This window comes from Barbus barbus, assembly GCF_936440315.1.
Source record: "Barbus barbus genome assembly, chromosome: 31".
Lineage (NCBI taxonomy): Eukaryota > Metazoa > Chordata > Actinopteri > Cypriniformes > Cyprinidae > Barbus > Barbus barbus.
Genome location: NC_136759.1, coordinates 28092625 through 28164713, shown reverse-complemented (window position 1 = coordinate 28164713; position 72089 = coordinate 28092625). Strand labels below are relative to the sequence as shown.

The 72089-nt window shown below is 41.0% G+C and overlaps 3 protein-coding genes across 3 annotated transcripts in view; all 3 read right to left on the bottom strand.

The window, feature by feature from the left end:
* LOC306851408 (elongation factor G, mitochondrial) overlaps positions 1 to 5541 on the bottom strand; it is a 20773-nt gene extending 15232 nt beyond the window's left edge. The window contains exons 1-7 of the mRNA XM_079387601.1: positions 5344 to 5541; positions 5099 to 5251; positions 4159 to 4291; positions 3089 to 3293; positions 2056 to 2172; positions 1802 to 1952; positions 1131 to 1285 (exon numbers count right to left, since the gene is read on the bottom strand). Of these exons, the coding sequence (XP_079243727.1) occupies positions 1131 to 1285; positions 1802 to 1952; positions 2056 to 2172; positions 3089 to 3293; positions 4159 to 4291; positions 5099 to 5251; positions 5344 to 5418 (989 nt within the window). The 5' untranslated portion in view covers positions 5419 to 5541. The remainder of the gene's footprint in view (positions 1 to 1130; positions 1286 to 1801; positions 1953 to 2055; positions 2173 to 3088; positions 3294 to 4158; positions 4292 to 5098; positions 5252 to 5343) is intronic.
* A 15552-nt stretch (positions 5542 to 21093) lies between these two features.
* On the bottom strand, positions 21094 to 46710 carry LOC306850984 (myeloid leukemia factor 1-like). The gene is made up of 8 exons (XM_079386977.1): positions 46649 to 46710; positions 45321 to 45480; positions 30517 to 30594; positions 29273 to 29401; positions 29031 to 29190; positions 28429 to 28567; positions 22865 to 23246; positions 21094 to 21926 (listed from the first exon to the last, which is right to left on the bottom strand). Exons 1-7 carry the CDS (start codon positions 46693 to 46695, stop codon positions 23168 to 23170), a joined length of 792 nt encoding a protein of 263 aa, XP_079243103.1. The 5' UTR covers positions 46696 to 46710; the 3' UTR covers positions 21094 to 21926; positions 22865 to 23167.
* Positions 46711 to 49068: 2358 nt separating this feature from the next.
* Positions 49069 to 54446, bottom strand: LOC306851074 (P2Y purinoceptor 12-like). Its single transcript, XM_079387135.1, has 4 exons — positions 54379 to 54446; positions 54154 to 54253; positions 53067 to 53776; positions 49069 to 49568 (listed from the first exon to the last, which is right to left on the bottom strand). Exons 3-4 carry the CDS (start codon positions 53766 to 53768, stop codon positions 49236 to 49238), a joined length of 1035 nt encoding a protein of 344 aa, XP_079243261.1. The 5' UTR covers positions 53769 to 53776; positions 54154 to 54253; positions 54379 to 54446; the 3' UTR covers positions 49069 to 49235.
* Between the last annotated feature and the right edge of the window lie 17643 nt (positions 54447 to 72089).

The window sequence follows — 72089 nt, the reverse complement described above, 5'->3', positions numbered from 1 at the left end:
GTTGTCCACAGGTTCACCAAAAGTAAAACCAGGTATATTCCCAGAGATTTAAAACTTTCCACAATCTCAACAGCCTGCTCATGTAGCTTTAGTTCCTTTAACACATGCTGTTTGCCAGAATTACAGCTGAGGATCAATTCCTTGGTCTTCTTAACATATATATGCACAGCACTCAATTTACACCGATCCTCAAGAACAGACACATTTTGAAAATAAAGGTGTGCATCATCATCAGTGGTGCGCATGATGCAGTGATGATGATGTAAGAGACGCTGGTGCATTAATGTTTTGTTAGGTTAGCCCACGAAATGCACCGCTGCTGCGTTATTCATTCAAAATATTAAAGACATATAGTAGCTCAATGCGTAGAAGATCTAGATTAGGTTCAATCCAAAGCCAAGCCGTTCACACAGAACACATATTCAGCGTATTTTTAGACGGACAAATATGACTGCTGCACTCGCGTCTCACACAAGAGATGATTAGAAAGCATGCAAAGTTCAAACAGATTAATCGTTTAGAAAACACGTCACTAATTTGTGGAGGTTTATTCCTTTTCACTGTGTCTCATATGTTTTTAAAGGCAATCTGTTATTGGGGGATTCGGCTCTTTGTATTAAGCTATGCATACATGATGCTCTTTTGTTCATAATTGTTCATGCAATTTACAAAATTATATTTGATTTATATATGTTAATGTAGATGTTATGCACGTTTCTTTATAGACAGTTATTTCATTGCATTGACAATTTAATGCGCTGCATTATTTTACTCATTGTGCCCTCCTGTGCCTTCGGGAAACAAGACAAAAGTTCCCTTAAGACTTTATTTAATCTGCATATAAAACATAAGAATTTGTGTTTGACTCTTAAAACAAACAAAAAATAAATAAATAAATAATAAATTGGGTTAATTTAAAAATACAGTGGTTAAATTAAAAAAAAAAAAAAATTATAGTGCTCTTCGTTTTAAAAAAGGTTACAAAAAATGTCAATAATTATCGATACCGAACAATATGAAACATTATATCATTGATATTTTTCTTCGCTATATCGCCCAGCCCTAGATTCCAGTCTTCTGGGTGAAGCTACAAGTGAAACAGAAGAAACACACGCAGCGCTCGGACTCACTGCTCGTTCAGGATGGCGTAGTTCTGGACTTCCGTGGGGTTGGGCAGATACTCCAGCACAGCGTCCAGCAGCGGCTGAACTCCTTTATTCTTCAGAGCGCTGCCCACCAGAACAGGAGTGAACACTCGCTGGACAGTCGCCCTGCGCACAGCTGCCTGAAACCATAGAGAAACACTTCAAGAAAGAGTTCAGATAAACTCATTTCCAACTGGACAGCCTGAGGATGAGTGTGTTTCTTCATCAGGTTTGTAGAAATGTGTCTCTGCATCAGTGTCTCAGCAATGGATGCTCTGCAGTGAATGGGTGCCGTCAGAATGAGAGTCCAAATCAACTGTGAGTCCAAATCAAACTTATTCATGTGGAATATAATTGTGTTGATGCCTATCTTATGAAGGTGTATCTTTGATTAGGATGCTGGGTAACACTTTATTCTACATTGTCCTCGTTGCACATACTAACTGTAGTAATGAATGTAAATGATAAATAATTAGAAGTAACTCTAAATCTATAATAAGTACACATTGTTAAGTAATATCAGACAGAACTTGTGTAATTACATAGTAAGAACGACTCAAACTGAAGTGCAATCAGATGCTGTCTGTGTAGGAAGCAAACAGGGATCACTAGGGACTGAAACAGAGCTTCAGATAACTGAACATCATGTGAAAGACCTTGATATCGGTCACAGTGGGCACTTTCTCCTCCAGGAACATCTCTCCCAGCGTCTCATCGGCGTTCGCCACACACTCCACCAGCTCCTGCCTGCGGTCAGCCGCCTCGGCGCGCATCTCTGCCGGGATCTCATCGAAACGAATGCTCTGCCTGCGAGAGAAACCACAAACACATGGAGACCAGAGGAGAGGACACTGACAGGACATCTCCAGATAGAAAGCGCTACAGAGTAAAGCATCAGGCCACGCTTTACCCGAAAGGGCCCTCGAAGAAGATGCTGCGCTCCTCGATCAGATCAACGATCCCTCGCAGATTTCCTTCCAGACCGATGGGAATGTTGACAAACGCTGCATTATGATTCAGTTTAGTCCTGAAAAAACATTACATACATAACATTAATATACATACATACATATATATATATATATATATATATATATATATATATATATATATATATATATATATATATATATATACACACACATACACATACATATAATTGTTCATTTATAATCAATATATAAATTATTATAATAATATATGTGACCCTGGACCATAAAACCAGTCTTAAGTGTCAATTTTTTTTTACTTGAGATTTGTACATCATCTGAAAGCAGAATAAATAATCTTTCCACTGACGTATGGTTTGTTAGGATAGGATAATATTTGTCTGAGATACAACTATTTGAAAATCTGGAATCTGAGGGAGCAAAAAAATCTAAATATTGAGAAAATCTCCTTTAAAGTTGTTCAAATGAAGTTCTTAGCAATGCATATTACTAATCAAAAATGAAGTTACAGTACATTTACAGTAAGTGATATATTTCATGGAACATGATCTTAATATCCTAATGATTTTTGTCATAAAAGAGAAATGTATAATTTTGATCCATATAATGTATTGTTGCTATTGCTGCAAATATACCTGTGTTACTCATGACTGCTTTTGTGCTGCAGGGACATATATAATATATAATAAATGCAAAAAATGTATATATAAAATATATTTTTTATAATATTTCATTTCATATTGAATATATTAGTGTACATTTTTTTCTATACATAATATTTTAAAATATGGCACATATACTTGTTCTACAGAGTCTAACCCTTGTCTATCTGTCTGACTGCTGAAGTAAAGGCTTAAGGGTTTGAATGACATGAGGGTGAGTAAGTGAGCTTTTGGGTAAACTATTCCTTTAAGCACCTTCCTACACAGTTTAAACCACATAAAGAGTTGCTGAAGCTGAAAGTGTGTGATGCATGATCTCTGGAGGCCTGACCTGAGCTGCTGCAGCGCTCGGCTGGGGTTGGCGCCCTGTCGGTCCAGTTTGTTGATGAAGGTGAGGAAGGGCACAGCGTAGCGCTTGATCTGCCGGTTGACGGTCATGGTCTGACACTGCACTCCTCCGACGGCACACAGCACCAGCACAGCCCCGTCTAATACTCGCAGAGACCGCTCCACCTCGATCGTGAAGTCCACGTGACCTAGCGACCGATCAGAACATGATACTGCACACTAGACACGACCCAAGCACATCTAACCGTACGCAGCGTGCACGCTATAGTTCAAGCTGTTTTCTGTGTGCCTTCAGATTCAGTATAAGTACATTAGTACATTAAACTGACTCCATCACTGAATTATTATTACCTTTATTTTACCAGGAAAGTTATTTTTCACTGGAAATGAAGGTTGTGTCACTGAATTACACATTCAATAGCCCTGCTAACTAAAATATGTTTTAAAAATGTTTTCTAAGATTCCCATTAAATAAAACATAATTTCTGACTGTTCCCTGAAAGTCCAAAACATCCTGGTTTTTATAAAGTTTAAAAAACATCAGAGAAAACATTAAAGGAACCTTCCATCTAATCATTTTGCAAATATGTGAGCGCCTCTCGTTAATGTTCTCTGAACGTTTTGAAACAAGTAGTAATGTATATAAAAACATAATAATAATAATAATAATTAGAAAAACTCAACTAAAAGAACACATATGCCATGTATAACATTGTCTGTTCGTATTCAGTTCAACATGTAACGTTTAAAGAGCAGATAACTTTGAATGAACATTCTATTAGGACTCATATTTAGCCAGAAGCAAAGTCTTCTCCAGATGTTAACTCCAGATGTTAACTGATGGACTGGAGTGGTGTGGATTATTGTGGTGTTTTTATCAGCTGTTTGGACTCTCATTCTGACGGCACCCATTCACTGCAGAGGTGATTTCTTTTACATTACTGGAAGAACATTTTGCAGATAACTTTGGAAGAATGTTCCCTGTCAGCTGGGAGTATGTTATCTGATATACTCTCCAGCATTTCTCAGTGCTGGGGTTCATGGGATTGTTACCTGGTGTGTCGATGATATTGATGTTGTGATCTTTCCACATGGTGAATGTGGCAGCGGACTGGATAGTGATTCCTCTCTGTCTCTCCAACTCCATCGAGTCCATGATCGCTCCCACTCCATCCTTCCCTCTCACCTGACACACACACACACACACACAGAGAGACCGTGAGAGAGAGACACAGAGAGAGAGAGAGAGAGAGAGAGAGAGAGAGAGAGAGAGAGAGAGAGAGAGAGAGAGAGAGAGAGAGAGAGAGAGAGAGAGAGTGTACAAACCCAAACACAACAACAGAGTGAAATGCAGTGCTATTCGGCCCTAAAGAGAGAGTACAGTATGGCAGAGTATCTGTACACAGTGTCAGATAAGAAGCTGAGAAGCACATTGACCAGATATATACGGACAGTGTTCTCTGATCAAATACAGCAGATCCATCCCACATTTAAACCTCTTTCAAACCAGGAGAAACTGCCCTATCTGTTAGGAGAACACAAGAACTGCTGTGTGTTTGTCTGCCTGTCACCATAGAAGAGAAAACACTCAATCTGCCCTGATCTGATGTTTCCAGCACATCTACATTATAATAAACCATATTACTCTATTATATTACTTAGATGGACATTTTGCCTCTGTAAATCTGTCTAATCCCTTATCTTATTTTATTTTTATTTGTAGTTTATATACTTACATTAGTAATTCATTTTGTACTACATGCTAAATACTTTTATACATTATTATTATTTTTCTTTCTGTTGATACATATATGCACTATTTGTAAGCAGCCCAGCTGAAATTGCTTTGGCAAAACAAATGTATAGTTTGTCATGCCAATAAAACACACTTGAATTGAAGAGAGAGAGAGAGAGAGAGAGAGAGAGAGACAACAGTGAGCTTGTCTCTGGACAGCACTGGTTTGAGGCCAGAAAGAGGCTGTGTGTCGCTGACCTCGTGCATCTCTGCTATTCTGCCGGTGTAGTAGAGCACTCTCTCGGTCAGGGTGGTCTTCCCGGAGTCGATGTGCGCCGAGATCCCGATGTTCCGGATCCGCTCGTTCGGTGTGAAGCCATTCGAGCACCGGCGACAGCTACTGATCAGCACCTGACACACACACACACACACACACATACAGAGAGAGAGAGAGACATCAGACAGACAGACACGGATAACGCTGCTGAATATGACACACACACCTGTGTTAGCGTGACACGTCCGGGTTTGTGTAGATGCAGTTGAGTTAAGGCTGAAGCTGCTCTCAGAAGCCGCATTGTGAGCTGCTGTAGATGTGTGTATGTGTGTTAGTTTACTCTGCTGTCACACACACGAGCTCAAAGTCACGCCGACTAGTGCTTGTGAAACAGCTTCCTGTTCTACGGAGAGCGGAGAGGGACAAAACAGACCAACGATATTACAAACGATTTGCGTGACGCGATTATCTAAAAGTTGAAAAAGTTTTTGTATTCTTTTCCCTTCTCTATTATTCCCCTCCACTTCCTCAATTTATGAATTTTCTTAACATTAGGATGATTGCAGGTAAAGTGGGCCACTTTTTGTAAAACGTGTAATTTATGTTTTTCTTTTCTGTATTACATTTGTTAACTTTAATATCCAGCTATAATTTTCAATTTGAATATGGTTAATATAAAGTGTTATATATATATATATATATACCAAAAAAACATTTTTAGATCATGCGCTCCAGAAAAAATATTTTCAGGTAAAGTGGGCCATCCCTTATTTACTTAATTATCTGAATTAAAAACACATGATTTATTAACACACATTCTCAGACAAACATATTTAACAACATATTTAACAAATCCAAAAATATATAACCTACAGGTTATGAGTAAAATAAATGATGTGTAAATCCTCTCAATTCATGTGTGGAATTCCAAACAACTTGTTGACATTAAATCTGATGAAAACTGAATATTAGAATTTTCAGAAATCAGAATATTAACAAAATTATCTCTACAAGATGTTAAAAATGTGACTATAACACAAGCAACAAATAGTCTAAGCCATAACAGGAATGTTTAAAACGGTAACCGTATGTAAAACTATGTTTCTGTCTATGTTCTGTAAACACTTTAAATGAACTTTAATTGTGTCCATATTTTAAAGCTTTATATTCTGCATTTGGCTGCTCTCATCTTTTGTCATTCCACAGATTGAATTAATGCCTATTCTCTCTTTCCTTTCTTCCATCTCTGACTTGAATTTCCTGACTGCAGACTCGTGTATGTTTTCTAAAACAGTCATTTATACGTCAACTATTAAATAACCAGTGCATGTCAATTTATTTAATGAATTTGTGTATAATAACTGAAGGTTAAAGGTCAGCCCACTTTATCTAACACATTCAGCCAAAGTGGGCAAGCAATATTTAAACACCTTAAATGAAAACTAACCATTTTTTTAAAGACATGGGAAGAAGCAACCCACGCGTAGCGGCGCAAAACGCCTTCTTCAGGGTGTTTCCCTTTGGTGTATATTAATAAGAAACCTGAGTGACATGGTAAATTACCACAGGAAGCACATCAAAACAATCCACTAGGGGCCTGTTTCATAAAACACGTTTACCAAATAAGCCAGGTTTATTTCAGTTAGTCTGAATTATTGTCAGCTGATTTGATTTAAAATAAGCCAGAACAACTGAAATAAGCCTGGCTTGTTTGATGAAACAGCCCCTAGGTGGCCATACATAGTAAATATCCCCATTCAAAAAGAGTCCACAAGAGGACTAGACCAAATCACAGAGACAGACAAAGGCAGAGATCTGTGTCCTTCAATCTCACCACCAGTGATGAAGAATCCACCTCAATCTCTAATATGTCTTCCCCAGCTGCACTACCACTTAGTTAATTGTTGGCCTTCTGAAAAGTATGTTCATTTACTGTATATGTACTCAATACTCGGTCGGGGCACCTTTTGCTTTAATTACTGCCTCAATGCGGCGTGGCATGGAGGTGATCAGTTTGTGGCACTGCTCAGGTGTAATGGAATCCCAGGTTGATTTGATAGCAGCCTTCAGGTCATCTGCATTGTTGGGTCTGGTGTCTCTCATCTTCCTCTTGACAATACCTCAGAGATTCTCTATGGGGTTCAGGTCAGGCGAGTTTGCTGGCCAATCAAGCACAGTAACACCATGGTCATTGAACCAGCTTTTGGTACCTTTGGCAGTGTGGGCAGGTGCTAAGTCCTGCTGGAAAATGAAATCAGCATCTCCATAAAGCTTGTCAGCAGAAGGAAGCATGAAGTGCTCTAAAATCTCCTGGTAGATGTCTGCTTTGACTGTGGACTTCAGAAAACACAGTGGACCAACACCAGCAGATGACATGGCAGCCCAAATCATCACTGACTGTGGAAACTTCACACTGGACTTCAAGCAACATGGATTCTGTGCCTCTCCACTCTTCCTCCAGACTCTGGGACCTTGATTTCCAAATGAAATGCAAAATATACTTTCATCTGAAAAGAGGACTTTGGACCACTGAGCAACAGTCCAGTTCTTTTTCTCCACAGCCCAGGTAAGATGCTTCTGACGTTGTCTCTGGTTCAGAAGTGGCTTGGTAGCTCTTTTCCTGAAGACGTCTGAGCGTGGAGACTCTTGATGCACTGACTCCAGCTTCAGTCCACTCCTTCTGAAGCTCTCACAAGTGTTTGAATCAGCTTTGCTTGACAGTATTCTCAAGCTTGTGGTCATCCCTGTTGCTTGTGCACTTTTTCCTACCCAAATTCTTCCTTCCAGTCAACTTTGCATTTAATATGCTTTGATACAGCACTCTGTGAACAGCCACAGCTTTCAGTAATGCCCCTCTGTGACTTACCCTCTTTGTGGAGGCGTCAATGTTCATCTTCTGGATCATTGCCAAGTCAGCAGTCTTCTCCATTATTGTGGTTTCAAAGAACAAGAGATACCAGGAATTTATACTGTAGAAGAGATGGTCATGTATTGAAACTCAAATGTAAATATTCTAATATTTTGAGATACTGATTTTTGACTTTCATGAGCTGTAAGCTCTAATCATCAAAATTAAAACTAAAAAGCTTTTGAAATGTTTTACTTTACATGCAATGAATCTAAAATATATGAAAGTTTCACTTTTTTAAATAAGTTTAACAAGAAAAAATGAACTTTTTCACGACATTCTAATTTATTGAGATGCACCTGTAGGATTTAATTTTTGCACTCTTGTGTAAACAGACAGTTAAAATAAACCATCAGCAGTATTTACTTTTAAAAATAGAAAATTCAATAGTTAAAATCATCAGATATACATCATCATTAATAACCATTGATTTTCACACTGAATACTTAAGATCTACTCCACAAATTATATTGGTTCGACCAATAATGATTAATTAAAGGAAAACAGAAAGATCCAACTCCCCATTCATACCATTTAGAGTTAATGATTTAAGTTTATAGATCCAAAATGCTTCTCATTTCAATAATTATTTATTTATATTACCTCCTCTACGCGATCCAATGACTTCCACTGTACCTATACTTTCCAATTGTTTCCACTGTCCCAGTTCGTTAAAGTGTCTGGCTTCTGAAGAAGTTATATCTTGTCGTCGTATACTTGATTTATGTTTATTGATTCGTAATTTCAACTGATGCAATGATTTACCTATATATTTGTTTTTGACAAGGACATTTTAACATATAGGCTAGATCACATTACGAGTTGAACAGGTTATACAAGATGTAATTTTAAAGCATTTTCGTGTTATTGGATATATATAAACTCTTTACCCTTTACTAAATTCCGACATGTGGTGGAATTTCTGCACAGGAAACAGCCTTGTATAAAAGCAGACTTTTTTCTCCTTACTACATCTGAATTGACCAGCATATCTGATATGTTTAAAGGTAAATAATGGGTGATACTGAAATTTGTTATTCAAAGATTCATCAGATGATAATATGTGCCAATGTTTTTGCATGTCAATGAACAATTTACTGAAAATTTAGTTGTTTTTTAATGGTCTGAAAAATAATTGGATATTGGATATATTCCTAACATTCATCAATTCAAAGATACCATCAATCAAATTTACAATGGAAAAAAGTCGATAGTTATCATCCAGTTCCTCTAAAAATCTAGAGCACCAGTTTTCTGCCAACAATCCTGCATCAGTGTGGAAAGGCCTGAAAGACATCACCAACTACAAGACACCATCCCCCAGCACTGTGGTGAATCAACAACTTGCTGAAGACCCGAATGCGTTTTACTGTAGACTTGAAACTCCTGGTCTAACACCCTACGCCCGTTCTGACCACCAAATGTGTAATTGATTCAGCAATTTAATGTTTCTTTTTTGTTTTTTAGTGTTTTCTGTGAATTCATAGAAGAATGACAGCCATACCATTACTTTCATTTCACACTGTACTATCACACATAAGAAAACACAACACACTTGTGAGCAGTTATTTAAATAACCTCACAATTATTACAGTCGCTATCACTTGAACCCAATGGATCTTAGTTTTCATTGCCGCCTCAAATGTATTTTAGCACATTGTTACGAGTGACAATGAAAACCTAACATTAAAGTACAAAGATTCAAGAGCCCAACTAAAACAAACACTGATCACAATAATGGTGCTTTGTTGAAATTGTCAACATTTTTCCAAAACAATGTCATTTTACTGCCAAATTTTCAAATGCTTTCACACTGTATGTCAGAACAGATAACATCATGTTCTAAAACTAACTTATAGGCTAAAGTCAAAGTGAACATACTGTTCATATTGTGAATTGAAACACAAATATGTCCCCTGTATTTCATTTCATTGCTAATGAGAAACAGCCGATTTAAGTTATGCAAATATATAAATTACAGCCGATTCCCATCTAGGAAACACACTAGGTGTTGAGGTTCTTTCAGTCGCATGGCCATATGATATACCAGGGCTGTCCAAACTCGGTCCTGGAGGGCCAGTGTCCTGCAGAGTTTAGCTCCAACTTGCCTCAACACACCTGCACGGTAAGAGCTTGATTAGCTTCAGGTGTGTTTGATTAGGGTTGGAGCTAAACTCTGCAGGACACCGGCCCTCCAGGACCGAGTTTGGACAGCCCTGTGATATACAGTAAAAGAGGACCTCTTTGGGTTGATCTTGTGTTGAAAAGTGCTCTCCTGCATAAATGTGAGATTTTAGAAGATCTGCACCAAAGACTGGTGCCAGAGAAAGGGGACAGGTGGGAGACCAGACCACTCGCCAATATATGTGATCACATGGAACAACGTGACATTCCACCATTCCCAGGGTAGTATTTAATCAGAATCATTATTCTAATTTTAGCTTTTAGGGAATCACTCTTAAGAGTCAATATTTATATGATTAATTGAGATTAATCAGAATGTCCAACTTATACCTTGTTAACGATACCTTATTAACGACTTGTCCAGCAAGTATTAAAATCAGCACATTATCTTTTAACAATTGTGTTTATCTTATTCGCGGCCAACGATAAAACAACCCAAATAGTTAACTTTAGTTATTAAGCTCATGAGCACAGGTAACGCAATCTTTTGGCAAGTAATTAAGATTTTACAAATCACATAGCAACAGACATGAGATTTCTTAATAGAATCAAAGTTTATTTCACTACTCTAACACAATACTAAGCTAAGCAACACAAAACAAAAGACGTAAACACACACATTCGTTGCAATGGATTGTTCTGATCTGAAGAGAGTCTTAGGTTCTAATGCTCGTTTCAACCTGAGGGAAATCACACACGGAGGAACTCTATCTTTACTCTTAAAAGATAAATACAAACAATTCAGCCAATTCAGGAGATTTTGTCTTACTGTCTTTTGCTTTTGGTCGAGTTCAGGCTTTTTCTTCGGTTCAAGGAGTCTCTACTTCAACTTTCTGCTTTCAGTTGAATTCAGTTCCTTCCCAGTTCGAGACGGACCGTGGGCGGATTGGCGGCTTGGGAGTTCGTCGTCACGAGGGTACTCTTCAGTGGTTGGTTGGCTTCGTGCTGACTTGATGACGCTCTCAGGAAGTCGTTTTAGTTCTTTAGCTTCAGATGTTAGTTTCTCTCAAAGTTTAACTGAGTCTTGGTCTCAGTTGCAATGCTCGGCCGTGATGTTAGTGGCAAGAAGCGCTTTGCAGCGCGTGAGCAAACGAGAGACGAGCGAGTTGGGCTTAAGCTTCTCTTTTCAGTTTCCAACAACAACCTCTTTTTCAGTTGTTGCATCTGTTTTTAACGGGCCGATTTGGGATCTGCCCACGGGCGCCTGACCCAATCGGATTCTTCCTGTGGGGCGTTTGATCCAATCCCGAGTGTTTCTGTAGGGCGGCGCTCCGCCCTGCACAGCCTCTCTCCACGCATACATTATCTGTTCAGTTATTTATCACATGAAAACTTATTAACAGCAGATTTCTATTCATATTATGATCATACCGTGCAGAGAAAAGATCATTTTCATTCACACCATATTATTACTCATGAAATCAACTTTTATCTGAAACCAAACAACTACGTTTTTAATATGCATAAAAATACATATATCCTTTGTATTCATTACGCGATTAAAGCATAGATGAAACAATCCTTAATTCTCAATAACCACATCAATCATGTGAAAATAAACAACTAGTGATCAGGAATATTATGCCTCAAAAGATTACAACAATATCATAAGTTCAATAACACAACAAGTCTTTTAAATGACCTGAGAACAACCTTAATGTATATTGTGAATATATTGTAGATATTGTCTGGAATATATTGCTTTAATAGCAGAAACAATAATAATAATCGTCCTCTTTAAAATCCTTGAGCAAAGCATTTTGCTCTGTGTCTATTAGGAAGCAAAAATGGCGCGATCCTGGAATGTGCTAATAACGCAAGGTCATAGGAAGGTCACTTTTGTGGAAATCTGGAGATTTTCTCAGTTGGACGTTGATCGTAAAAGTCTTCTTCAGCGATACTTTTATTGAATTACTGCGCTTAATGGAGAGAGTGGTTAGGGAGTATGTGGCGCCACTTTGGTTCAGACGCCGAAGTCTTTGTCCCGTTTGACTTTATTTATGATAAATCGATCGCGAACGGTGAAGGTGCTCTCCTTTAATGACATCCAGATGTTCTTCCCAAATATATTCTGGGTTTTAGGGGTCTCCTGGGACCAGAGGATTTATGGCAGGAGAGCGGGGAGTGGAAGCTTTGATTCTAACTTCAAGAATGTGTACAAGTTAGGAATGTGTGCATGTTGTCTTTTGACTCAAGCACTACACATTCCCCCTTTGCTTGGTGAGGTTCCCGTTGTGAACGTCTGCGGGCACTGGAACAAGAAGCAGGGAGAACAGGCACACAAAAGGCACAAACAACATCTCCATCACTGATTGAATCCTGGTGCAGGGTAATGGCAGGGGTCCTACCCAGTCTATTTGGAGGTCTGACCATGGAAAGGTCATTCCCTTTCTTTGCAGTGGGGCTTGGTGGTTTTTTAGTTTGCCGGTTGGAACTGGCAACACACCAGGCATCCGTTTACGTATTCCGCTCGTCCTGCTGCATGCCAGGCCAGTATGCTACTTGCTTGAGTGTTTCATAGGTGGCTTTGGCACCGTGGTGTCCAGCGCATGGTGCATCATGTGCGTGTGTCAGCATCATCCCCCTTTGACCGTGAGGCACTACGGTCGGAGGTGGAAATAGGATGAGATAATGGATTGGCAATGTGAGCTGCCATAGTTCGCAGTGTATGATCCGCAGTTTGGAGGGTGAGGAGATCATCAGCAGCGAACTGAGGTGAGAGGGTACTGTGGGAGGAGGTGGGGGTATGAACGCCAGTGGCGTGCTGGCGGCGGGTTATGGCTGCCACTGATGGGTTGGGTGGGAGGGATTGAAATATCCAGGACTCTCCGTGTAATGCACCTGCTTTGGCGAGGGCATCGGTTTGGTCATTGAAGTCTTTGTCTTGTCCTGGTTGACGTGAATGACCTCGAACCTTTTTCCAATACAAGATAATGTCATGTTCAGTGACAATGGCATCGCCTGCTTGGAAGAGTTCCTGGTGCTTGACAGGCTTGTTGTTAGCTGTCTTGAATCCGTTCTGTTTCCATCCAGCTAAATGGCAGGTGAAGCTGAGACGGGCGTAGTTTGAATCGGTACAGATGAGGAGTTCTTTGATGTTGTGGGATGTGGCCATTTGCAGTGTAATGAGGATGGCTGCTATTTCAGCATATTGTGATGAGCGAGGGCCTAAGTTGAATTGTTGCGGTGGGCAAGGGTCGTTGTTGAGCCAGGCCACTCCCGCTCCAGCTTGTAAATTGCCCTTGTGGTTGTAGGAGACATATGCTGTGGGCATTCCTTCACACACATTCTCCTCGAAGTATCTGTGATTCGTCAGTTGAGGTTGTGGTGGTTCTTTAGGTTCCGCTGGTGTGTGCAGCGTGTCCGTTGAACAGTTTTGGCTGGCTGCTAGCCCGTTGCCCAATGATGATTTGTAGTTTTGGGCGTATCTTGCCTCAACGTCCCGTCCTTGGAGAGTCATTAGCCAGGTAGCTATGCGTACGTTGGTCACCACGCCATCTCTGATGCGTTGAGTGTTGAGGAAGGTGACAGGTTGGTGACAAGTCTCGATGATGACTTTTTGTGCACCGATGTAATTAGAGAAACGCTGGATAGCCCACACAGTGCAAAGTAAAGCTTTTTCGCAGTCTGAGTACTTGCATTCTGGGGGAAGCAGCGTTTTGCTGGCATAAGCGACCACTCGCTTGTCTTTGTCATGGAGCTGGTATAGGCCTGCGCTAAGGCAATGATTGGAGAATCCAGGGTCTGGGTAGGCCAGGCACGGAGCAGAGCACAGGCGCTGTTTGAGCTGGCTCATCGCGGTGTCTTGGGCTTCCGTCCAAACGAAGGATTCATCCTTTTTCAGGAGGGAGGTCAGTGGTCGGGCAATGTCAGCATAGTTTTCGATGAACTGTCGCGAGTAATTGCACACTCCCAGAAAGCTTTGCAGCTCAGAGATGTTAGTCGGCACTTTTATGCTTTGGATTGCTTGGGTGCGGTTAGACTGTGGCTCGATGCCGTTTCTTCCAACACGCAGTCCGACATAGTTCACCTTGATTTTGCACCACTGTCCTTTGTGAAGGGCGATTTTGGCTCCTGCCGTTGTCAGCCGGTTTAGGACGTGATCAATTTCCTTGAGGTGGTCTTCCACACTTGAGCTTTTCATCAAAATATCATCTACGTAAACAAGGTTGCCTCTAGCTCTGGCGTCAGGGAATGCTTTGTTTAGAAAGATGTTGAGTTCAGCTGGTGAGTTGGCATAGCCGAAGGGACAACGTGTGAAGGTGTATTGTCGATTGCCAAAGGTGAATGCTAATTTGTGTTGGTCATCGGGGTGGACAAGGATTGTCCAGAACCCGGAGGCGACGTCCAGTGTTGACAGAATCGTCGAGCCTTTGATTTTTGGAATTTCTTGATCCAATTGGGTCATAGGCCATCGTGACAATGGTACTTGCTGATTCAACTTGCGATAGTCGATGGTGGGCCGCCATTTTCCATTGGGTTTTAGGACTGGCCATATCAGGGCAGAGTATGTGCTGTTACAGGGCCGGATGACCCCCTTTTCCAGCATGGAGTCAACAATTTCTTGCACTGGCTCGTATGACGCTATTGGAATCTTGTACTGTCGCACAACTGTGGGTGGCGCATCTGGATTTGTCGGGATGTGCACCGTGTGGATGTTGGTCAGTCCACAATCCAGGGAATCCTTTGCGAAGGAGTCCTTGTACTTATGCAGAACCTCTTTGAGTCCTTGGCAATCCACTTCGTCGTGGAGGGCATCCGCCTCACTCAAGATCTGCTGAATTTGTGCGTTGAACCCGGCGTAGGGTTCTTCTGCAGTTAAGTCATTTGAGGGGCTTTGGGCCCCGGTGTTCACCTGTGTAGGTGCTTCTGTCGCAGGCTGTGTTGAGACAGCGTAGACAGCGAGGTGAGTGTCATCTGTTCTCTGGCAGGATGGAAGTGATGGCGATGAGTTCATGAGGTTTTGTGAACGCTACGGTGTCGTCATATTCGTCTGGCATTAGCTGTACTGGTATAGGGCCTATGACAGGTACCATCAGTTCAAAGTCGTGGAATGCCTGGCTGATGAGCCATCCCAGGTGGTTGGCTTTGGGAACGTGGATGTCTTGGGCCGTACTGTTGTTGAACAACACATACACAGCACGAGATGACACTTCAATGAGAAGTGTGGCTTCCAGGGTCAGTCCTAGTTTTAGGCAGGTCCTGGAAGGTTGGAAGAAGCCTAGCTTACTGTTGAGAGTTTGGCCAGGTCGCATGTTGAGGCGGATGCTGACACTCTTGCTGTAGGCCGGTTATGTGGCTTCTTGCTCCGTGATCATGGCGCATGCGTCGGGCATGGTTTGACCAGATTGGAGGTTCTTGAGGTTGACTGAAGTAGTCAGTTGTTGTGACAGAGGAGCCCATATGATGTCATTCACGGTATCAATACAAGCATTGAGCCGGACCATGATATCCGCTCCAATGTAGATGTCATGAGGCAGGTCTGGGATGACGAGGAAGTAGTGACTCAGATGTCTGTTGTTCCATCGCATGTCCAGAGCGCAGATGATCTTGGAGGTGGCCATGGTTGTCAACCAGGGACTGAGAGAGAAGCGGCTGTGCTTAGCGACATGTGGTAGACTCCGATGTCTTTGCTTCAGTGTTCTGAATAGATTCAGGCTGATGGCTGAGTTCTCTGCCCACAGGGCTAGTGCCGCGGCGGACACTGATGTGCCTTGGACATCTATTGCCATCGTGATTAGAAGGGGGCGTGTGTTTGATTCAGGCTCCTGCAGTGAGCATAGGAGAGGGTCCTGGTCTTTACTGCTTGTGCTTGATCCAGCTACAGGCTTTGCTACTGCATCATCAGTCACTGTATTAGGGTCTGTGTCTGTGACATGACATTGCGCCTCGTTGGAGTCTAATGACTGGCAGGGCAGAGGCTTGCGGACTTGTGTCCACATCTTTAGGTGCTTGAAGTCTATCAGAGGTGTGAAGCGATTAAGCAGATCTTTCCCAATGAAAAGTGGATACGTCTTGAGTGGTGAGACGTATATTGGATGGACGAGATCCATTGATCCCACCATTAGGTGGATTGGGGCCACATGTTTCAGTTGGAGGCCCGTGTGGGAATATGCTTGGAGGTTCAGCTCACACCTCTGGAGTCTGAGGGTTCTGCTAGTCCTCTTTGTTCTTTCTTGGACCTTTTCGAGGAGCTCGGTGGACATTAGAGTGATGTCGGCTCCCGTGTCCAGAAGGGCTTCGACTCTGATGTGTCGTTCAATGATGATGGAGAGGTAAAACTTTTTTGCTATACCTTTCTCAATGAGATCGCCTAGGAGTTGAGGGACTGGATTTTGGGAGGAAACGGTTAGGATATCAGGGCTGGTGTGGTGTTCTTCGGAGGAGTGGCAGACGACCAAGTGTTTGTTGGACGCTGCTGTGATCTGGAGCGTTGAATGTTGAGTTAGTATCTAACTCTGTTGCCGGTTTTCAGGTGGGGTTTCATGTCCATCTGAAGTTATTGCGATTGCGGTTCGCTGAGAGTGAGGGAGTGCTGTTCTCAGTGGCTGATTGGATCAGCTGGTCGCTGCCTTCTCGTCCGGCCGCTAGTCAGGCTGAATCTGGTTTCTCTTTCTTTTCCCATTTCCGATCTTCTTCTTTCTGTTGGAAGAATTATTTCATCATCATCATCATCAGTTCTTGTGAGTCGAAACACGGTGATGTTTTTTGTTCTTGTGTGGATTCAGTTTGAGCTCGGTCAGCTTGGAATCTTTGTGAATTCTTTCGTCGATTCCTTGGGCTAGTCGCTCCAGGGTGAGTTTGTCGTTTTCCCTGGGCGTTTCCATTGGATTCCCATGAGTTTTTTCCCCTTGAGTTTCCAAATGAGCTTGGCTGGTTCCACGATCTTTCCCAATGCTGTCCAGGTGAGCGTTGACGTCCACGAGGTCCATCCCAGCGTTCTTACCTCTGTTTAGATCTGGTACCAGCGTGGGAGTCTCGTTCTTTGTTGGACGAGGGTGCATTCCACTCTCTGGGTGGCGGCTTGGCACTATCTTGGCGTTGGGCGCCTTCTAGAGCCAGCTTTTTGACTTTGAGTGTTGAAGTCGAGAACTCCTGGGCTTTTGCCGCTCTTTTCTGAGGCCATCTTTTGTTTGCCGTAGGCTTTCTGCGCCAAGTCTCGCAACTGCTGAGCATTCATTGTTCGTGGGCATGGGAGAACACCAAGATGGTGGCTTACGCCGGGGTGAAGGTTCCTTAGGAAGAGAGTTTTGAAGTTTAGTTCGTCTTCCATGTCGGGTTGGTTACGAGTTCCAAAGTATGCTCGTCTGAGTGGGCTGTAGTAGGCTTGAGGAGGTTCGTGACGTCCTTGTCTTGTCCTTGTGCTCCAGGGCCGCCACTAGGCCTTGTTCGGACTCAGGGTCGGAGAACTCTTTAATGAGGGCTTCTCGGAGCAGTTGATAGTCAGTCTTTGTGTAAGCAGGCTGCCTGTCCAGGAAGCTGCGAACTTCAGATCTGGATGCGTTCGGAGTAAATAGAGTCTATCTTTGTCCGTAACGTTAGGTCGCATTTCCAGATGGAAATCGAAGTCTTGGAAATACGCTTGGACATTTTGGCTATTTGGCACGCTCGGGGTAAATTTGCCAATGTTCCTGGCGAGCTTGTCGAGGTCTTTTAGGTCCAAGCTGTGTGGTGATCTGTGGCTGGCTGCCGCAGATTCTTTTGGCTGAGGTAGAGTGAGGTAAAGTTCTCTGGAGGGAGGTGGTGAATGTTTCAGTACCACGCCCTCCACCTTTTTCTCACGTGTCAGACCCAGAACAGGTGACCCAGTCCTGCTTGGCTCTTCAAGTTCAATAACACAACAAGTCTTTTAAATGACCTGAGAACAACCTTAATGTATATTGTGAATATATTGTAGATATTGTCTGGAATATATTGCTTTAATAGCAGAAACAATAATAATAACCGTCCTCTTTATAATCCTTGAGCAAAGCATTTTGCTCTGTGTCTATTAGGAAGCAAAAACGGCGCGATCCTGGAATGTGCTAATAACGCAAGGTCATAGGAAGGTCACTTTCGTGGAGATCTGGAGATTTTCTCAGTTGGACGTTGATCGTAAAAGTCTTCTTCAGGGATACTTTTATTGAATTACTGCGCTTAATGGAGAGAGTGGTTAGGGATTATGTGGCGCCACTTTGGTTCAGACGCTTAAGTCTTTGTCCCGTTTGACTTTATTTATGATAAATCGATTGCGAACGGTGAAGGTGCTCTTCTTTAATGACATCCAGATGTTCTTCCCAAATATATTCTGGGTTTTAGGGGTCTCCTGGGACCAGAGGATTTATGGCAGGAGAGCGGGGAGTGGAAGCTTTGATTCCAACTTCAAGAATGTGTTCAAGTTAGGAATGTGTGCATATTGTGTTTTGATCAAAGCACTACACCAGTGCAGTCAGAGCCTGGTTTGACAATCTTTTACACCCTTTACAATTTGGTTTTAGATATAACCATTCTACAGAAACAGCTACTTGCTTATTATTGGAAAATATTAAGCGGTCACTTGATAAAGGATTCAAAGTTGGTGCAGTATTCCTGGATCTAAAAAAGGCATTTGATTCTGTAAACCATAATATTTTAATGTCAAAAATAAGTATAATATATAAAAACGATCAATGTTATGGTTTGATTCATATTTAAAAAATCGTGAACAAAGCGTTGTCATTAATAATGTTAAGTCAGTTCCTCATAATATTGATATAGGTATTCCTCAGGGAACAATTTTGGGTCCGATTCTTTTTAGCATTTACAGTCAGGTCCATAAATATTGGGACATCGACACAATTCTAACATTTTTGGCTCTATACACCACCACAATGGATTTCAAATGAAACGAACAAGATGTGCTTTAACTGCAGACTGTCAGCTTTAATTTGAATTACAACAGTTTGCATATGTGCCTCCCACTTGTTAAGGGACCAAAAGTAATTGGTCCCTTAACAAGGGACCAATGGGACAGAATAATAATCATAAATCAAACTTTCACTTTTTAATACTTGGTTGCAAATCCTTTGCAGTCAATTACAGCCTGAAGTCTGGAACGCATAGACATCACCAGACGCTGGGTTTCATCCCTGGTGATGCTCTGCCAGGCCTCTACTGCAACCGTCTTCAGTTCCTGCTTGTTCTTGGGGCATTTTCCCTTCAGTTTTGTCTTCAGCAAGTGAAATGCATGCTCAATCGGATTCAGGTCAGGTGATTGACTTGGCCATTGCATAACAGTCCACTTCTTTCCCTTCAAAAACTCTTTGGTTGCTTTTGCAGTATGCTTTGGGTCATTGTCCATCTGCACTGTGAAGCGCCGTCCAGTGAGTTCTGAAGCATTTGGCTGAATATGAGCAGATAATATTGCCAGAAACACTTCAGAATTCATCCTGCTGCTTTTGTCAGCAGTTACATCATCAATAAATACAAGAGAACCAGTTCCACTGGCAGCCATACATGCCCACACCATGACACTACCACCACCATGCTTCACTGATGAGGTGTTATGCTTAGGATCATGAGCAGTTCATTTTCTTCTCCATACTCTTCTCTTCCCATCACTCTGGTACAAGTTGATCTTGGTCTCATCTGTCCATAGGATGTTGTTCCAGAACTGTGAAGGCTTTTTTAGATGTCGTTTGGCAAACTCTACTCTGGCCTTCCTGTTTTTGAGACTCACCAATGGTTTACATCTTGTGGTGAACCCTCTGTATTCACTCTGGTGAAGTCTTCTCTTGATTGTTGACTTTGACACACATACACCTACCTCCTGGAGAGTGTTCTTGATCTGGCCAACTGTTGTGAAGGGTGTTTTCTTCACCAGGGAAAGAATTCTTCGGTCATCCACCACAGTTGTTTTCCGTGGTCTTCCGGGTCTTTTGGTGTTGCTGAGCTCACCGGTGCGTTCCTTCTTTTTAAGAATGTTCCAAACAGTTGTTTTGGCCACGCCTAATGTTTTTGCTATCTCTCTGATGGGTTTGTTTTGTTTTTTCAGCCTAATGATGGCTTGCTTCACTGATAGTGACAGCTCTTTGGATCTCATTTTGACAGTTGACAGCAACAGATTCCAAATGCGAATAGCACACTTGAAATGAACTCTGGACCTTTTATCTGCTCATTGTAATTGGGATAATGAGGGAATAACACACACCTGGCCATGGAACAGCTGAGAAGCCAATTGTCCCATTACTTTTGGTCCCTTAACAAGTGGGAGGCACAGGTTGTGACATTTTGGTAACAGAGATGACATAGATTTGTTTTTGTTTTATTTAAAGATCCTTTTTGGATTTGGATTTAAAGATTGTCTGTGTAAAATACAAACATTTTTAAAGGTCACCCTGGGTTTTCTCCATAACTCATTGTCAATAATGCATCCATGTAAATTCGATTACAAACAAGAGCAGCAAGGTGACTGCAGACATTCACCCTAGTCTTGCAATGTTCAAGAAAGTCAAGATCTTGGTCTGGTTTCAGAAAGTCCAAGATCTGATCATCTTCCTTGCCTAATAATTTAAATAGATCAGAATATTTGAAGGTCTGTGAGGGGACACAGACAAACAGATTATATGATGACATTATGTTGATGTCTTGCCATCAGCCAATCGCTGCATTGTTGATCATGGTTTCGACTATCGATACATAGCCCCTTTCAAACCAACCAATGAATGCACAATTATCAACACCAGGTGCGTTCAAAGAATCGAATTAGCCAGATCATGATTAGCACAATGATATATATTCTTGGATCGTTTGATCACAGATGTAATAAGCGACATAATAAGGATGGGCCCCAGGTTTGGACAGCCCTGATATTATGGGTTATTCAGGTCATTTCATCTTGCTGAATCAAAGCAGGAGACATTTGAAGCAGGTCAAAGATCAACTAAACTTTTATTATTTGCAATATTAAATGTGTGGTTTGTGACACTATTTTATTTTGACTATGTATTTAAAGTTTATTCTCCAAAAATATACCTTTTGAAAAGTGAAGTGTGGCTTGACAACAGTATCATACAGTCAAGGAAGAACACAAAATGTTTATTTAAAAAATCTACTTTCATGCATTTTTTTAAATTTTACAAATGTTTACAGAGCAAGGTTTTCAGAGGGTTTATGATGATTACCCAAAAATAAACAACATCAATAAGTGCATTACAGTGGTAGCGCACAACTCTAGTCCTGCAACCCGGTTAAGTCTGATGTCATGTTTTCTCCAAACGCTCCTTCAGATCATAAAAGCAGCGCTGAACACAGAAACAGTATTCAATACTACATGACTTAAGCGGATTTCTGTACACTGCATATTCTGTATGTCTCCCTAATGAAACACAGCTGACTGACCTGAAATGAGTGTGTGAGATAAAGGAGACTTTCAAAATTATCCAGTACCAGGGTTAAGAGCAGCTGACAGCTAACAGCATTTGTGTTGTTTTATTTCATTCAAACATATTTAAAAACAAAGACTTAAGATTTCAAAACAGGGTAACAGGGAAAATATATATATTTTTTTTACGGATGTAAGGCCTGTTTCACACCACAGACATGAGCAGCACGTGTTTTTCAGTGGACGTGTTTACAGAAGACAGTAGAAGCATCTGCATTCTTGCAGCTGATGATATACACTTAAAGTGACAGTGCACTGACGATGGATAAAATCAATATGATTTCACATGGAAAAGTCCAGTGTGTTGTGATTAGGGCTGTGACGGTCGCCATGATAACCGCGTCACCACGGTGGTGGTCTAATTGCCAGCAGCAGTAGTGCACGTGACGTCACACTCTCTATAACAAGCATAATACAAAGTTTTGTATACAAGTGTAATCGCGCCGCATCCAGTATAGACATAATCACTGATTATAATGGGTTCTATCTATATATTCTATATTATATATACACTGCCTTCCAAAAGTTTGGAAATGCCCTAGAAAAGTGGGGTTTTGGACAATATTGGCATGAATCCTTTTTAATTTGTGATAATTTTGCACTGATAAGGGACAACACAAACTACGAAAACATATTTTATTACATAAACAGTTTATACATAGAAAAAACTTAAATTTTCGATTCATCAAAATATCCACCATTAGCAGCTATTACAGCTCTGCATAATCTGGGCATCCAAGCTGTCGGTTTATTCAAACATTGACTTTGAATTGGCAATCAATTGTTGAAGCTACAGTATTAAGGTGTGCTGACCCAAACATATTTTAAAAACCTGGGCCAAGTTTAAACCAGTAACCAGGCATCACAGCTGGCAAAGGGGCATGTCTGATTTTGACATGTATATATTGCCATTATTATGTTTTATTGCTGGTCTTCAATGATAATGTCAAGTTACTTTAATGTATTTGCACCAAAAATTTATATGGATTTATGCTGATATCGTTTGAAAGGGGTGTCTCCAAACTTTTGGAGGGCAGTGTATGTACTGTATATAACTACTAACTAATTATATATATAATTTCTATATAAAAAGTGTGTGTGTGTGTGTGTGTATATATATATATATATATATATATATATATATATATATATATATAACATCACCATGCCACCGCTGGTAGTTGGTCCATTACCAACGTCGTAAAAATCTGCCACCGTCACAGCCCTAATTGTGATATGGAAAAACTACAGTACATTAGGTGACAATCAGGAAATAGTCTATTGTGCATAATTAAAAGTGTATCAGTGACCCACTACTGATAACCAGTTTAAAACCAAGTCAATATTAAAAGAAATACTCAGCATAGTGACCTAGAAATACGTTCTCTGTATAGAGCCCAGCAGAAATGTGTTGAAGGACAAAGGTTTTTGCTGCTGCTTAAGTTTGTAGTGTGAAACAGGTGCAAGAAAGTCACTGGCAGATACAGTATGAGGAAACTGCAGTAAGAAACATCAGCGAGTTGATTCCAGTCATGAGTGTTTTATTGTGAATGAGCTTTAGTGCTTCTTCCTGCCGGAGCCTTTAATGTTGAGTTCATTGTAATGGGTTTGATTTCCTGCAGCTGCTTTGTCATCTCTGTGAACACACAATAGTAAAGAATCATATTAAACAGGACAAATTTAATTTAAGTGTAACCCTATATTCTCTTTAAATGTGACCTTTGACGTCATGGTGTGGTGTAATATGGCTGTGCATCATGTATCAGCTGGTTTGTTCAGTTATTTAAAGAGCATTAACTACATGGAAGCCAAGCCTCAGTTCAGTTCAGTGAAATCAGTCACTCTTCCTTCTGAATTTTCCAGAACAAATATTCCAGTCTGTCTCTTCACTGGTATTGAAAGCGTAAAACTTTTGAATTCAATGTTAACTCTTGGATGAACTACAAATAGCTTGTCTAACTGTGCCAGAACATCTTATGTATGTGACCCTCCTTCCCTGATGGAGGGAATGGAGACGTTATGTCGTGATGACATTAGGGGTCTTACTTGGGAGCCCGAATCCTCTCTGATTAAGAGAAAATGCCAATTAAATTTGGCTAGTGGATTTTGCATGCTGAGCCACTCCCCGTGCATATAAATAGGCGACAGGTGTATCCACTCATCAGGTTTTATGCTGAGGAGCCAAAAACTTGTCCCTGACAACCAGAGATGGTTTGAGGTTGTGGAATGGGGACATAACGTCATTTGGGGTTCATGGAAAGTGCCACAACCTGAACCCCATCACAACCCTAGGGCATTGGAAATGTTGACAAGCAGCCAAGTGTCAGACAAACGCTATGCAAAGGTCGTAACTTTTCCAGCGCCCCAGTGCAAATTCACTGACCTTGGTACCCACAGGGACCAAGGTGAGTATATCGCTGCTGGTGATAGCCAAGCTGCTGTTCCTTTCTTAACAGAAGGTATTTCAACCTTCGATGAAAGATTGCTTCAGATCTTTCCTATTTGTTGTTACAGCTTAGCAGTAACAATGGGGAAGCAAGCCTTCCAGAGAAGGACGCTACGGAGGTCACATTCTGGTGCTGGAGAATGCTCAACCAGGGTTTGTCATCTGGGGAACTTTGCTGGAGGAGAAAGGCACTCGCATCACTGGGTGAGGGGGAATGGCGCAGTGAGCGTGACACCGGCTAGCTCTTCCCACCACTTACACTTACACTTACACTTTCCCTGACCCTCTTGATGGAAGTGAGCATGGTCAGGAACACTGTCTTAGCAGACAGGAATTAAGCTCAATTGAGTCCAGCGGCTCAAAGGGATCCCTCTGAAGGCCAGCCAGGATGGTAGATAGATCCCAGGAGGGCACCAGGGGTGGCCTAGGAGGATTTAACCTTCTTGCACCCCTCAGGAACCTGACGATGAGATCATGCTTTCCCAGGGACCGGCCGTCCACTGCATTGTGATGTGCTACGATAGCAGCCACATACACTTTCAAGGTGGGGGGTGACAGCCTGCACTCCAACTTTTCTTGCAGGAAAGAAAGCACTACTCCAATCGTGCATCTTTGGCGGGCGAGTTGTGACATGCAACATGATCGTAGACAACCCCACCAGTTGCTGTATGAAACAGTCACAACGTTGTCCGTAATGATCAATGCGTGCTTGCCAAGCGGCAGTGGCTGGAACCACAGCAAGGCTAGTAGCACTGGAGGCATCCATGCACATCCATGCACATCCCAGAACTCGGGAGTGTAACCAGTGCTGAAGTAGTCTCATATGCCGAAATCCGAGCGGCGTGACTGTGGCTGTGGATGCCATATGCCCAAGGAGCCTCTGAAAGTGTTTCAGTGCTGAAGGAACTCAGGCAGTTCAGCATGGACTGTGCATGCTCATTGGTAAGACGTGCCGTCAAACTCACAGAGTCTAACTCCATACTGAGAAAAGAGAATCTCTGCACCGGGGAGAGCTTGCTCTTTTCCCATTTGACCCGATGCCCCAACTGGCTGAGGTGCCAGAACACCAGGTCCCTGTGATCATACAACTGTTCTGGTGAGCGGGCCATGCTTGAGATAGTTGAGGATCCTGATGTCCACTTCCTATAATGGTGCAAGGGTGCCTTCCGTGACTTTCGTAAAGACATGGGCGGACAGAGAAAGCCCGAAGGGGAGGACCCTGTACTGTCATGCCTGACCCTCGAACACAAACCATAGGAACAGCCTGTGTCGAGGAAGAATCGAGACATAAATAAAACTCTGTGCGAGTGGCACTAAAGGGACAATCGACATATCCGCAGTGGTGCAGCAGTGGGAGGTTGTGCTGGATGGCTCAGAAAGCACCGCGTTCTGGCTCAACATGGAACGGCTCCCCGTGTCCCTGGAGAGACCAGCCAGAGATGCGTGGGAAGGCATTGCGTCCCCAAGCCACAATCCCTTGGCTGTTGGCGATAGGGGGCATCATGGGTGAGAGTGAGGAGGCATTACGTCTCTGCATGGGGTGGAGCAACTGGGCACCCTTGATGACAGGCAGGCTGAGGCGTGACCTGTAGCAGAATGGTGGTAGGTGGAGGATCACGCCAGGGCAGGATGTGCCAGATAGCCTCAGTCTACCTTTGCACTGCCTAGAACTGCTGGCAGAGTCCTCAACGGTGTCGCCTAATAACCCAGCCTGGGAGATAGGAATGTCAAGAAAGCGCACTTTGTTGACGTTACTCATCTCAGCAACGCTGAGCCATTGATGGAACTCTTGGGCCACTAATGTGGACATCACCTTACTGAGGATCGCGCTGTGACAGTTGCCGAGCGAAGTTCCTGCATCAACCTTGGGTCGGTACTACCCTCGTGCATGGTATACCTTGGTTTGGTGTACTTGAAGGATCGCCATGGCATGCAGGGCAAAGGCGGCTTGGCCCGTAGGACTGTAAGCTTTGGCAGTGAGATCCGGCGTCAGCTAACAGGCTTTGGATGGGAGATGAGAATGATTCCTTCAAGTGGCAGAGTTTTGCGGGCACAGGTGCACCGCAACCGCACTATCCACCTGGGAAATGTCAACGTACCCCCAGGCCATCCCACCATCGAGGGTAGTGAGGATGGAGGAGGCAGACGAGTGGCTTCTGGCTGAAAAAGGGGCCGTCCACAACTTCATCAGCTCCTCATGCACCTCTGGGAAGAAAGGAACCGGGGCAGGGTGTGGTCATGAGCCACAGTCCGTGTCAAGGAGCCAATCATTCCATCGTGAAGGCAATGGACTGGGAGTTGTGCACGTCTCCAGGCTGATGCTCGTGACTGCCCGGAAAAGCATGGCTGTCAACTCTGGGTCCGATTCACCGAATCTTCATCCTCGGAGGATGATCGCCCATCACTCTGCTATCGACATCTGATCCTCTATCAGCGCGCCGAATTAAATGCTAGGCACACAGTAGTCTTGAGTAGCCAGACCTTCAGACTGATGGCTGAAGGTCTGGAATCCATTGCAGCTTTCATTGGCCAAGGCCCGCCCATGAGGCCGTATGACCGTCATGTCAAACAACAAATCAGTTTGTTTCGTTCAGCATCACGTTTTGGGGCGTGTCACCACAATAACAGACAAAAACATGTATTTTAAAGATTCTATGCCGCAAACTTTAAATATTTTACATACTTTTGAAAATTCAGCGTTTATTTGATCCTGATAAGAGCTCGTCGTCACAGTTGTAAAGATGACGGCTTTCTTCTTTCGTAAGGGGTTTGTGCCACGGCATCTTTGTTTCCAGGCGGAACGTTAAAGAACGCGACGGGGAATAGGAAACGACTGCAACCAAGAGGACATGGACGGAACGGCGTCTTTAAAAAGACGCGAGCCATCCGTGATCAGAAACTGCCCTTTTAGATGAAGCACCCAGGGGAATCGCTGAATTAACAAGGTTGCCGATGATTGTGTGGTAATGCCAGCCAGAACAGCCTCTTCTTCCAGAGAATTCGCCTAGTGAATCTCGAACTGTGTTCATTCAGTCAGCTCCGAAGCAAAAATCTGATGAGTGGATGAACCTGTCACCTATTTATACCCGTATGCACGGGATTAGGGGAAGTCGTGGCCTAATGGTTTGACAGTCGGACTCGTAATCCAGAGTTTGCGGGTTCGAGTCTCGGGCCGGCAGGGATTGTAGGTGGGGGGAGTGAATGTCCAGCGCTCTCTCCACCCTCAATACCACGACTGAGGTGCCCTTGAGCAAGGCACCGAACCCCCAACTGCTCCCCGGGTGCCGCAGCATAAATAGCTGCCCACTGCTCTGGGTGTGTGTTCACAGTGTGTGTGTGTTCACTGCTGTGTATGTGCACATTGGATGGGTTAAATGCAGAGCACGAATTGTGCTCTGCATGTGAAGTATGTAACTTCACTTCACATCATGCAAAATCCACTAGCACAATTTCTTTGTTGTTTTCTCTTAATCATAGAGGATTTGGGCTCCCAGGTAAGACCCCTAATGTCGTCACGACATAACTCCGAAAGATAGGGAATGGCAGTTATTTAATAATAGTAAATTATCTAGAGGCTATGCATTACTGTTACTGTCTTGTCAAGATTCTTAACAGAATGTCAAGAAGAAATCAAGACTGCGAGAAGTATATATATATTTAATTTCAAACTTCATATATTTAAGTATATTTGAAAATGTATTTCAGGAGCAAGAAAATACATTTACAATCTAATAGCAGCAGACTTTTAGGCTTTATTTATTCTTATTATTTTATTTAAATGTGTTACATGTTCACACATTATAGACAATAACGTTTTTCTTCAAATTGTCTTTGAAAAATACAGAAGGACAAAAAATATATTAGTACAAAATATATTTATGTTAAAATATTTTTAAATATATTTAAGCAAATACATTTTTTGTATATTTTGAAATCTATTTAATAATCATCAAAAAACTAATAATGCCAAGGCACTTGAAAATAGTGTGAAAATATAGTTTTTGCTATATTTTTGAGTGCCTCGTGGTTATGTACTGAAGCCCGTTTCCACCACTGAATAAAAAATAAAAAGGGTAATTGCAACTTTTTTTTTGCATATTTTTGATATATTTAATAAACTATTTGAATATATATATATATATATATATATATATATATACATATATATATATATATATATACATATATATATATATATATATATACATATATATATATATATATATATATATACATATATATATATATATATATATACATATACATATACATATATATATATATATATATATATATATATATATATATATATATATATATATATATATATATATATATATAGTTTGCTGCATGGCTGGTTTCTGTTGCTGACCTGTGTGTGTCTTGCGGTCCTGTGATGGCTGCTTGGTGAACCGCTCGGTGTCTCGGTGCTTCCAGGCGGGACATGGGCGCAGAAGCCTGGAATCGGGACAACTCTCTCTGCCATTCCTGATCGAAGGACTGGGCCTCCGCTGGGAAGACAAAACAGCATCAGAAACAGCCTGCTGTGCGCTGGAGCTGAGCGGGTGAAAGGACTTGGATTTATGGTTGTTAGATGGCTGCTTATTGTTCCAAATCAAACAGTCCAACTCAGGTCTTTATAAGCTTTTGTGCTATAGATTGGACTAATTTCCAGGCTAGGAAATTAGCATTTTTTGCCCCACAGTGGCCTCATTAATGTATGTAATTAGGATATGTTGTCTGCAAGGTGAAAATCTGATTGCTTAGAAACGTCATATTTTGTTTTAATAGTTTATGGCTGTTAGAATTAGTTGAAAACTGATAAGCAAATTGTTAAGTAATAAAAATAGTGATGATTGACTAAGCAAAAACTGTTAATAAAAGAAAAAGCATGCATTGAATGTGCTTTGTCTCTGCTGCTCACGTCACCAGAGGAACTTTAACACGTGTTTGTCTCTTTAAATGCCTCCTCACTTTCATCCATGTTCTGGAAGTCCTGGTTGAGCTCCTTCTCCCCGGTTTTCCTGTTCTCTTTCCTCTCAATGACGTGGCCTCTGTCCTGGATGTGATGGCCGATGGACATCTTCTCCAGTCCGCTCTCAGAGTCCTTCAGACTCCTCCTGATCTCCTTTGCCTAGACACACCACAAACCACCAATGATAACACTGATCAGCAGGAGGTGCTGATGTGTGTGAGTGTTTGAGAGCAGGACTCACTCCTCCAGGAGCACAGCGCGTCTGAGACGAGGCCTGGAAGACTTTGGGGGGCTCGTCTCCCACTTTAGAGTACGTCACGACAGAAGAAGAGGAAAACGAGTGGCTGTTGGGGTCTGATGGCATGTTCTCCTACAAGAAAAAGTTACACAAGCATCTGACAGACTTGAAATGCTTCTCTCTCTAATTCAGTCGAGTAAATTCGCTAAAGGAAGGCTGATTTGTTGATAAAAGTTGCTAAATGACGTTGTGATGTCATTGTGTAATCACAACGCAAAATTGTGTCACAACATCAAATCTCAGCAAAAAATATATTTTATATTAATTTAGATTTGTTTGTAAAATAATATGCATAATATAATATTAAAATATAAATAACTGTATTTTTAAATACACTGAATTATTGAATACACCTTTTTGAATTATTACAATTTATGCATTTTTAATAGCTAGTAAACTAGTAATATTACACTCTCAACAATTATGCTTTAAGCAGTTTATTAGTAGTTAGTGCACTCTTAAGAAAAGTATGTAAAAATAGGGCACAAATACTATGTTAATATGGAGGAATTTTCAGTTTTTTACCTGCATTTTAAATTACACATTGTGTTTTCGGGTTACAGGGTTACAATGGATTATTGATAATGGATAATGTCCTGGAAAATTACTAGTATCTTTTCCATTTTTCTTACAGTGTGCTAACTGATCAACAATCGCAGGTACAAGCTACTAAGGAAGTGTATCATGAACAATTATTCAATTATTCACTTATTAAATTATTCAGTTACTATTATTAAATTAATTTGTGTGTACTGCTAGGCATCTGTGGTTTCCTCTTTTTGTGTAATTTGGATGGAAAATGTGTGCCTTTTTATTGTCGTCACTTATCAAAAGTTCCTAAAATTTGCCAAATAAATTGTAAAAACTGCTAAATTTGTTGCTAGGTGCTTTTGGAAGAAAAAGTTGCTAGGGTAGTCTGAAAAGTTGCTAAATTTAGCAACAAAATTGCTAAATTGGCAACACTGGTTTCACAGCAAAGTTTATTTGTGATAAGTGCAACTTAATTGAAGATAAGAAATCTTTTAGCAATCAGAATCAGTGAACTGCTTACAACTACTGATAGCTATGAAAACAGCTCATTATAAAAACCCATATGGTAACTCCTTGCACGCAGTCAGTTTAATTATCCTGACGGTGAAAGATGATGCATATAAACTGACTGACACTGTTAAATAGGTCAGACTTACAACATTTCTATGCATCGCCTCCATCCTGTTCCTCATGCTGTCCATCATAGCGAAAGGATTGCTAAAGAAATCCAGCTCCTGTTGACATTTATCACACATTTAGTACCTTCACATGCAAGTGCATGAAGCATCAGGGAATTCAGAGCATTATATGATCTCAACAACACATCTACACATACTGCAGACAGCTGCTACTCAACACTCCTATAGACTGTCTTTACATCAGTTGTTATTAAACCATTTTCTTATATTAAGAGTTTAAATGTAGGCTGTGCTGCTGTAATGCTGTTCTCTGGCCCGTATGAAGTTGTGCTACCAGAGTCAATGTAAAATTCATTCAAGTCAAACAGGAACTTTATTTTATCCATTGTGAACTATGGAATCTATTCTGATTTGTTTTTATTGCCACAATCGTTAATGAAGAGGTGAAGCAGTTATGATATTTTGATGAGTGATGCCGCAGCAATGTAGAGTGTCCAGTCCGTGTTGACACCTGACACCAAACACAGAGCAGACAGCTGCTGCTGCACAAACTCTGTACAAACACTACAAAAGGCCACACAGGCTGTGAGAGGGATATATAGCTGTGAGGACACACTGGGAGTCATATGTCACACTGGAGGTTAAAGGTCACTGCACAGGTCAGAGTTCACTGGTCTTACAACATCTAGAACCTGAGATGTGTGGGAGAAACTAAACTGTTAACCATGTTAAGCAGTGTCCTGTACTGTGACGAATTACACATCAATGTGTTTCCAAACTTTTTATACATGGAGTTTGTATAGCCTAATTAATTAATAAAATAAACTACAAATTATAAGAATTATTTGAAGATTACATGGAACATTTGTTCATTTAAAAATGCATTTGGACCAGGACTATTGAAGTGAACTGCAAAAAAGGTATTTAAAAAAGTAAAGCAGAAATGGTTACTTGTTACCTTTGTTCTTATACATTGAAATAAACTATAACATAATAGTTTCATGGTAGAAGAAGCTTTTATTTCTTATGAATGTGCTTTTGTACTCAATGTACACTTGATAGTGTTAAAACTAAAAACTGATCTTGAAAATAAAATAGTATTACTGATATAAAAGGATATAATTTCACGACTGTTTCTTAACTTTATAAGTAAATTCACAACTATATGACAGACACGTTTCAAACAAAATGACATTAAAATATACCATTTATATAAGTTACCATAAATGTTGGCCCATATTAAGCAGTACTTTAACCAGATTTCAAAGACAAATTACTACATAATTTCTAGGTGTGTCAAAAAGCACTCTTAAGTTTCATTTGCATTTAACACAAATGCATTTTCATTTAAGTGCATGCAATTAATATGCAATTAAGTGTCCAAAAACATTACATTTAGTTTACACTTTCAAAGAATATTCTTTTATATTCTAGTACATTATTTCCATAATAAGTACTCTTTTGAAAAGAAAAAAAAGATTTAAACAAAGGATTTCTATGTTGTTAGCAACTTGAATTATTGGCCAGAATGATACTACTATGATTTATAATTACAAAACAGTTATGATGACAAAACTGTTAATTAAATTAAATTAAATTAAATTAAATTAAATTAAATTAAATTAAATTAAATTAAATTAAATTAAATTAAATTAAAAATTAATTAAATTAATGATTGATTGATTATTTAGCCTATTTATTTTCGCATTATATTAATGAGAATAAAATTTCCTAAGGTTTTTAATTTTGGGGGAGGGGAATTATTAACTGTCAAAGGGGGAAAATATTACAAAATATAACTGCAAAATATAAACAATTTTCTTGGATTCTTGAATTATTTTTATTTTTTTTGGACAGTTTTCATGAGATTCATATGTGGCAGCGATATGGACAAAATCGGAATAAAATGGTACAATGCATGAAGATGACATGGAGGTAAAGCCAACAAGTTCAAAGTCTTTGACTACCTAAACATGTAGAAGAAACACACTTATAAGTTAAACACAGCTAGAAATGATGAGAACTGAAAACACAGGGCTACATACACAAGGGCCAACATAGGGAACTAAATTATATAGACAAAATACTTCCAAGGCACTCACTTGGTAAGATAAAAAGCCTTTAATGTACTGGGCTTAAATCATTACAAAATGGTTAAAAGTTGATCTACCCACTCCAAAAAAATCCACCAACTCATTTTTTTATAAAACCAATAAATTATAAACAGTCTCTCAGAACGAGCAGTTTCAGATTCTCCCTCTGTTCACGTCACAGAGGGGGAAAAGTCCTGCCCATTCGTGACGCTCTCTGCTCTATTAGCATAAACACAGCCCTGAGTGAGAAGCTGCGGTCCATTACTGGAGATATATACACTGTCAGCACTTCACAAGTGTTGTGTTTTGGGATGCACTAATGAACATAGGAGTCTCCATAATCTCCCCTCAATCTGAGCCGAGGACACTGTGGTTAAATTTCATTTTTGAAGGAAATATCCCGGACAAAATCGGTAATGTCCCCTAAATGTTTAGGAATCAATACCAACGCTTCGTGTGCGAACGTCAGCTCCAGACAAAGTAAGTATCATGTGTTTGTTTTCCAAATTGCTCTACTGAAAGAGCTGCTTGGCATTCTGTAAGGCTAATGATGCTAAAGCTATCATTGTCTCTGTGTGTTTCACTGATGCTGTCCATGAATGAGCATTCCTGTAGCTCAAATAGTAGAGCATGGCGCTAGCAACGCCAAGGTCATGGGTTCGATTCCCAGGGAAAGCAAGAGCTGATAAAATGTAAAAACTGTAACTTGAATGCAATGTAAGTCGCTTTGGATAAAATCTTTGGATAAAAGCGTCTGCTAAATGCATAAATGTAATGAATAGGAATGTTGTTGTTAAAAGTTGCGTATGAAAGCAATGTGAGTCGATCGCTTGAAGTTGTCGAGCTCATAATCAGAAGTGGGACTTATAAAGTTTGTGATAGCATGAGAACAGCTATGTTATTATTTTTATCCCGCCGTGCTCCCCATCTGTGTAATTCATAAATGCAAATGTATTATCTAAAAAAAGAGTATTCTAAAATCTAAAATTTTAACAAGCTGCAAAAATTTAAATTGAGCTAAAATTTCACACATAACACTCTGGGGAAATCAGAGACTTATTTTACATCTGGTAAAAAGGGGCATAATAGGTCCCCTTTAAAGGCTGTTTACCTTACCACGTGAGTGCCTTGGAAGTATTTTGTCTATATAATTTGATTATTTACCTCCACCACATCCAATGTGCACCAGTGGCTTTATAAAGACACCCGTGTAGCACTCTCTGCTTCTGTTTCTTGTAATAGGGAACTAAATAATGAACAGGTGCAACTAATTACAAACCATGGAGACAAACAAGCAGATTCAGGACTGAACTTCAAAGAAGCACAGAAACACAGGAACAAAATGAAAACTAAACAACATATTCCTGTCTGTGAAAACCTGTTTCTGTTTGAATGTTTCAGTAACTCAGGGTGCTGCGAGCTCTGAATGACTCCCAAAATTGGTAGCTGTCACCTCTGGTTATGGCATCTAATAATGGAGAAGCAGCTCGAGTTTCTCTGAAGGTTTAGTGCAGCACTGCCTCAGTGGCTTCTTACGGCCCAGCCGTTTAAAACCATCATCACTCCTCAAGCTAATAAAGCCCCTGGAGAGTGCAGCTCGGCTATCTGCTCACCGTGTATTTTTAACCCTCCGGAGGATGGGTCACATACGCTATTTTGGGTGGGCTGTGTTTGGAAGACACAGGCCTGAGGTCACGACCCATTTATGCTGCATGCTATCACAGAAGAATGATTCAACAGACCCACAGGGAAAAACATGTTTGATTTAGCAAATGAGCCACACTGGAGAGCTCTCGAAGAGGACTCAGTTCTGGGTTTAATCACAGAGCACTGGGATTAATGCACCAGCAGCGCATCGGATGCGACCTTAAAACTGAAAACATTTCTCAGGTTACTCTGTTACTAAACGCCCATGTGACTCATAAGCTGCTGCGCAACATTGCCAAATGTGTAGAAGTATTTTTTATGGTCAAACGATGATGACCATGTGAAGTAAGCAACCAAAAGGGAAATGTCATAGTCAAATAATTGTTCACTTTTAACAAACTATTCTAGCTAACAGTGAATTAGTTTAGTTAACTGCAACAACTACTCAAGTGCACTGTCCTGTCTGAGAATATTAATCTTCCAGTGGTTTCTGACTGTCTCAAACGTACTGCACACACAAACAGTGAGAAAATCTGCTGAAATCACCAGCTCCAATCTGATTAGTTAGGCTCTCTGGCAATTTCGATTATGAAGCACTGTCACTTTGCCTGTCAGTCTGTGGTATTTGGGTTTGAGAGCACCTGTCTCACATTTGGCAGGACAGTCCTGAAACTGAAAGCCACGGCCTGAATTTGGCTAACAATCATCCAACCTAAATGATTCTTCAACCAATGTATTTGTATTTTTACAATTTATATAGCATGGTGTTGATTTCTATTTTATATACTTAGAAAGACATAAATTTGAAAGCATACATCTCTAGATGGTGCTGTATAATTTTGTTACGCAACATCTTAAGGAATCTTGATTTTAAACTGAATTTAGTTTAACCCCCTCCCAAAAAGAGCATAGTCTTCACTGTATAAATAAATACAGATGAATCCTTACGATTAAAGTTTGTAAAGATATTCAGTGAGCATTTTTTCTCTCTTTTGTTTTTTGATTAAGAATAAGGACACAGACAGAAGCATTAGGCTGCTGTCACTTTAAGACCAAATGCACAGATCCAATATACTCAGTGTCAATCATAGACTCCTGGGGGCCCGAAGCAAACTTTTGTCAGGGACCCCTGTCAGTGCGTTTTAAAACCCCAAAAATGACCCTTGACCTCTTAATCTGTTCTCTCAGAGCAGTTTCAATGCCAACAAACAACAGTGAGTCGAAACAGTGAGTCTGTAAAGGCCCGTTCACACCAAGGACAATAACTATAAAGATAATGATAAAGATATAGTTCTAAAAATCGTTCTCAATATTAAAGAATAGCAGAGTCCACACTACAGCTATAACGATAAAGGCACAGAGAAACGATATAGTTGAAATCACTTCCAGAACGTTTTTTCCAGCTGATAAACGATACAAACATTGACACCCAATCAGAATCCATCCTGCTATAATGAGCTCAAGAATTTAAAGCAGCAGACGAGCGTGCACTTAGAATAAACAGACAATATCATCTTTATAGTTATCGTCCTTGGTTTGAACGGGGGGAACTGATTCTTATTAAAGTCACTAAAACTATTCAGTGAAGAGCAGTGAAGGATTCTCTCATCTTTGTTTATTTGTTTGAATAAATATTAATGACAGAGGCAGCAGCAGATTTTTTTATGCTGCTGTCATATTAGGCTGATGATACACCAGACAATTTTTTGAGCAATGTTGCTTGGGCATTGAAAATGGGTAACAAATTTCTGTCTGGATTCTTTAGATCAGCGGTTCTCAATTCTAGTCCTCGCGCCCAAATCCCCCCCCCCCCTGCATATTTTGCTTGTCTCTCTTAGTTAACACACCTGATTCAGATAATCAGCTCGTTAGAAGTGAGCTTTGTGCATTAACTGCGTTACGATTGACATGGTCCCTATACAGTGTCCATTGCTCCCTTACTCCCTGAGCAGGAGAAATCCATTGAAGTTTACTTCCCTTCGGAACATTCATTCATGGATTGGCACTGTGCAACGTCTTCACACACGGACAAGTGTGACATAAAATACATCTGTAAATATATACAATTTAAATTCACATCTCGCACACTTCAATGAATGGTACATATACGTTCGCTTCGAGGACTGGAATTGAGAACCGCTGCTTTAGATTGTTTGTGGGCCCTGTCTCTCACCTGATTGCACATTGGCGGCAAAATTGGCCAAAGTTGCCAGGCAACATTGCTCAAAAAGTTGCCGCATGTATCATCAGCCTTAAGACAGAATGCACAGATTTAATATACTGACAAGCATTCGATTGCTTTTCCAACTGTTTATGTTCACTTAAGACATACAATCTCACCAAAACAGACATTTCCTCAGATCCTCGTCACTGAAGGAGAATGATCTGATGGATGGCGCTGCAAGCTGACTTATATAGTGGTCGGCTCTGCCCTTTCTGGTGGGCTAAAGTGCCATTGGTTTGTGCAGCTACACAAACGTGAACAAATCAGGCTTCAGTACAGAGTAAAACAGGAGTTTTACCTATATGCGTTTGCACGCAACAGGAGAGACCGTTCGAAAGGGAACTCAGTTCAGTACTCACACTCAAAGTGCACACGCATAATGCCACCTCAGAGGCAGTGTACAAGTATAAAATTGAGTTCTTGTTCTACCTAACACTGTTCGGGAGGCAGACACACTCTGTCAGTTTAAATCTAGATTAAAGACACATTTCTTTAACCTGGCTTACACACAACACAATAATACACTTCTATTATTCAAATCCGTTAAAGGATTGTTAGACTGCATTAATTAGATCAACCGGAACCGGGAACACTCCTCATAACACACAATGTACTCGTTACATCATAAGAAGAATGGCATCTACGCTAATATTTCTCTGTTTCTTTCTTATTCTGTTTCTCAGTCCGTGTCCGGATCATATGGCGGATCGGCACCGGGAGATGATGTCTGCGGCCCTGATCGTCGGCGGAGGCTGGACACCTGGATTAGCCCCGGGGACATATCCCCAGTGAAGACCTCGACTAAAAATACAATAAAACTAAAAATAAAAGAAAATAACTGAAAATATAATAAAATACCTAACTACATAATATTATTATTGTTAGAAATTGCAACAATATAAAAATAGAAATATAATACATTTATACATTTATAATTAAACAATAATATCCTGGCCCAGAGGAGAACTGGCCCCCGACTGAGCCTGGTTTTTCCCAAGGATTTTTCTCCATTCTGTCACCGAGAGAGTTTTGGTTGCTTGTCGCTGTCACCTCTGGTTTGCTCAGTTGGGGACACTTAATTTCTAGTGATTATCGTCAATTTGATTTCACAGATACTATTTAAACTAAACTGAGCTAGACAATAACATCTCTGAATTCAATAATGAAATACCTTTAACTGAAAATTGAGTGTTTAATCTTATTATTAAACATTACTGACACTCTATCCTCTAATTTGAAACTGTTAAGTGCTTTGGCACAATCTGTATTGTTAAAAGCGCTATATAAATAAAGGGGACTTGACTTGACTATATGCTCCCACTAAGTCAGATAATGAGGAAGAACCAATCACAGCTATGCTGATGATACCCAGATTTACCTAGCCTTATCTCCAAATGACTACAGCCCCATTGACTTCCTCTGCAAATGCATTGATGAAATTAACAGTTGGATGTGCCAAAACTTTCTTCAGTTAAACTGAAAACTGAAGTCATTGCATTTGGAAACAGATGAAGATGAAGTTCTCAGGGTGAATGCATACCTTGACTCTAGGGTTCAAACAACTAAAAATCAAGTGAGAAATCTTGGGGTGATTCTGGAGACAGACCTTAGTTTCAGTAGTCATGTCAAAGCAGTAACTAAATCAGCATACTATCATCTCAAAAACATTGCAAGAATTAGATTTTTTGTTTCCAGTCAAGATTTGGAGAAACTTGTTCATGCCTTTATCACCAGCAGGGTGGATTATTATAATGGTCTCCTCACCTTCCAAAGAAGACCATTAGACAACTGCAGCTCATCCACAATGCTGCTGCGGCCAGGATTCTGACTAGAACCAGATAATCTGAGCATATCACACCAGTCCTCAGGTCCTTACACTGGCTTCCAGTTACATTTAGGATTGATTTTAAAGTGCTTTTACTCGTTTATAAGTCACTCAGTAGCCTAGGATCAGACAGACCACTCAGACCACTCAGATCATTAGGATCAAGTCAGTTAGAAACACCAAGGGTTCACACAAAACAAGGGGAGTCCGCTTTTGGCCATTATGCCACGTACAGTTGGAACCAGCTTCCAGAAGAGATCAGATGTGCTAAAACATTAGCCACATTTAAATCCAGACTCAAAACTCATCCGCTTAGCTGTGCATTTGTTGAATGAGCACTGTACTTTCAATTTATATAATTTTCCTTGTTTTTATTGTTGTGATTATTATTCCTTGTTTTTATTGCTGTGATAATAATTTTCTATTCTTAACTGTTTTAAATAAAATTTTAAATCAATTTTATATCTTTGGCCACATTCTCTTTACCATCACAACACTTACTTTAGCCTTCAGTTTAAACTTTTAAAATGAGAAAGACAAGTGTGTTGGTTAATCAGGTAAAATTAGGACCAACTCTTAAACTCCTACCATTACAGACAGGGGCATGCTCCGAGTTTTAGCGAATAGGTCAGATATGATGGTCAAAGTAAGTAGGGGGTGAAGTAGTGGAATAGTTAGGTGTTTTGGAAGGTTTATTTTTTCCGTTCAGTGTGGAAGAGTTTGAACAAAGCTTGAGAATATTTGTTTGAAGTTTCTTGTTTTTATTATTATTATTAAAAAAAATTTCTCTTTTTTTCAACTCCTTATATTTGTTGCTGTGATCAATATTATTATTATGATTTTTTATGACTATTTTACTTTCATTTAAAGCACTTTGAATTACCATTGTGTATGAAATGTGCTATATAAATAAACTTGCCTTGCCTTGCCTTACAATACCTCAGCTACAATACCGGAGCAATGCCTGCTTATCAACTGCCTACAAATGTAGGCAATTTTCTTAATCCTGAATACCTTATTACTGGCCTTAAAGGAGAACCACGTCTTAGTCCAATTAGACAGTTTGACGTGGTAGCCTACATCAATCATCAAGGCGGTCTCAGGTTATGCCCTCTTTACAGGATGCCTCCTTACTCGTCGCCTCCTCCTTTGGGCACAGAATGAACTCCTTTTGTTAAGGGTGGTTCATGTGCCGAGCAGATTGAACCTTGGTCGACCTCTTCGCCTCAGAAGACAACTCTCACTGCCAACCATACTTCTTGATACAGCGAGATGCTCTGGCCCACGACTGCCCCAGTGCTCGCCTGTATGCTTCTCTTAGGGAGTTGAGAGTGTATCTGGAGTGTTATAGCCTGTTCAGACAGTCAGAGCAGCTCTTTGTTTGCTTCGTTGGCCACCAAAAAGGGCTGCCAGTCACAAAGCAACGACTCTCCCATTGGATAGCAGATGCTATAGCCTTGGCTTATGCCTCAGAAGGCTTGCAATGCCCTAAAGGTGTCAGGGCCCATTCCATGAGAGGGATGGCTTCCTCCTGGGCCTGGTCCAGCTGAATTTCTATTGGTGAGATTTGTGCGGCCACTGGCTGTTCGTTGCCGTGCACAATTGCCAGATTTTACAACTTGAACGTTCCTGCCCTGCAGACATGGGTTCTTTCTGTTAGGGATGCTTCGATTCGATGCTCTGGATTGGTATCGATGCCGATCCAAGCTTTTTTGAATGGATCAGATATTTGTGATGTGTGACCGATCCAAATGCTATACTGTGTTACCAGTGGTTGATGAATCAATAGCGAAAAACAATGGCCTACTGTAATAACTTATAAGAACACAATTATTTATTTTTAAACATTGCCTTAAAAAATTAAATACATTTAAATATGTTGCACCGCACAGGCAAAATAACACAAGGAGTTTGCACAAATCAAACGGAAAAAGCATGAGTTAAAGCAGTTGACCTTGACAGATGCATTTCAGAGGCAAGAAAACTTTCCAATCACAACCCTAAAGCTATGAAAATAACAGAAAAAGTACTGGAATTCATTGTTCATGATGATCAGACCCTCTCTGTTTTCGAAAACACTGGTTTCCGTCGCCTCATGGAACATGTAAACGGTTATTTTTTTTAATGTCGGAAATTTCACCTGCTTATTAAAAAGTTACGTTCATTAGAGTATGAACATCAGATGAACACGACCTCTACACACACACACACACACACATATATATATATATAACAAATCACAAAGTGCTCATTCTGAAATCTGAAGAAATATTTATGCTTTGCATACACATATAGGCTACCTTTATTCGCCTTGTACAGTTATTCATTGTTTATATAATTTTGTTATAGTGTTTTTATTCGTACAGTAGGCTATTTGCAAGTGTTCATGTTTAATAAGTCCTGAATAAATACGTACATAAAAGAATTGGCAATATTGTTTTGTGTGAACCACTGGTATTTCTAACTGACTCGATCCTAATGATCTGAGTGGTCTGTTAGGTTTATATTGAATGAACATATCTGCACTTTAAAATCAATCCTAAATGTAACTGGAAGCCAGTGTAAGGACCTGAGGACTGGAATAGGAAAAATAACCAACCAATGCTTTGGGAGAGGGTGTGTTGTGCTGATGATAGCTGTGTGGACGGAGCACAGGAACTGGGTCAGTGTGGACTTCAGAAATGAACTGGTGACGGTTAAATACAGTTACACCTGCTAGGATCTCACACACTGGGTATGATGCTGCCAGATTCGACAAAACCAGGCTACAGGTTCTAGATGCACTGAATCCAGTATAAATGCATGCGTTCACTAATGAAGAGCCATGACCTAGTCACTGCTTAAGGAAATCATATTCAGTTCCTAATATTTAGTAGACTGAAAAGATCCTGTGTTATATCACTCAAACCTGGCAAACTGAGTGCCAGTCACTAAGTCAGTTTATGTGATTTAAATAATCAATGTCACTGCAAACAGACTTTCCATCTAACATAAATCAACATTTATATAGTCTAATAGTAGTTATCACTCGTCCACATATCCCACAAAATCATGTCTGCTGACCTGCAACAGAGCATTAAGCATATTAGGGCTACTCTAAAAAGAAGTTAATTTAATTAAACCTGTTGCAAACACTAAACACAAAACTAAAACTATTGTCAGTATATTATTTTAATATTTTTAACTACTTGAATATAAAACTGTTAAATACAATTACTTAATTATAAATTATATGAAAAAATTATGCATAAATAATAATACATCAAAATATTAGCAAGTATCTTCAAATATTGTTCAATTATGTAAACACAGCATTAAAATGATCAAATGAAAGTAATAAAATGAAGAAATGTTACGGGTAACAGAACAAGTGTCTTACACTCTAAGATGCACAGATATATTCTTACACAGATGGTTTTGTCCCATCATTGTTATGGTTATCACTATGTCAAACATCGCAATTTCAGATCATCACTCATGAAACTTTGAAGTGTGTATTTATCAGCATGAAAAATAAAACTTTTATTCAAATCATGAATACAGAAATCGAGCAAAAATGCTCCCTTAATAATAATCAATGAAGTTGATATCACTTCAGATCAGCCGCAGCTCAAGCTCACTGACTGAGAGAAAACTCATATAATCACATAATCAGTCTACTGGTACCACGGAAAGGCTAGTATTTATACGATTTAAAATTCAAGTATCGACTTACTACTGAAGTACCAGTACTTTTGACAACACTGCTCTCCATTATCTACAGTAACCCTAATTTGACACTAACTCACCCCTAAATGTTGAAGAATGAAATGTTAGCCAGTCAGATGCTATATATTTCTGTGTAAGTGGGCGCTTCTTTGCCAAAGTAAGCTGAAAAGTGGACCAGACTTTATGCTGACAGTTAGGGTTTGAAATGAACACCCGCCAAGCTGCCAAATGTGGGTAAAAATCAGCTGTGGTGGGTAACGCTGTCAAATCACTAGCCAGTTTGGCGGGTTACTTTTTGAAAATTATGTTCACTCATTAATGTCTTGGGGAAGTTCATGCAAGCCAAATCTGCACATGTTTAGCGCAAATACTGAACTCGTGAGACATCATGACATTATCGAATATATTGCAAAGACCAATTAGAACACACCTACAGTATTTTCACTCTGTAGGCTACAACTACCTGATGAAGTCTGGTTTGACTAACTTAACGCTAGAGTGCGTTCTTTCAGTCTATTAATATGAATGATCACATAGTTCAAGATAAGGGGGCAAAAAATATTGTTAATATCACACAAAGTTTACAAATGTTACAAATGTCATATTGATTTTATAAGAAAATCAATAAATGATAGGTTAATATCAAGATACTTACGTTTTAGACACCATAGTGGCTGTTTTTGCTCTATTTCGCCAACAAAAATCATTCCAAACAGCCACAGCACTGTTTTGTGTCTCTGAGCAACATGACAGTGTTTTGTTCCTGAATGAATCGATCAATCAACCGGGAAGTCTGGTCTAATGATTAGAGAGTCGGACTCGTAATCCAAAGGTTGCGGGTTCGAGTCTCGGGCCGGCAGGGATTGTAGGTGGGGGGAGTGAATGTCCAGCGCTCTCTCCACCCTCAATACCACGACTGAGGTGCCCTTGAGCAAGACACCAAACCCCCAACTGCTCCCCGGGGGCCGTAGCACTGCTCCGGGTGTGTGTTCACTGCTGTGTGTGTGTGTGTGTGTGTTCACTGTTGTGTTTGTGTTCACTGCTGTGTGTGTGCACGTTGGATGGGTTAAATGCAGAGCACGAATTCTGAGTATCGGTCACCATTCTTGGCAGTATGTCACTTCACTTCACTAAATGATTCGGTTCAATCGCAATGACTCACTTAACAGTGACTTGATGCCACCTACTGGTGGTTTTAATTTTACATTTAAAGTATCTTTTCATTTTTCTAAATAATTTCAAACATCAGTATTCAACATTTCATGTTTAAAATATCAAAACATTATTTATGCATTTGTAACTACAGGTTAAAGCATTCAATGTCCCTCTAAGCTGCATAATACATCTAAATGCCACTTCATATGCAACTTCTGCAAAGATGAACTTTGTTGATACTGATTTCAGTTTAGTAACAGCCTAAATGTATTATTATATTTGACTGATTAAATGTAAGAATTCAAGAGATGATGCACATTTTTAGAAAAAATAAATTGCTTTATGAAGGTAAAAATGCCTATTACAAATCAATTTAAACTTATTGGAAAATATTAATTTCTATCACTGCTGTGAACTGACCACACAGAATGAATATCAGAAATTTTAGGAGTCAGCTGTCCTCGGTAGTCCTTAAGATATCATCACAATAATGCAAATATCATCTAATTATCTTTATCGATAAAATCCCAGAAAATATTGAGATATAATTTTTTGTCAATATCGCAAACCTCTATGATTTTCAACAGTCGCTTTGTCATATCCAGTGTAGACAACCTCAAGCTATTGGTTTCTTTTTTTTCTTTTTTTTTTTGGCTTGTAGAAATTATGAATGGCCGGTAAATTAAAAATGTAGTAGCCAAATTGGCTGGTGAGTGAAAAAGTTAATTTCAATCCCTGCTGACATCAGCAGACCGGACCATCAGTGACCCTAAAACAACTCAAACTCCATCCAGAGCCCTGACCCTCAGGTGAGCAGCTGTCTTCACGGCCTTTCGCCTGGAGATCACACGGGGAAGGCCACTAGTTCAAAAACAGATTGCAGGACAGATGAAAGTAATTACCAGGGATAAATATACTGAGAGGTGGGGGATTACAGTCGGACATGGGACAAAGTTCCCCATGTTCCCCAAAGTTCTGAGCTGCCAGAGTGGCCAGCTGGTCACTGTGACGCTCTGTAACGGTGACCCGCCGTCCAATTTTAGCATCCCGCAAACAAACAACTTCTAGAAGCACCTCAACCAGAGTCTGTTAAAACATTGACCCCGTTTTAAAAGTAAACTGTCAAGATCGTACTGCCAGGTCGTATTCACAAAATCAAAATACAAAAAAAAACAAAAAAAACAACAACAACAATTAGACAGATTTTAAGCACATTCCCTCCAATAATCCTTATAGTATCTCTACATCGCAGTATTTACTTTAACAAATGCTGATTTAAATTTACAAATCCTTGTACTTTTCATAACTTATCCAGCAACTTTTATACTGTAATACTAACACGTTGTGTGTAATACTACACAAATGTAAAATATCCAGCCCATACAGCATAAAATATATTTTCAAACATATTTTTAAAAATATATTAAAATAAGTAAAAAAAAGTAAAAAAAGAAAAAGGTAAAAAAACTATATTTGCCAAAATATGTTTCATTTTTTTAAATATTTATATATTTATAATATATATATATATATATATATATATATATATATATATATATATACATATATATATTAAGCATTTAAAAGTATGTTTTGCCCAAAATATTCATTCATTAATTCATTCGTGCCATATGGGAGTGCTTAATTATGGGAAACATAAGAAAATTACTAAAACTTTAAATCATAATTTAGCCCTCTATCAAGACTTTTCTTATTAGCAGTGTTTGCTAATTCAAGCATTACCAGCACTATTGTTCATAGTTAGTCATTTAAACAATCCCCTAAACCTAACTTGAGAAATTGTGGTGTGTAACATCCAGAAAGACCTCTGAGTGTCAGAAGTGTGTCAGTAGAACAAATCCTCTCTGCTGTCTAAAAATACTCCATCAAAATAAAAGAGCTTGATGGGGAGCAGTTCACTGCGCTATAATACAACCTACAATTACCCAGCTGCCAAATGTCCTGCATGAACCTTGCTTACTGAGAAACTGGGCCAGTGAAGAAGATGTGTGGAAGGCATGTGTGATTGGAGAGAGGCCTGTGATACTATGATAGTCATGAGCATCTAGAATAGGATAAACTGTGTATATAAACCGCTCCAGGGTCAAAGAGGTTACACAACAACACAGTCTGAGAGAAGAATAAGGAGCTTGCGTTATGAAAGACTCACTTGGCCGCTGCGCTCACTCAGGCCGGTGTTGGGCTGAGCCACGGCCCTGTGACCCCTGTGATGGCCGTCTGTGATGCTGGGCATGAAGCCCTGACCGAAGGGGTCAGAGAAACCCCCCATCATCTGCTGCATGCGCTCATGATGCAGCTGGAATGGGTCGCTAAAGGAGAAATAACAAATATCATTGTGTTTGTAATATTGCTCTGATTGTTGTGATAGTGCCTCTCAACCAGTGATTCTGTTCAGATAAGTCGTGAAACCAGATGTTGACACGAGACACGAGAAAGAAAATATGACCCAGACTACATTAAATACAGATTTGCTTGCAGTGAGGACAAGTGAGGTATCATCTGTTGGGCTAGTGTAGTTCATGATAATATCAGATGTTAAGGACATTTTGTTACTTTTGGCTATACAGTGACAAAGACTCTGAGTTAAAGCTGACACTCAGGCATGAAACGGACCAATACTTTATATGTGACCCTGGACCATAAACCCATAATAACTGAATAAATAAGCTTTCCATTGATGTATGGTTTCTGGAATCTGAGTGTGCAAAAAAAATCTAAATATTGAGAAAATCGCTTTTAAAGTTGTCCAAATGAAGTTCTTAGCAATGCAAGTTTTTTGCTACAAATATACCTGTGCTTCTTATGACTGCTTTTGTGCTCCAGGGTCAGATATATGTGAGTCTGCATGGACATGAGTAAGAGCTTGTGCAGTAACATACCAAGTGAACATAAATCAATAAATGCAATAACAATAAACTAGGTTTATTTACTGCACTAATAACATAGCAAACAGTGTTGAAGACTTACAATCCCGCATGGAAATGTAATATATGACATATATATTGCCCTTAAACATGATAGTGCATTATATTTACTTAACATATACTATCAACAGGCATCAATGGGTTTTAGGATGAATATACATACATGTACAAAAATAACACACCGTTTGTAGAGGCTTTCATGTTAATATATAAAATTGTTTAAATTTTTAATAAGATTCAAGTATGTTTTTTACTTCATATGACGAGAATATATTTCATATATGTTCATTTAACTGCGTATGGGATGTTGGTTAACAAAACAAAATTAATAATAATAATAGTAATATAAAATATGAAACACCACAGAATAACTCGACTAATGAAATAAAACCTTAATATGACATGCTTTGAATCATAACATTTTGAAATAGGATGCACTAAAGGTAATTTACAAATAGCTCATAAATTGATATGTTATAAAACGAGTTTATTAAGGTTATATTTTGAGATTTCTGCAGCTTGTTTAGTCTAAAAGTGTGTGTGTGAGACTCACGCAAAGAAGGGGTCGTCTTGGAGCTGTCTGTGGCGGCTGTTGAACATCTTGCTGCTCTGACTTCTTCTGAAGGAGCGCTGCAGTCACTATTGTAACCCCACACGGACCAGCTATGAGCGTTTGATTGGCTGAACTCTGACGCGTTGGCCCCGCCTCTCGTGTGCAGTGGTGTGTACAGAGTTGTCATGGAAAGTCTTCTTGTTATCTAGAAACTTCCATATATCTTATTCCAGCATTCTGTGTTCACTGTCACTGCAATATGCGCAGTGGTTTCTCCTGGATACAGTGTTACAGTTATTCTTTCACTGTGCAGCGTAATCTAGTGTGTCTATAGGCTATAATGTGTATAATGTCAGAGATGCTTTATACTGTAAAGGCACCGTTCAGACAAAGTGGTCATGAAGATGACAAGTTACCCTATTTAAAGTGGAATAAGTATAGTGTCATTATTTCAATTACTTTATTAAAATACTATTACTTTTCTAAATTTCTAATGTTTTCAACTGTTGATCATTTTGAAACATTTAAAGCAGGCAGGGTTAATCTTACAGAACTCAACACTGATTACTGTCAGAATTTCACAATGAAGATCTTTTTTTTTTTTTTAAAGCACAGCCACCACAAAATTACTTACTTTGAGATCATTCTGAGGTTAAATACAGGTCATAAAATCATCAAAACCATAACAAGAAGTAGTAACAATGCCTTGGGAAAAAATAAATAAATAAAACATATATAAACCCAAATAGGAAATAAGCATGCATCTTATACTGCGTCCCAGGCAACCCGTAACCCGTGTTTTTCCAACCTTCTGGACCGGCAGTCAAACCCATGCCTTCCCACCCATGAACTCCCAGTTCTGTCCTCTGACGTCACATAGCCCGCGAAACAACAATGGCAGACCCTACGGATGCGGTGTTTATGCAAGTGGTACACGGTGAGAAATAGATCAACAAATCAAAAAAGATAAAGAAATAAACAAAGAAAGAAATAAAAAAAATAAAGAAAAAATTGAGAATTAAATCAGTTTGGCATGACTTCCCTGGAACGCTACAAAGTCATGAGTCGTGGTTTGAAGTCGTGACTTACCAGCTCAAAAACCTGCCTGGAACGCAGCATTATTCTGTGTCCTAATCTCCTGAAACTTGTCTCATATTTTAGAGCAGTCAGTGCAATTTGTGAAAGAAATCAATTAAATCTGTATGTGTGTGAAAAACAAGTTGTAACCCCCCTTTGTAATCGTTAATATTTTTATATGTATAATTTAATTACACTTTTTTTTTCTTCGCAGAAACTGCAATTGATTTTCAATTACATTTGTTTTGTAATTAAATTACGTAATTTAACTAGTTACTCCCCAACACAGATATCTGTACAGAAACACTACTAAATGCAGTGTCCAGCAGAAGAATACAGGGTCTCTCTGTTATCAGTCCACTGAAGGAGGCATGTGTAAGAACATCCAGCAGAGACCCGATATTCCGGCACCTGTCACACACACACACACACACACACACACACACACACACACACACACACACACTCACTCACTCTCTCAACCTTCTGTCAATACAATACATCAAACAAAAACTCAAAACATGCAGCATTCGTGCGTGTTTGAATAGACATGTGTTTTTTTTTAAGGTAATGTCAGCAAACATCATTCACCCTAACCAGAATCTGGCCCCTGAAGGATTTGGTGCTAGTTTTGTTTGCATACATCTCCATGACTCACATGTTGTGTGCAGTAATTCTATGCCAGCGCTGTGAACCGCCTGATCTTTCTATTTTTAGCTCTGTTGATAAATAGAGTGATCACAGATAGGCATTATTGAGCTGGACAGACTCTGGTTTATACTTACACCGATTCTAACAGCAGAAAATGGCTTCAGCAATCACACTGTGTACTTTCTAGCACCTTCAGCACATGTGTGCTCACTGTGTTCAGGGCCATCTAGTGACTCTAGACTGTAATTATAAGTGTTAAAGAAGTGCTCCAGCTTCTTAGTGATCAGCTGAAAATTATGTTTTGAATTGAAAACCTCATTCTGAAGACCCCTGTTTGCTTTCCCCCTTTTTATGTTGGTCACAATACGTCAATTTTGACGTCAAGTTTAAGTTTTTTTAAATAATAGAATGCATTGTGTACAATATAATGCATTGTTAAAATTCAAGGTTTCCCCCAACTTTTACCAGCGTTAATTTAATAAACTCTGTTCACAGGAAGAGGAGACTGTAAGGGCAAGATTACTGGAAAGGAAATTAAAACTGCTGTGGTTTCTGATAATGAAGCAGACTTAAGGACAGGAAAAATAGCCCTGTCAATGTTGGTCTAACACTGATGTATTTCATGAACTGATGCACAAGGCTTTTTCATGTTTTACTTTTTATCAGTTCAATTGCAAGTCAAAGAGTAATGTGTGGTACTGGTAAGATCATTTTATTTCATTTCATCTTTTCAGGTTCTCCCATAAACGGCAAATATATACAATTCCAGATGCTTACAACAATTACAGTTATTTTATTATTATAAAAAAATATATATATATTACTAAATGAATTTTTGGAAAGTATGAGGAGAAAGCTGTTAATGAACAGCTAAATCCTGGTTGCTGTTGCAGTGGGCTCTGTTTGGCATCTCTATTTTGGTGGAGGTCTCTGTCAGAGAGGCGTGTGGCAGCGGATGCCGGCTCAGCGTGGCAGTGAGCTTCTTGCGGAAGCCTCGACACAGGAACACATAGATGAGCGGGTCCAGGCACACGTTAGTAGATGATATCCAGAGCGTGATCTCTTTGGCATAGTACAGCTGGTTTTGGGCCCAGCACTGGGAAGTGTTGCGGGTCTGACTGAGGGTGTAAGGGACTCGGGCCAGGTGGAAGGGTGCAAAGCAAACGAAGAAAACACCCACTACCACAAACACCTGTGGAGAGGAAGGTTTAGCATTGGTTAACACACTGTACACCAGAAACCAGAGCTAGTCAAATCAAGAATATAATGCAGTTCAACTACAGTGAAGCCGTTTACAGACCGTCTGAAACAGTTTGTGACTTGTGCCCTGGAGCACAAAACCAGTCATAAGAAGCACATTAAAGCAATAGCCAACAATACATTGTATGGGTCAAAATTATAGATTTTTCTTTTATGCCAAAAATCATTAGGATATTAAGATCATGTTCCATGAAGATATTTAGTAAATTTCCTACAGTAAATATATCAAAACTTCATTTTTGATTAGTATTATGCATTGCTAAGAACTTCATTTGGACAACTTTAAAGGAGATTTTCTCAATATTTAGATTTTTTTGCTGCTGATATGCACCTACATGAACCGAATGCTTGTATAAAGGGGCCGAATGGAAACTTTTATGGTATCTCATTTTGTGTAAAAAGGTGAGATGATTAAAGGGGTCATGAAATGCATTATATATATATATATATATATATATCCACACACACACACGCACATATATATATATATACATATATAGCTATAGATTTTCTGCTATCTATACTACTTATTGCACATAGTGGCAATTATCTTCACCTCAGTATTGCAGTACATTGTAAAACAGAACTATATAATAATAAGGTATTGAGTGTAAATTATAGTTTTAATTCAAATTTAAACTATAATTGTAGGGAGGATATAAATATTTAATAATATATCCTCCCTACACCTACCCTAACCCTACCCGATACTTTATTTTCAACTTTTTGATTATTTCCTTCATTTTTATTGAATATAAATGTCTTTCTGATGCTATATGAGATTTGAAAAGGAAGAAAAAAAGTTCGGCAAAAGGCAGGCTCAAACTCTCTCCACTTTACCACCAATGCCACTGAAACTGATGCTCAGTTAGAGTCTGTTTTTAGTGTTGACTAACACAATCACACCCTAGTGGGCGGAGTTAGTGTAAATAGCCTTTGCCAACAAGGTGGGCTATTTGCACTTATCTGTATATCCGTATATGGATATATATATATAGCCTCTGATTTGCACACTCTGCTGGAAGGCATGTGTCTGCTCTCAGACTTTAGTGTAAATTAAACTCCAGTGAATATAAAAAGAACAATCTTTGATCGCTTTACATATGTATATAAAATGATCACAGTATGGTTTTCAGTCTAACTTCTGGTTTTCACTTCTGCTAACAGGAACAGCGTGAAGTTGATCGTTTAGTCAATGGGTTGATTGATTGGGTAATGCAGTAATAGAGGTAAACCCAGGGCTGCCATATATTGAGTTCAACTTAAAAGTTGAAGACAAAAACAATGCAATTTTGAGTGGTTTGTGAATTCTGAACAACTCGGATAATCACAATGGCTAATCTTGTGATCAAGAAATCAAGAGAAGTGTCTGTGACTGGCTACCTTACTTGACACTATAAAAAGAAACTTTGGTGCTCTCCAGAGCACAAACACAAGTAAGCAGTCAAGTGTTTTGCAAATATGCTATTATTACAGTTCCAATTGAGGGTTCTCTTGCTTTCGTATATAACTAAAATTATAATAAAATACCTAACTACATAATGTCTGATTGCTTTACATGCCAGCCTCTTCCTGTCTAAATAGACACTTCTTGGCTAATGACATGCATAAGACTGATTCTGCACAGCTGGAACATATATGTTTGAATTCGTAGTTTTCGAAAACAGTAGGCAAAAATCACACAGATGACCTACTATTTGCCAATTGCTTAAGTGTGCATTCAGTGGACACTTTACCATCCCAGGAGACCACAGGAGATCATTTGTGAATGCCGACGCAACTGATGCTGATAGGTCACATCATGGCAGTGACAAATGAGAGTCATCATGGCAGGTAAATAGCTGCATTACCATAATTCCAAGATGACAACATTCTACTCAGGGTGGTGATGGCGCAGTGGATAAGACACATGCCTTTGGTGTGAGAGACCCGGGTTCGAATCCACTGTGAGACACCAATGTGTCCCTGAGCAAGACACTTAACCCCTAGTTGCTCCAGAGGCGTGCGACCTCTGACATATATAACAATTGTAAGTCGCTTTGGATAAAAGCGTTAGCTAAATGAATAAATGTACTCGGAGCTAAATTATGTGTTTATATGGCAACGCTATCAATGTCAAAGTGGGCCCAAGTCATCTCTGAGTAGTACAAGAAACCACCAATGAATATTGGCAAGTGGAATGTGCATGGCACACCACTCCCTGCACATACGGTTATATAAGATGGAAGTGTGCATCCAGTCATTCAGATTTGTTCTAAGGTGCTGAGAATGCATCCTGGCCATCCAGAGGTAGTTCAAGGTTTTGGCAGGAGGGATGTCTTAGCATCTCTGAGCAACAAATAGCGCCATTTCATTACTGAACGATTCAGGGTATTTGAATGATTAGGGTGAGTCAATGATTCAATAACCCATTCATAAAGACAGGCACTTGCTTCATTCTTGAATGAATCCTTGTCTGAATGAATTGTTTGAATGACTCAATGACTCACTTGCTGCCACCTACTGGCGGTTCACTTTCACGTTTAAAAGTAGCTAATCATTGCATTTTTTCCAACATTTCATATTTGTATATTTAAAAACTGATTTAAAACACTAAGCTCATAACATTATTTGTGCAATGTAATTTTCAGGTGTAAATGCATTCATGCTACATTTCAGCTTTAAGCTGTCTGTGCAAATGCATCTGAATGACACTTCAGCTACTGCTGTTTCTTCTGCTGAGGATAGATCGGTTTTGCTGATACTGATTTAATTTGATTGGTAACAGCCCTACCGTGTCTTATTATATTAAGTGAAATTATAAACAAAATGTAAGAATTTGATATGAAAGATAACATACATTTAACAAGGTCAGGAATAAACATCATTTATATAGACAGAAAAAAATAAAAATCAGTTTAAGTACATTTCAATATGCATTAACTTTAATCATATTATACGTAATTTCCCATCAACAAAACTGTGGCCAGTGAAAATGCTGATTGGCTAGTCATTTTGGAAAACCACTAGCCACAGTGGCTGTCAAGCCCAGGCCTGCATATATATTTTTTTTTTGGTTGCAAAGTAAGTTTCAAACCAAATGAAGAATCTACTACTGTGATTTAGGATGCAGCTTATATTTCCATTAATCTACATAATTTCCCTGAATTAGAGTTTTTCCCCCAGTTCCTGGAGGCACACATTTCTGAACTTAAAGTTTTAGTTTGAACTCAACTCCAAGACCTGAAATGAATGCGTTAGATAAGGGAGACATCCAAAATGTGTAGTGTTGGTGTGCCTCCAGGAACATTTTTGGGAAACACTGCCCTGAATAACCAAATGTCTTACTTTATCTGCAGTAACACCGAGTCACCGTTACCTGGATCTTTACAAAACATCAGTGTTTGCACTCTCAGTGGTGCATAGATAGGGAACAGAAAGTGCACTATACCTTAGATGTGGTCTGCTTGCTGGCTGTGTCACTGCTGCTTTGTGATGCACGGTACGATTCAAACACTTTCCTGCTGATGAAGGTGTAGCAGACAACCATAAGTGCTAATGTGCCCCAGAAAACAACCTGGCAGAAGTAGTTAAAGCCTTCATGCCACAGGAGTCCCATCTTCCCCTTCATCTTGGTGCATCGCAGCCTACCACCCGAGGAAATCTGTGGCATGCGGTTACTCAGGATAACGTTCGGCAGAGCCAGCGACAACATGACCACCCAGACAACAGCGCACAGTATCTGACCCACTCTGACCCTCTGAAGAGCACATTTCCCAAACGGATGCACGATCTTTAAGTACCGGTCCAAGCTGATGAGTCCAAGGAGGAGGATACTGATGTACATAGTGGTATAGAAGAGCACAGCTGAGTACCGGCAATGAAAAGCCCGGAGCGGCCAGGAACCCAAGCCTGCATCGGTCAGCACCTTCACAGGCACGGTAAGGGTCATCAATAGATCGGCCACGACTACATTTTTCAGGTACACGACAAAGGTTGACCTGCTTCGCATTTGGAAGAAAATCCATGCGGCCAGACTGTTCAACACAATAGCCACCAGAAAGAGAGCCGCGTACAGGCAAGGGAAGAGTACAGACGTTACTCTAGTGTCCCGCTCGCACTTGAGTGAAGCATTCACCTGACTCGAGTTCATCTTTATGCCTGGAGGAAGAATGTCAATACAACTGAATGCAGCATTTGAAAATACTTTAACAGTTTATCCACATACAGCTACAAACAGCACAACTACATTGATATAATGAAAAATATATATATTGTTCAATGAGAAAATTCATGAGTTATGATGAACACACCAATGCACTTTACAAATCTCCTGTTCTTTTTAATTCTATTGAAAAACCATTGCTAAAGCAAATGGAAGAAACCAGAAATAACAAAGCCAAAGTATGCTTATAATGACGATCAATTTTGACCCATTGCAATTCATTTGGAGATAAGGTGGAAACAAAAACAGATTTACACACACATATATACATATATTGCAATTACAATGTATGCATGCGAGAACAAACACTCACCAGGAAAAGCGTTTTAGAGACTCGTGAGAACAGCTCAAAGAGGAATTAATAAATGGCTTAACACTTTCCGGCAGCTGTATCCACAGTGCAGTATGCGCTTCTGTGTAACCACACACACAGAGAGAGAGAAAGAGAGAGAGAGAGATGGGGGGGGGGGTGCTTTGTGACTTACTGTGGACATATCTTATACTTCTATTGACTTTATATAAAGATAATTATAATTACCACAGACTAAACCCCCTCTTAACTCTAATCCACATGCCCCCCTTCAATTGAGGACGTTCCTGGTCCCCTAAGAGAGGTTTCTGCCAGATTTAGCTCAGTGCTGGGGACAATTCCCTAAATGTTTGCTAAGAAACACACAAACACATGCTCAGTTTTGCACATGCACATACACATTCACACACATACACACACTGCTTTGTTGATGCCTAGAAGCATTTTCTCATCAGGCCAGCAAATCTCATCACATGGTGTGGTGAACCTTTTTTCATTTAATCCTTTATATATTTTTTAACCATTTTTATTTATACACAAAATTGGTAACATTGTATAGATAACTGGCCTCTTTGCACTAGTTTTTAGCATTGCCTGTTCTAACCTGAGTTGTTGCAGTTATCTTGTAGCTCACCTGCAATCAACTGGTTGACTGGTACAGTACCTGAAGGGAACCATTCTACATGCAGGACACATGCTCATTCTCTCTCTCTGGTCCAGCCAGCACCACAGTAGCAGTGCTTACCACTACCACTTACCACTACCATTACCCTTTTTCTTTTTATAAGTCAATAAATCTTATTTGTTTTTTTGTTCTTTAAGTTGCTTCCCTAGAGCCAGGTTCATCACAGATACATTGGCCCTCTAGTTCCAGGGAGGTGAAGGCAAAGGAAGAGCTTTCAGCATCCGGATGCACCCCCTGTGTTTTTTTTTTTTTGGTTTGGTTTGTGGGATTTAAATGAAGCCCAACTCTGCGAGTCTTTGCCTCTTCGTGCACTCTCACCTAACTGTGCAACTTCATTATTAACAACTGCAGTTTTTCCAAAATTACCACACTTGCACTGTAATACTGCAAACCCAACCAAGTTTTGCATTTCCTAAACACTATCTGTTTCCTAAAACTGCATTGTGAAAAAGGCTCAGCAGAAGTTGCACTTCCTTTGACAGCAGCTGATGCAGCTGTTCTCAGCCGCCACTGAGTCTGTCACATGCAACTTTCTAATGGCTTGGCTTGTCCACCAAATTGTACAAAAGTAGAAAGTAAAGGACAGTCGGAATCACTGGGATGATCATTGGAGTACCATTGTCCTCCATGCTTATACAGCTCAACGGCAGTGAAAACACTGTGTAAGATCTGAAATCTCCCCATGAAACCAAACTTCAGGAACTTACACAAAACAGATGCCTTGCAACAAAGCAATAAGCTTTCTAATCTGAAGAGAAGATTCTTAAGCCCCCTTCCTTCCCTCCTGGGCGTATGGCCCGGGTCACTGAAAGCTGTTACTATACTTACATAATGCATTTATTATATTTTAAGAATTCATGGTCTTAAGTTTAGGGCTGGGTTTCATGTTTGGTATTGTTCTAAAAGTCTCTGTGAGATTGGTAAAACGGTCTCAGTTTCAAAGCAGTCACTTATGTTGTGACAAAGATTGAAAACTTTTGAATAATTCTGTTCTGCTGCTGAGGGGTGTGTCCTCCTCAGGGTCTGTGAGAATGTTTTCCTATCTCTGGTCAGATGTGACTCCTGGGTCACAAGAACCTAACTAACGAAAAGGTATTTTGTGTTTTTACAACTGTTTTGATGATTTCTTTGTTCTGGTCTGGCTATACAAGTGAAATGGCAAAACACTATCTGGGGATTCTGTAACCAGAAAACACCCACACAGAGTCTCTGGAGTTTTGCACTAGATCTCTCACTGCTGTGTGTGTCTCTCTGCTGTCAGTTATGATAAGTGATAAGTGAAGTGACATACTGCTAAGTATGGTGACCCATACTCGGAATTCGTGCTCTGCATTTAACCCATCCAACATGCACACACACAGCAGTGAACACACACACACACACACACACTGTGAACACACCCCCGGAGCAGTGCATCTCTCAAATGCATCTCTCACTCGAAGATTCATCTTTGAGCAATTGATGTTATGTATTTTTCTGAACTGGAAATGCATTTAATTGTGAGTTGGATTCTCATTGTTTAATTATGTAATTGACATGATACATTTTTATACCTGACAGATAAAATGTTATACTTGATTTATTCTGAGCTCTTCTGAAATCATTATGTCTATGACCAACTTAGCAAGTTGTATTGAAGTGACCTAATTAACTACACTTTTTGTTCTGAGCAAGCAGTGTGCTGTCGGCTGAAAGGTATGGGTTAATTTTAGTGTCAGGTGTGTTACCCTTTGCCTGTTTTTCAAAGATGGTTTCAGTGAGTTTGAATTTGAATGTAGTTTGATCAAACTCAAACAATTTTTCGGATTCAAAAAGGTTTGGTTTTCAGCAGTGTTCAAAGCTAATGTGCTTCACCGCAGATTTTATTCTGGGTAAGGTATCATAAACCACAACTGGACCAATCAGCTATGAGCAAAGTGACATATACCTGACACAATAAAACAACTTAAAGCAGTTCACAGTGAAGGAGTTTTAGAGACAAAACGTTTTGTTTGTTTTTTTTAGCTACTTTTTACTTTACACTTGTCACACTTTAGGTGCACATTTTGCAGAGTTAATCATGAACACTTTGTCTTTGTGTGTGACCATGTGCACCGTCTATGTACAAGGATTGGAGAGGCAATTAGTCAAGTCAAGTCAAGTCAAGTCTGCTGTATTGTCAATTCTTCCACATGTACGGCGCATACATACAGATAATTGAAATTGCGTTACTCTCAGACCCTTGGTGCATACAGTTAACATTAAACACGTTCAAATACAGATAATACAGTTTAAACATATGTACACACAACTATACAGCTATACAAATGAGGACATTGTAGAAAAATAAAGAAATAGATAAAGTGGCATAAGGCGCATGGCAGAATAGATAGAGCGCAAACCAGTTAAATAGAAACAAAACTGTGCAGATATATTTGTAGTGCAAAAAAAGCTTATCAATCTGAGGACATTGTAGAAAAAAAAAGAGATAAAGTGGCATAAGGCACATGGCAGAACAGATAGAGTGCAGACCAGTTAAATAAAACAAAACTGTGCAGATATATGTGTAGTGCAAGAAGAGCTTGTCAGTAGGGAGAACAGTCCTTCTATCAGACTATTCGAAGAGGTAGTTTGCAGTCAATGCTGCACAAGTGACAGGTGCTGGTCATAGTTTTTAAGTTGGTGGGGGGGGGGGGCCTGGGGGTGTGGGGAGCTGGGGGGGGGGGGGGCTCATAGTGTCAGAGTTCAGTGTTGCATGGGGCAAAAGAGGGGAGGGGGGGCAAGGACGGGAGGGAGTTCAGCTTCCTGACAGCCTGATGTATGAAGCTGTCCTTCAGTCTGCTGGTCCTCGCCTGGATGGCAGCAGACTGAAGAAGCTGTGTGTCGGGTGGGTGGGATCACCTGCAATGTGGAGGGCTTTGCGGGTGAGACGGGTGCTATAAATGTCCTGGAGGGAGGAGAGAGAGACACCAACGATCTTCTCAGCTGCTCTCACTATGCGCTGAAGTGACTTGCGGCAGGATGCGTTGCAAGCGCCATACCACACAGTGATGCAGCTGGTTAGGATGCTCTCGATGGTGCCTCTGTAGAAGGTGCACATGATGGGGGCCGGGGCTCTGGCTCTTCTCAGTTTGCGGAAAAAGTAGAGACGCTGCTGTGCTTTCTTGGCCAGTGCTACAGTGTTTTTAGTCCAGGAGAGGTCCTCTGTGATGTGCACACCCAGGAACTTGGTGCTGCTCACTCTCTCCACAGTCGCACCGTTGATGGTCAGAGGGGCATGCTGAGTGTGTACTCTCCTGAAGTCAACAACAATCTCCTTCGTCTTCTCCACATTCAGAGAGAGATTGTTGTCACTGCACCACCCGGCCAGGCGGCTCACCTCGCTGCTGTAGTTTGTCTCATCTCTGTTGCTAATGAGACCCACCACAGTTGTGTCATCCGCAAACTTAATGAACAGGTTGGAGTTGTGTGACGGTGTGCAGTCGTGGGTCAGCAGAGTGAAGAGGAGGGGGCTCAGCACACATCCTTGGGGGGCCCCAGTGTTCAGTGTGATGGTGCTGGATGTGTTACTGCCAACCCGTACTGCCTGAGGTCTCCCGGTCAGGAAGACCAACAGCCAGTTGCACAGAGAGGTGTTGAGCCCCAGCTGGACCAGTTTGTGAGTGAGCTGTTGAGGGATGATTGTGTTGAATGCTGAACTGAAGTCTATGAACAGGATCCTGACATATGAGTCTTTTTTGTCCAGATGTGTGAGGGCTGGGTGGAGGGCAGTGGCGATGGCATCATCGGTTGAGCGGTTGGACCTATATGCAAACTGGAAGGGATCCAGAGAGGGGGGGGGGCAGACTTGATGTGGTGCATGACTAGCCGTTCAAAGCACTTCATGAGAATAGGAGTGAGTGCTATTGGATGGTAGTCATTGAAACAGGATGGAGATGACTTTTTCGAGACTGGAATGATGGTGGTAGCCATGTGGGGACAATGGCCTGATTTAGCGAGATGTTGAAGATGTCTGTGAAGATGGAGGGGGAGGGCCTTGTAGGCTCCTCTCTGGGTGGTGTAAACAAAGTCCAGAGTATTTTTTCCCCTTGTTGGAAAGTCTATGTGTTGATGTATTTTTGGGAAAACACTCTTTAAGTCTGCGTGCTTGAAATCCCCAGCCAAGATGAGAAAAGCATCCGGATGGGCTGTCTGCTGCTCACTGGTGTGCTGGTACAGATCATTTAGTGCCTCACTCCTGTTGTTGTTGTTGGAGCTGGGAGGGATGTATACAGCAACGAGCAGTATAGCTGTATATTCTCTCGGTAGATAGAACGGCCAGCACTTAATAATCATAAACTCCACCAAAGGTGAGCAGTGTTTGCAGACCACAACAGCATCGCGGCACCATGCATCATTGATGTAAACACAAAGCCCGCCGCCGCGGCTCTTACCTCCCTCGACGAGAGCTCTGTCAGCTCGATAGCATGTTAGCTGGTCGAGCTGTATGGCGCAGTCCGGTACGCTGTTGTTAAGCCATGTTTCCGTAAACACAAAAACACAACAGTCTCTTACAGTCCTCTGAGTAGAGCGGAGTAGTCAGATGTATTCCAGTTTATTGTCCAAAGAGCGTACGTTCGCCAGTACGATAGCTATAGATAGCTGGCTTATGTGGGTTGGCCGCTAGCCTAGCTCGGCTACCTCCGCGCTTACCCCTCTTCTGCTTCCTCTCACGCCGCGTGTAGCGCCTCCGCTATGGGTGAGATGTAGTAGTGGGGGTCGGTGATGGAGTAGGCTTTCGGAGCAGTCCAAGGTCCCGGAGCTCTTCTGCGTTTTTTGAGTTTAACTCAAAAAATGTGATTCTGCCGACATCGAGCAGAAACTCACGACTGTATGCGCGCTTAAAGACAGGTAGACGAGACGAAGATGTACAAAAACATTGCGAATTACAAGATAAAAAACACGAAAACACCGTTCTGTCGGGAGAGAGAGAAGCCGCTGCATCTGTGCGCGCTGCCATTTTGACAGTAATTTTTACCATGGAATTAATACCATGAACTCTATTTAATCATATTACTGAAGGAGATAAAAAGAATAGACCGGTAGCACAGCCATAGTGAACCCATGTCACACTCTTTCTGCCAATATGGCAAAATAAATACTAAATAAATAAATTGTGGCCAAATATTTGTTAAATATATGTTGCAAACAGTGTAGCTCAATGCAATACATTTTTGAAATAGTAAATATATTTATTTACTCAACCGTCATATACCAAAATATATTTCTAAATGTTTTGAGGCTGACTTTCAGGACTGCCCCTGGAGCTGCTCCTCTCTCTACATCTCAATGCACTACTACAGGTGTACTCCCTCCCACCAGCTACAGTCATTGAATGATCGACATCTTGTTGTTCCTTCACAATGAAGCAAAAAGGCACTGTCCAAAACTTTCACCCTCTCTGTTCCTCTTTGTTGGAATGAGCTGCTAATATCTACAAATTGCTGAAACCATCACATCTTTCAAGAAGCAGCTGAAGACAAACCTCTTCTGCAAGAATTTAACCACCCCAGACTTTTAAACCAATGCACTTACACATGCAGTTTCCATGCACTGCTCAGTCACCACTGAGCCTAATTTGCTGACGTTAGCATGCATAGAGTGCATTACATTTATACCCAACCACAAGCTTCAGTCGACCTACTTTTCGAAAAGTCGATTAGTCACCAGAAGAGACAAACGGCAGCGCGTAAGTGTTTGAATACTTGTTCGTAGATCTATTGTTTAAATTAATTACTTGCTGCTAGGAAGGAATACTTTGTTTCCTACCTATATCTATTCTGTTTTTCCGTTGTGGTTTATATTTTTGATTGCACTTACTGGTAATTATAATAATTGCCCCTGGGTTGAGAAGGAGCCTGTGTCTTTTGCTTTTCTCCTTTCGTGCACTTAAGTGCGAAGTGGTAGTTTCGATTTAAGACATTTGCCCGAGGAGCGTCTTGCTGCAGCCGGAGGTGGACATCCAACCAAGCCACGCCTGTGTCCAAATACGTCACACACTTATTATTTTGAAACAGCAAAAAGCATCGATAAGAAAATAAGTCGAATTGTTTGCAAACCGCTAAAAATAAGTTGTTTGCTGTGTTGGTAAGTAAAAAAAAAAAACATCTTTGGTCTTTGCGAAGACTTAAAATGTTGACAACTTGAATATGTGCGCCTTTTGTGTGCATGTGTAAACAACAGTTCAGCATGCTCATGTGTTTTGAACTGTACACAGGCATGTTATTACTTAGATATCACTAACATATAAATGTGTGTGTGTGTGTGTGTGTGTGTGAGAGAGAGAGTGTTATCCAGCAAGACAGTGCAATGGTTCCTCAACCAAGATACTGTGCAAGGGTTCTGTGATCAGTGTCATTAAAAATATCATGTGTGTGGGGAGAGGTAAACATATCTGAGAAGGATAGACTGTGTATATGAGTAGGTAAGAGTGTTATGTAGCTATTATAAAAAAGGGTTATTAAAAAAATTGCACATTCAGTTAGAGTTCATTTTATGTCATAACACAACATCACATGTCAGCTGAAATACATGCATACCTGTTACGAACCTGTGCATGTGTATATATATAAGGAGGCGATGGGAAAATGATATATATATATATATATATATATATATATATAAACTCACCTAAAGTATTATTAGGAACACCTGTTCAATTTCTAATTAATGCAATTATCTAATCAACCAATCACATGGCAGTTGCTTCAATGCATTTAGGGGTGTGGTCCTGGTCAAGACAATCTCCTGAACTCCAAACTGAATGTCAGAATGGGAAAGAAAGGTGATTAAGCAATTTTGAGCGTGGCATGGTTGTTGGTGCCAGACGGGCCGGTCTGAGTATTTCACAATCTGCTCAGTTACTGGGATTTTCACGCACAACCATTTCTAGGGTTTACAAAGAATGGTGTGAAAAGGGAAAAACATCCAGTATGTGGCAGTCCTCTGGGCGAAAATGCCTTGTTGATGCTAGAGGTCAGAGGAGAATGGGCCGACTGATTCAAGCTGATAGAAGAGCAACTTTGACTGAAATAATCACTCGTTACAACCGAGGTATGCAGCAAAGCATTTGTGAAGCCACAACACGCACAACCTTGAGGCGGATGGGCTACAACAGCAGAAGACCCCACCGGGTACCACTCATCTCCACTACAAATAGGAAAAAGAGGCTACAATTTGCACGAGCTCACCAAAATTAGACGGTTGAAGACTGGAAAAATGTTGCCTGGTCTGATGAGTCTCGATTTCTGTTGAGACATTCAGATGGTAGAGTCAGAATTCGGCGTAAACAGAATGAGAACATGGATCCATCATGACTTGTTACCACTATGCAGGCTGGTGGTGGTGGTGTAATGGTGTGGGGGATGTTTTCTTGGCACACTTTAGGCCCCTTAGTGCCAATTGGGCATTGTTTAAATGCCACGGCCTACCTGAGCATTGTTTCTGACCATGTCCATCCCTTTATGACCACCATGTACCCATCCTCTGATGGCTACTTCCAGCAGGATAATGCACCATGTCACAAAACTCGAATCATTTCAAATTGGTTTCTTGAACATGACAATGAGTTCACTGTACTAAAATGGCCCCCACAGTCACCAGATCTCAACCCAATAGAGCATCTTTGGGATGTGGTGGAACGGGAGCTTCGTGCCCTGGATGTGCATCCCACAAATCTCCATCAACTGCAAGATGCTATCCTATCAATATGGGCCAACATTTCTAAAGAATGCTTTCAGCACCTTGTTGAATCAATGCCACGTAGAATTAAGGCAGTTCTGAAGGCGAAAGTGGGTCAAACACAGTATTAGTATGGTGTTCCTAATAATCCTTTAGGTGAGTGTATATATATATATTAGTGGTGTCAAAATTAGCGCGTTAACGCATGCTATTAATTATTTTCAGATTAACGCGTTAAAAATATTTAATGCAATTAACGCAGGGGCGGGGCTAGGGTTGGCCACCCCATTCGCAACTGCTTTTTTTCTTGCAAAGGATTGCGTTTATTTAGATGCAGAATGTCTTTATGACCACATCAAACAGGAGAAGTTTCAGACACGTGCTCTATACGTCGCCTCCACGCCAGACGCGAGTCAAACAAGCGCGTAAAAGATACTGTGCTCGTAGCTCGCACTCTTCAAATACACGCACAAAGGTGTCGGTGCGCGCTGTAGCCTATATCATTTCATATCATACAGCGAAAAAACTACGTGCATGCAATGTGGTAGTTATGCCGTCAGTTAAGGCATGAAGTTACCAAAAAGGCGATTAAAGCTGCCTTAAACTGTGTGCATGCATGCAATAGCCTATGTTATATATGCGTCACATTTAAGTACATGTCTCTGAAATGGTTTTAAAAACTGTCCTGAGGCACCCCAGCACTGTCTCCCTCATCTAAAATACCCAATTCAACTCATCCGCTCATTAGTTGAGACTTTCAGACCTGAAGTGAGTCAGAAAATGTAAAGAGATTTGTGAGAAAATAAGATGCATGTCAGATCCCCATCACCTTCAGCAGCAGCAGCTTTTAAAGCAATAGCAGGCAAATAAGTTAATAACCAGCTGCTGTGATGTCTATTAATCCAAGAACAAAAGAAAAAAGAGGAAATCAATAACTTTTATAGTTTTAAGGGGTTCATCTATATTTAATTTAGAATTTAGTGTTTGGTAAGTATTAATTTTCTGTATATTTCTGCTGAAGGGCACAGGTAGCTAAATATGTCATTTATTATAATGGGTTCATGTGAAGATTGTTTTAAGTTCACTTAAATTAGACGTTAAGTCTAATAAATGTTAAAATTGATAGCTCTCAATTATACTGTAATGCTGAATGGCTACAGTCAATGGTTAAATATTCAGGGGGCAAAACAATTTTTTTATAGAGACATCAGTAGTATTGATATCAGTGATGCTGGCCTTCAATCATGAAAAAGATACCATTAAAGAAATATTAAAAATATACTGTCTTTATGTTGTTTGTACATTGTACATTTGAAGATTGTTTATTTAAAAACTTGAATGTTAGGTGGGGTTAAGCGTGATTAATCACGATTAATTTTAGAAAAATGTGTGATTAATTAGTTAATTTTTTTAATCGATTGACAGCACTAATATATATATATATATATATATATATATATACAGGGCAAGTGTGCCGTGTGAGTGGGCTGGATCTCTGGCCTAGGCTGCACCATACGTCTCACTGTTTTAATGCATCACAAAGTAGCTGAGACATATACATGACAAAAAAATTTAAATAAATTAATTTACATACAGGGCAAGTGGGCCGTGTGGGTGGGCCGGATCCCTGACCTGGACTGCACTACATCGGAGCCCCCCCCCCCAAATTATTAAACATCCATTTATCATTCACAACTAATATTATTAATATTATTGTTTTTACTTGCCCTCTTCATTGTCCTCCACCCTCTCCCAGTTTTGATTAAATCATTATTGTTATTATTAAAATTATGATTATTATTGTCATTATGATTAATATTATTATGGTTATTGTTGCTAATAACATCTGTTGTCTTTATTAATACTACTATTATTATTATTAGTCTTTATTTATTTATTTATTTTTTACACTACTTATATCTGTTATCAAACTATTATGATGCTATTTCAGTTGTATGCTTCCTTCCCCAACCCTAGACACAATGACAGACACATGTGCACACACACACACACACACACACACACACACACACACACACACGTATGCTCACAGACATATGAATGCAAATACAGGAGTTAATAAGAACGGACCTCAAGTTCAAGTCAAGTTGAGCTTTATTGTCATTCTGCTACATGTGTGGACATATAGTGGAACGAAATGTCGTGTCTCGCAGGACCACGGTGCTACATACTAGTTAAACATAAGATAAACATACAACAATGCAAGTATAAGAAAAAAATAAAAATAAATAACAATAGAGCATCTGACACAGATACATATACTATAAATGCTATAACTACTATACCTAGTTGCCTAGACATACACAAACTGAGACTGTACAAGAACTTTACATATATACTGTACATGAAATTGTGCAAAAAGATAAAAATAAAAAATAAAAATTGTATATATATTTCGTACATTAAATTGTTGTGCAGATTAAAGAGATATTTTGTGGGAAGCAGTGCATAGTGCAAAAAGATTTGTAGTGCAATGCTCAAGTAATGTCATGTTGGCCATCAGTATATATGTTTATTTGTCTGTGTTTCTGCATTTTGGCACATGTAAATATTGTCACCTTTTTACTTAGTGTTTTGTTTTGTTTTTTCTTCTCTTATATGTTTGATCTATGGGGTCCTGTATTTGGTACATGTAAACAATGTCACATTCTTTACTTGCATAATAAAAGATAAATAAAAAAATATATATATACAAACATTTCTGAGATATCAGCACTCAAACTCTATAGCGACAACCGACATTATTTTTCCCCAGATAAGAAGAAAACGTCTTAGGTTACTTGTGTAACCCTAGTTCCTCGAGGGAACGAGACGCTGCGTCGACGACGCTTTGGGGAACGCCAACAGCGTACCCGGCTCTGAATACCAATCAAATCTGTCCAGAAATGGGAAGGGACGTCACGGGCGAGGTGACGTAATGACCAGCTGGTATAAAAGCACGTGCGGGGAAACCGGCATCAGCTTCTAGAATGAAGCAAGCGCTGGCAGGGATGCCGGAAGTGTGGCTCCGTGACGCAGCGTCTCGTTCCCTCGAGGAACTAGGGTTACACAAGTAACCTAAGACGTTCCTCTTCAGGAACTCGAGCTGCGTCGACGACGCTTTGGGGAACGAGATACCAACGGCTCCAGACTTCCGCACCCCTGCCCTGTGTGTCCAAAAAAGGCGCACAGCTAGGGCAAGATAACGGAAGAACCTGGAGTGGCTCGCATGTCCAGGCCATAGAAGCTGACGAAGGTCAGAGGCGTGGACCAACCCGCAGCGTTGCAGATGTCCTGGAAGGGACACCTGCGAGAAAGGCCTTGGAGGCCACCACACTCCTAGTGGAATGAGCCCTGACTCCCATCGTCTCCACTTCAGGGCGTACAGTTTCCTCATAGAGGGAGCTCTGGACTGGAGAATGGTCTCCACAACCTCGGTTGAGAGACCGGAAGCTATCAGCTGTGCCCCCTCAGGGGCCACACCCACAGCTTCCACAACTCCGGGCAGGGGTGCACAAGGGTGCCTCCTGCCTGTGAGAGGAGATCCCTCCTGACTGAAATCTCCCAAGGGGAGCCGTCGAGGAGGAAAATCAGGTCCGAGAACCATACTCGGCCCGGCCAGAACGGGGCTACCAATAGCAGCCGGTGTCCGTCCCGGCGCACTCTCTCCAGAACTCCAGGGAGCAGAGCGATCGGGGGAAAGGCGTACAGACGCAGCCTCGGCCACGTCTGTACCATGGCATCCAGCCCCAGGGGAGCTGGACGACGTAGAGAGTACCAGAGGGGACATTGCGCTGTCAGTAGCGAAGAGGTCCACCTGAGCCTGGCCAAATACTCTCCAGATCTGCTCCACCACCTCGGTGTGAAGCATCCATTCCCCGGATAACAGCCCCTGCCTCAACAGGGTGTCTGCTCCGACATTGAGATGCCCAGGGATGTAAACAGCTCTCAATGAGAGGAGTTTGCCCTGGGCCCACACAAGGATCTGGTGTGCCAACCTGTACAGGGGACGCGACCGCAGACCTCCTTGGTGGTTGATGTAGGAGACCACTGATGTGTTGTCGGTGCGAACTAACACATGGTGACCTCTCAGGTCTAGGAGAAAGTGTTTCAAAGCCTGAAACACGGCCAACATCTCGAGTCTGTTGATGTGCCAGGTGAGATGACGACCTCTACACCGACCGTGGGCAGGGTGGCCACTCATGACCGCTCCCCAACCGATGAGGGATGCGTCCGTCGCTAGCGTTACGCGGCGACAAGGAGCTCCCAACACCAGGCCCTGGGACAAGAACCAAGGTTGTCTCCACATGTCCAAGGCACGTAGGCACGCCGCGTGACCTTGATCATGCGAAGCGGGTTTCCCCTCGGGGAGAACCCCTTGGCCTTGAGCCACCACTGTAGGGGTCTCATGTACAGCAGGCCAATAGGTAAAACGTTGGACGCAGCCGCCATCAGACCCAGCAGTCTCTGAAGCTGCTTTACAGTGAGTGACTGGCCTTCTCTCACTCTCTCGACTTCTGTGAGGATCGACTCGATCCGAGCAGGGGACATACGTGCCTGCATCGTGGTCGAATCCCACACCACCCTCAGATAAGTGGTTCTCTGTACTGGAGAAAGAACACTTTTCTTGGCGTTTAGTCTTAACCCCAACACTTTCATGTGGGCGAGAACAGCACCTCGATGCTGAACCGCCCTCCGCTCTGACCGAGCGAGAATCAACCAATCGTCGATGTAATTGAGTATGCGAACGCCCCGAAGTCTCAACGGAGCTAACGCGGCGTCCACACACTTCGTGAAAGTGCGGGGTGAGAGTGCTTAGGCCGAAAGGAAGTACCCGATACTGGTAAGCTTCGCCCCCGAAAGCAAACCTCAGGAACCTCCTTCAGATCGATCGCGACAAACCAGTCCTCGGACTTGATTTGAGACGCGACCTGCCTGAGCGTGAGCATCTTGAACTTCAGTCTACTGACTGAGCGGTTCAGATGCCTCAGATCTAAAATAGGACGCAACCCTCCATCCTTCCTTGGAACTATGAAGTACCGGCTGTAGAACCCAGACTCTCTCTCTCGAGAGAGGAGAAACCACCTCGATGGCCTCCTTCCTTAAGAGAGTATGTACCTCCTGTTCCATTACCAGAGCCTGCTCGGGGCCCACTGACGTGGAAATCACCCCGTGAAATTGAGGTGGACGAGAACCAAACTGGATTCTGTAGCCTCCTTCTACAGTGCGCAGGACCCATCGAGACATATTTGGCAGAAGTTTCCACGCTGCGAAATAGTCTACTAAGGGAACCAGTCTCTTGAGACTGGCCTCTGGTGTAATCAGAGCGGCTAGAACCGGCAGGGAACAACCGAACTAGCGGCTCCAGAGACCCCCGAAGGGGTGGCGAGCACCTCAGCTCCGCTACGGTCCCGGGCGGAAGAAACTGAGACACGCGCTCGCTGGAGACCGCTGCGCCCTGAAGCACCGTAGGTGGCAGGGTTGGCAGAACGATCTCCTGAGGGCGCTGGAGGGCGGCGATCGCTGTGTATTGCAGCGACCGTTGCTCTACCCCAGCGGGGGCTACCCTCATAGGCCCTGGCACACCACCATCAGGGCCTCTTGGCCGAAGACCTCCTCGCCTGAAGCATGGTCCTCAGATCCTGCTTAGGCTGAGAGGTCCCCGGCCGCGCATCCTTCTTTCTACCCCGCTTATGAGGAGGCGCACGGGTGGCCACGCTCTCCTTCTGCGCCTCCCTATGTGAGGAGCCAGCACGCGGCAGGGGATGCTTTCGCCCAGCAGCCCCGAGAACCGGAGCGCGGCGAGAGAGAAACCGCTGGAACGCCGCCGCCTGCCTCCTGGCCTCCTGGTGTCTGCTGACAACCGAGTCAACAGCATCACCAAATAGGCCAGCAGGCGACAGCGGGGCGTCCAAGAGGAAGACCCTGTCCCGTTCTTTAATGTCGGACAGGGTCAACCACAAGTGCCTCTCCGCCGCCACCAAGGCTGCCATAGACCGCCCAATGGCACGGGCGGTCTCCTTGGTGGCGCAGAGAGACAAATCAGCGGTTCTGCGGAGTTCACGAACGTCCTCCGCAGAAATTCCCTCGCCCTCGTCCAGATCTTTGAGCAGGTCCGCCTGGTATGCCTGCAACACCGCCATGGTGTGCAGGCAAGAACCAGCCAGACCTGCTGCCACGTACCCCTTGCCCACCAGCGCCGATGATGTACGCAGCGGCTTGGTGGGCAAGGTCGGAGCCTTCAGGGACGATGCCGCGTCAGGAGACAGATAGCTCGCAAGCGTCTGCTCCACACGCGGCATGGCCCCGTAACCACGCTCCCTCGTCCCCATCACACTGCCGCAATAACCAGGTGAGGGGGCGAAGAGGCGGGCCGAGAAGGGTTTTCCCCATGACCTCGACACCTCAGTGTGGAGGTCGGGGAAAAACGGCAGGCTCCGGTGTGGAGGTGAGATCTGGAACCGCAGGAAACGCTCCTCTAGTTTGCCTCTCTGCGGTTCAACCGAACGCTCGGCCGGCCAGTCAATACAGAGCTTGGCTACAGCACGAGTGATCACCTCCACAAGCTCCTCATACTGGGGTGAAAGAGGGGGTGCGACACGTTCAGCGCCTCCCATGTCAACCTCCTCAGAGGAAGACAAGAGAAGCGCCGCGGCCGCTGCCCGAGGGGAAGAAACCGCCAGGTGTGCTTCCGAACTCGGCGAGCGGTCGCGGGATCCGGCAGGTGAGGACGGAGAAAAAGACTCGCTCGTCTCCGATCCCTCTGCCAGATCCCGTTGCGAACCCCACGAACGCCGCCTACGCTCCGCCTCAGCGGAAGCGGGGCCAGCGCCGCGGGGAGCGCTAATGAAAGACCCTTCTCCAGAGAAAAGAGCCTTTCGGGAGCGAAGCACACGTAGAGGAAAACCCTCGCAGTGCGGACAGTCAGCCCCCTCGAGGGCTGCCGCCGCGTGCCTCGCTCCCAAGCAAAGCACACACAGGCTGTGTGTGTCCTCCGCACACAAATAGTGTTTGCACGGAGGAACACACAGCCTGTATTGCGCCTCACTCTCTCTCCCATACTTGGTTTTGCAACCACGTTTGGACATCATTCACAGACAGACAACGGTAAATATGACTCACAAGACACAGAGCGCTTAGCTGAATGACAGAAAGCTGATGCCGGTTTCACCGCACGTGCTTTTATACCAGCTGGTCATTACGTCACCTCGCCCGTGACGTCCCTTCCAATTTCTGGACAGATTTGATTGGTATTCAGAGCCGGTTACACTGTTGGCGTTCCCCAAAGCGTCGTCGACGCAGCTCGAGTTCCTGAAGAGGAACTGAATATTACAAAACTTCATTAAATTACTAAAATAAAATAAAATAAATATACAATGCATCTGAATAATCAATACTGTCACAATGTGATCATTATGATCATTAATGAATGATTTGTCAATTGCGCCTGTCACATGAAAAAAAAAAATTTAGAAGACTCGGGAGGTAAAGTATGTAATGATGTATGTTCATTATAAATTATGGCTGCATTATTATTTCCTAATTCGGAATGTGATCAAAATTGGATAGGTGGACGTGTTCGGGGAGTTTGACTGTTGAAAATATAACATTTAATACAGATCAAATGAACGAATGACTTGAATAAATATTCAATAAATGTTCTAAATTCAACGAGAGAATCAGTAAAATGATCCGATCTTCCCATTACAATAATCAGCACAGTTTATCTCAGCGGTAGGCTAATTTATGTTAAAGTTTGTTAGTTTGTGTTAAATTAACTATATTTGTTCCTGAAAAATGTTCAAAAGCTTTTTATTATTAGAATCTATTCCCTAAAGTACAAGAGACTTTACTAAATTAAACTAGATTACTAAAGACAGATCCTGTGTTTTATTAATAATCTGTCTAGAGGTGGTGCTGTTGTCCATGTGAAGACCAGCCAGTGTGGTGAACTGGCCTGGGCAATAAACTTTCATGTTCTCTGTCTGTCACAGCAATATACTGTATATTATTCCAGATAAAGAAATCTCACAAATTTACTAACTTATATGAAATGAATACACAAACACTTTTTTCTTACTGCCTGCAATTTTGATCAGATTAAAAACCAATGCTGTCCTTCTCATTCTTAATCTTGTACATTAACAGTAGTTGCAGTAATATCTACATTAGACATAGATTTGTCATTATGACTTGGTTTTCTCAAATTGTGAATAAAATAAACAAGCTAACAAAAACAAAACAAAGCAAAAAGACGGTAATATACACGCAGCTCAGCTAATGTGCGACTTTGCTCATGAAAGCGTCACGTGATCCCCACATGCAGTTTTCTAATGTTGTGAATAGTACTGTTTGTACAGTGTGTTTTATTGGTTTAAGAAGTAAGGAACTCAATACAGACTTGTGATAGGCTATACTCTCTAAAGATGGATATCTGGAACGTGTTTTTATCATCGGATGATGGGTAAATCAAACCAGGAAACTGGGGGGAAAGTAGCTGCACAGAGCTCATCTGTACTTCGAATGAGATTCCCTAGATCTTGAGATTTATTTATGAATTCTGATGAATTAATTACTGTTCCGAGAAAGAAAGTAAAAAGGTCCCACACCTGAGAAAAACCACATACTTAGATGAATGGTCGCGCACCTAGATATTTCAAGAACAGTGTGCAAGAGTCATGTGAGTCCAGAACTAGCAAGATTGATTATTCGTGCAACCAGTGCATATTCAAGGTCTTTCAAACTGAAAATAGACCAAACTGTTTTATTTTTAAATATTACGAACAATTTCTATGTTGCTAATCAAACCATTTTTAATTAAATTGTTTATTTGTAGTAAAAGCCATTCTCTGTTCAGGTGTCATGTATATAATGCATTCTTCTACCAGCAGAGAGCATGTCTTCCTGATCAAATATGAATATCATATAAAGAATATATGCATAGTTTTGTTGTTAATCAAGTGTCATTTGATAACTTTTGATGGAGGATTGCTGCTTGTTTTTATTCTAAAGACAGATAAAACTGATATTGTCATAAACTGAAAGTGAAGGAGACAGTACACAGTTTTGTTCACTTTTTGTTTCTTTGAAGCTTATTGAAGCAAAACTGTCTAATACCCAAAACCTGCAAGTCTTGTCTGGTATCCAAAATACCCCGAACTATCAGCTAAGAAGTTGACTGAGCAAAGCCATTATAGAGCAGAAGCAGGAGACGAAGTGATAATGGTAAAAAAGGAGCAGAGTTTATTGAATAGATTTAGTTGCATATGTTTCAATGCCCAGGCCTGTCTGACCAGCACAAATCAAACTAATAGTGTTATACCAAACTGCTTCACAACAACATTCCATAAACCTTGAATTTCCATAAACATTTCCTCATATCTCTTATTCATGAAGCCAAACAGCCCTTGAAACACACAATCTTAAAACTAAATAACAATTAAAAAAATTATATCAAACTAATAATAAATGACTAGGCAATGAATAAATCAATGAAATAAGTATATTCTTCTTATTATAAATGGTTACATGATTAAATGGAATAATATATATATAT

Coding starts and splice junctions, on each gene's coding strand:
- LOC306851074 (XM_079387135.1), bottom strand. CDS start 53,768: ATGAACTCGAGTCAGGTGAATGCTTCACTCAAGTGCGAGCGGGACACT. Junction 49,569..53,066: donor GCAAGCAGACCACATCTAAG/GTATAGTGCACT, acceptor TCCTCTCCACAG/GTGTTTGTGGTAGTGGGTGT.
- LOC306850984 (XM_079386977.1), bottom strand. CDS start 46,695: ATGTTCAACAGCCGCCACAGACAGCTCCAAGACGACCCCTTCTTTGC. Junction 30,595..45,320: donor TGAGTGAGCGCAGCGGCCAA/GTGAGTCTTTCA, acceptor AAATGTCAACAG/GAGCTGGATTTCTTTAGCAA. Junction 23,247..28,428: donor GGACCGCAAGACACACACAG/GTCAGCAACAGA, acceptor GTGTGTTCACAG/AGATGACAAAGCAGCTGCAG.